This window comes from Heptranchias perlo, chromosome 3 (assembly GCF_035084215.1).
Source record: "Heptranchias perlo isolate sHepPer1 chromosome 3, sHepPer1.hap1, whole genome shotgun sequence".
Taxonomy (NCBI): Eukaryota; Metazoa; Chordata; class Chondrichthyes; order Hexanchiformes; family Hexanchidae; genus Heptranchias; species Heptranchias perlo.
In genome coordinates this window covers 73,307,865-73,379,953 of record NC_090327.1, presented here as the reverse complement: position 1 = coordinate 73,379,953, position 72,089 = coordinate 73,307,865, and the positions used below count along the sequence as shown (strand labels likewise).

Below are 72,089 nucleotides of genomic sequence, written 5' to 3'. Positions count from 1 at the left end.
GTTTGGGTGATGGTGGGGCCTGGAGCAGGGGGGGGGGGGGGTTTGGGTGATGGTGGGGCCTGGAGCAGGGGGGGGGGGGGTTTGGGTGATGGTGGGGCCTGGAGCAGGGGGGGGGGGGGTTTGGGTGATGGTGGGGCCTGGAGCAGGGGGGGGGGGGGTTTGGGTGATGGTGGGGCCTGGAGCAGGGGGGGGGGGTTTGGGTGATGGTGGGGCCTGGAGCAGGGGGGGGGGGTTTGGGTGATGGTGGGGCCTGGAGCAGGGGGGGGGGTTTGGGTGATGGTGGGGCCTGGAGCAGGGGGGGGGGGTTTGGGTGATGGTGGGGCCTGGAGCAGGGGGGGGGGGTTTGGGTGATGGTGGGGCCTGGAGCAGGGGGGGGGGTTTGGGTGATGGTGGGGCCTGGAGCAGGGGGGGGGGGGGGTTTGGGTGATGGTGGGGCCTGGAGCATGGGGGGGTGATGGTGGGGCCTGGAGCAGGGGGGGGTGATGATGGTGGGGCCTGGAGCAGGGGGGGGTGATGATGGTGGGGCCTGGGGGGGGATGGTGGTGCTTGGTCCCAGCTGTGTTGAGACTTTTGATTTGATGGCTGCGGTCTGTGCTGGGAGGGAAGGAGAGTTTCCTACCCTGAGTACGGGGCCATCCCATTACAGACCCGACAGGGAATCTGTGGACCCATTACAGGGATGAGTGGGGGTGGAGGGTCGGTGCTTCTGGGAGCTGCGTGTTGATGGAGCGAATGTTGGGTGTCAGGGATCGTGACCCTGCGGCCCGCCACTGTAACCTGGTACCTGTTTCGCATGTGTGGATTGGGAGGTTGCTGGAGGTAAGAGAACTACATTGAATTTATGAGATTTAATATCAAGCTTCTTGCTGGACTTGATTCTAGGGAATGAGGTGGGCTAAGTGGAGCAAGTGTCAGCGAGAGAGCATTTAGGGAGCAGAGATCATAATATCATAAAGTTTAGAATAGCTATGGAAAAGGACCCAGACCACTCTAAAAGCAAAAATACTCAATTGGAGGAGGGCCAATTTCAATGGGTTGAGAACAGATCTGGCCCGGGTAAATTGGAATCAAAGATTGGCAGGCAAAACTGTAATTGAACAGTGGGAGGCCTTTAAGGAGGAGATGGTTCGGGTACAGTCTAGGCACATTCCCACAAGGCAGAAAGGTAGGGCAACTAAAGCCAGAGCTCCCTGGATGACAGAAGAGATAGTGAGTAAGATGAAATGGAAAAAAGGGGTGTATGACAGATGTCAGGTTGATAACACAAGTGAGAACCAGGCAGAATATAGAAAATTCAGAAGGGAAGTGAAAAAGGAAATAAGAGGAGCAAAGAGAGAGTATGAGAATAGCCTGGCGGCTAACATAAAAGGGAATCCAAAAGTCTTCTACAGGCATGTAAACAGGTAGTAATAGGAGAGATGGGACCGATTAGGGACCATAAAGGAGATCTATTCATGGAGGCAGAAGGGATGGCTGAGGTACTAAATGAGTACCTAGCATCTGTCTTTACCAAGGAAGAAGATACTGCTACAGTTTCAGTAAAGGAAGATATGGTTGAGATACTGGATAGGCTAAAAATTGATGGAGGTACTTGAAAGGCAAGCTGTACTTAAAGTAGATAAGTCATCTGCTCTGGATGGGATGCATCTTCGGTTGCTGAGGGAAGTAAGGGTGGAAATTGCTGAGGTACTGGCCATAATCTTCCAAACATCCGTAGATACGGGGTTGGTGCCAGAGGACTGGAGAATTGCAGATGTTACACCCTTGTTCAAAAAAGGGTGTAAGGATAAACCCAGCAACTATAGGCCAGTCAGTTTAACCTTAGTGGTGGGGAAACTTTTAGAAATGATAATCCGGGACAGAATTAACAGTCACTTGGGCGAGGGCTGATTGATTAGGGAAAGCCAGCACGGATTTGTTAAAGGCAAATTGTGTTTAACTAACATGATAGAGTTTTTTGATGAGGTAACAGACAGGGTAGACGAGGGCAATACAGTTGATGTGTACATGGATTTTCAAAAGGCGTTTGATAAAGTGCTGCACGGTAGGCTTATCAAGATTGCATCCCATGAAATAAAGGGGGCAGTTGCAACGTGAATTCAGAATTGGCTAAGGGACAGGAAACAGAGATTAGTGGTGAACGGTTGTTTTTCGGACTGGGGGGAGGTGTACAAGGATGTTCCCCAGTGGTTGGTGCTGGGACCACTGCTTTTCTTGATATATATTAATGACTTGGACTTGGGTGTACAGGGCACAATTTCAAAATTTGGAGATGACACAAAACTTGGAAGAGTAGTAAACAATGAGGAGGATAGTGATAGATTTCAAGAGGATATAGTCAGGCAGGTGGTATGGGCGGACACGTGGCAGATGAAGTTTCATGCAGAAAAATGCGCAGTGATACATTTCGGTAGGAAGAATGAGGAGAGGCAATATAAACTCGAGGGCACAACTCTAAAAGGGGTACAGGAACAGAGGGGTCTGGGGGTATATGTGCACAAATCGTTGAAGGTGGCAGGGCAGGTTGTGAAAGCGATTTTAAAAAAGCTTTCAGGATCCTGGGCTTTATAAATAGAGGCATAGAGTACAAAAGTATGGAAGTCATGATGAACCTTTATAAAACACCGGTTCGGCCACAACTGGAGTATTGTGTCCAGTTCTGGGCACCGCACTTCAGGAAGGATGTGAAGGCTTTAGAAAGGGTGCAGAAGAGATTTACTGGAATGATTCCAGGGATGAAGGACTTTAATTACGTGGATAGACTGGAGAAGCTGGGGTTGTTCTCCTTGGAACAGATGGTTGTGAGGAGATTTGATAGAGGTGTTCAAAATCATGAAGGGTCTAGACAGTAGATAGAAAGAAACTGTTTCCATTGGCAGAAGGGTTAAGGTGCGGAGGACATAGACATAAGGTGATTGGCAAAAGAACCAAAGGTGACATGAGGAAAAACTTTTTACACAGCGAGTGGTTAGGATGTGGAATGCATTGCCGAGAGGATGGTGGAGGCAGATTCAATCACGGCCTTGAAAAGGGAACTGGATAAGTACTTGAAAGGAAAAAATTTGCAGGGCTATGGGGAAAGGGCAGGGGACTGGAACTAGCTCAATTGCTCTTGCATAGAGCTGGCACGGACTCGATGGGCCGAATGGCTTCCTTCCGTGCTATAACCTTTCTATGATTGTGTGCTGGTGATGTGCAGCTAAATTAAGGGTGACGTGGAATCACCTGATCTAATTGTGAGCCGTTGCTCTTTGTCTTTATGCCCCTTGGGCCATCGCTTATAACACATCTGTTCTCCTGGTTTGATTATGTCTCTGGTGAAATGGGTGATGGTTGTTTCCTTAATATTTGTCATCCAGCGAGGTTGGTTTAAACTATACACAGTGCATGGTTTCTGAATAATGACCAGAACTGATAGTTACGCATTTCTATATGTGTGTTTTCTTCTGATAGTGTCCTGCAGTATCTTTCCCTAATTATTTACTCTCGTTTTTCCCATGCCGCCACAGTTTGCTTGCGGATACAGATCAACCCTCAGAACAAAGGAGATTTCATTGGCATCTCACCTGAGAGGGCATTTGCAGACTTCCTCTTTGCCAGCACCATCCTTCATCTGGTGGTGATCAACTTTATAGGCTGAGTGTACATATGTGGTGAGTGGAGGCACCGTCTCTTGAGATGGTTTTCTTTCTCTTTTTTTTGTCTTCAGATGAAAACTCTCTAATGTACAGGATATGGAGTTGATTTCTCTTGCTGGGGTTAGACTCTTCTAAGTAGGAGCCGGCACAGGCACGGTGAGCCGAATGGCCTCCTTCTGTGCAAGAATCTATGATTCTATGAATTCGGGCTGGTCTCAGCCCTGTTCCTAGTAGATGCTGGTAGTGGTACAAGAATGTACATAGTTAACTACATGTCTGAGTTAGCTAACAAAAGGAGATGGTGCAGGAAATGGTAATTTCACATTGTTCTAAGACTGACATTATTGGGACAGTGTAGAGGAAGCTTGATGCTGAAACTATTTTCAAACATTGCAGGGAGGATGTTTTCCCTGGCTGGGGGGGGGGTCCAGAACAAGGGGTCACAGTTTCAGGATACGGGGTAGGACATTTAGGACACTCAGAGGGTGGTGAACCTGTGGGAATTCTCTACCACAGAAGGCTGTGGAGGCCAAGTCACTGAATATATTTAAGAAGGAGCTAGATAGATTTGTAGACACAAAAGGCATCAAGGGGTATGGGGAGAGAGTAGGAATATAGGAACAGGAGTAGGCCATTCAGTCCCTCGTGCCTGCTCCGCCATTTGATAAGATCATGGCTGATCTGTGATCTTTGGTTGCCAAAAAGCTAACTATCTCAGATTTAAATTTAGCAATTGAGCTAGTATCAATTGCCGTTTGCAGAGGAGTGTTCCAAACTTCTACCACCCTTTGTGTGCAGAAATGTTTTCTAATCTCACTCCTGAAAGGTCTGGCTCTAATTTTTAGACTGTGCCCCCTATTCCTAGAATCCCCAACCAGCGGAAATAGTTTCTCTCTATCCACCTGTTCCCCTTAATATCTTAAACTTCGATCAGATCACCCCTTAACCTTCTAAACTCCAGAGAATACAACCCCAATTTGTGTAATCTCTCCTCGTAACTTAACCCTTGAAGTCCGGGTATCATTCTAGTAAACCTACACTGCACTCCCTCCAAGGCCAATATGTCCTTCCGAAGGTGCGGTGCCCAGAACTGCTCACAGTACTCCAGGTGCGGTCTAACCAGGGTTTTGTATAGCTGCAGCATAACTTCTGCCCCCTTGTACTGCAGTCCTCTAGATATAAAGGCCAACATTCCATTAGCCTTATTGATTATTTCCTGCACCTGTTCATGACACTTCAATGATCGATGTACCTGAACCCCTAAGTCCCTTTGGACATCCACTGTTTTTAACTTTTTACCATTTAGAAAGTACCCTGTTCTATCCTTTTTTGATCCAAAGTGGATGACCTCACATTTGTCTACATTGAATTCCATTTGCCACAGTTTTGCCCATTCACCTAATCTAAAATATCCCTTTGTAATTTTATGTTTTCATCTACACTTCTTACAATGCCACCAATCTTTGTGTCATCGGCAAACTTAGGTATGAGACTTTCTATGCCTTCATCTAAGTCGTTAATAAATATTGTGAATAATTGAGGCCCCAAGACAGATCCCTGCGGGACTCCACTAGTCACATCCTGCTAATGTGAGGACCTACCCATTATCCCTACTCTCTGTCGCCTTTCGCTCAGCCAACTTCCTAACCAAGTCCGTACTTTTCCCTCGATTCCATGGGCTTCTATCTTAGCTAACAGTCTCTTATGTGGGACCTTAACAAATGCCTTCTGAAAGTCCATATAAATAACATCCATTGACATTCCCCTGACCACTACTTTAGTCACCTCTTCAAAGAATTCAATCAGGTTTGTCAGGCACGACCTACCTTTCACAAATTCATGCTGGCTCTCTCTGATTAACTGAAAATTCTCAAGGTGTTCAGTCACCCTATCCTTAATTATAGACTCCAGCATTTTCCCCACAACAGATGTTAGGCGAACTGGTCTATAATTCCCTGATTTCCCCCTCTCTCCTTTCTTAAAAAGTGGAGTGACATGTGCAATTTTCCAATCTAGAGGGACAGTTCCTGAATCTAGAGAACTTTGCAGATGCCCTAACTATAATCTATCAATGTGCTCACCTACTTCCTTTAAAACCCTGGGATGGAAACCATCTGGTCCTGGGGATTTGTCACTCTTTAGTGCTATTATTTTCTTCATTACTGTTCTTTTACTTATGTTAATTTTATTGAGTCCCTGTCCCCGATTCAATATTAGTTTTCTTGGGATTTCTGGCATGCTATCCTCCTTTTCTACTGTAAATACTGACGCAAAGTAATGTCTGACATTTTCCCATTGTCGATGACAATATCCCCACTTTCAGTTTTTAAGGGGCCAGCACTGCTCCTGACCGCCCTCTTTTTCCTAATATAACTATATGGTATTGAGATAGAGGATCAGCCAGGATCATATTGAATGGCTGAATGGCCTACTCTTGCTTCTATTTTCTATGTTTCTAACATTACAAAGTGGCGTGTTATCCTAAGTACAAGATTTATCCAAGAAACTTGGAGTCACCTGATTAATCTTGTAGTAATTCTGAATATTGTTTCACTTCATTGGAATAGTACACTGAATTCCTGTAGTAAATAAAACAGATGCGTTCCTGTGTCGAGTGTAACTGATGTTGCATTTTAGACCACCATTTTGTCAAAGCACAGTAGTTCTGGCTGGGGATCACACAAAAAAGTAGCAGTATAAATCAGCAGAATTATTACCGTGCTCTGACACCCTGAGGTGGGAGACTGACTCATAACAGTATAAATTCAGCCTGAGGTATTTCCTTCCCATACCCCCCTCCCAAAGTAGAAGTGGGTATGTTAGTCTGGGCCATGTTCACACATCTCCCATTAGCTGGCCCAGCTTTTTGGCAAATGCAACAAAGTGGTTTTAGTTAATGAAAGTGATCCAATTTCTGTGTGGGCAGAAATTGTCCACCTTGAACATAGTGTGTGTGTGTGTGTGATCTGTGAGTGAGGCTTGCCCTTAGTCTTACTTTGCAGCATCTGTGGTTGAATGGGAGACCAGCTGGGCTATTCTCTCCTGTGCACTTGCTAGTCCTTTTGGGCAACATACCAATCACCTTCGAAGGGAGAAGAGCCCATTCGATACTTCTGCTTGCTTGGTTTGGGGGAGTAACTTGTGCCTGGGGGATTGTAGCACAACTGTGTTTCCTGGCATTCTGTACCGCATGACTGTCCTCCAGTGGTTAATTAAAGAATGTAATAATGAGGGTGGGATGTATAATTGTCAATCTCTTTGTACAGGGGAGTTTTTGATATGGGAATTTGTGTCAGGGAGGTGCATTTGTGTGGAGTGAATGTTTATGGTGAGGCTCTCTGTTAGTTTGTGAGTAGTGTGCTTGTACAGAGGGACGTGAGCTACACTTGCAGCAGTATTGCCCATTCATAGGGCATTAAGAGTCAACCGCGTAAAGAAAGACTTGCATTTATATAGCGCGTTTCACGACCTCAGGACATCCCAAAGTGCTTTACAACCAATGAAGTACTGAAGTGTAGTCATTGTTGTAATGTTGCAAACGTGGCAGCCAATTTACCACAGCAAGGTCCCTCAAATAGCAATGAGATAATGACCGGATAGTTTGTTTATTAGTGATGTCGGTTGAGGGTTAAATGTTAGCCATTACACTGTAGCACAACTGTGTTTCCTGGCATTCTGTACCGCATGACTGCCCCTGCTGCTCATCTTCAAATAGTGCCATGGAATCTTTTACGTCTAGCTGAGAGGGCAGACAGAACCTGGGTTTAATTTATAATCTGAAAGTCGTAGTGTGGTACTGGAGTCACAGGTAGGCCCTTTTCTCTGATGGACATCAGTGTGCCAATTCGGTTTTTATGACAAAACGGCAGCTTTTGTTGTCATTTTCTGGTGCTAGCCCACAAAACACCAGATTTTATGAATTTATTTTCACAGCATGCCATTGATGTGATTTGAAACATGACCTCTGGGTTGCCAATCCAGTATCTCAACCACTAGGCTACCATAGGTTAAGACCTCCATTGGTGGAAGAGTCTGTCTCTCGTGGAATGGGACTGCATATGAAGTTCTCTATAGGGCGGCTGTTTGTTTTGAGTGGTGGGGGAGTTAACGCATGATAGATGTTTGTATATGGGGATGAGGGGAAATTCTTCCTCAGTGAAAGGAGCACTGAACTGTGTTTCCAGAGCTGTATAACAGCATCATTGAGATCGGATTTAAGGTATGTTAACCAATGTCCTGTCACCATTCTGTATTCACTGATTACATCAGACTATCTTTTAACAGTTTTTTTCTTTTGCAGTCATGCAGCAGGAATAATGTGAGGGACCGGAACCCATGTTGGCGCTGCGCTGGATCCTGTTTGAATTTTGTTTACACATCTTGTTTCATTCCGTACATATGTATAAGAAATTAAAAAATCTTTTACAAATTGGCTGATCACATCTTTGTTGATATTGAGAACAATGGAAGGGTTATGGGAGATCTGGAGTGCAGACCACAGGCAACCCTGAAAGTTACCTTTCACTCTGGGAGCTAAGTGTAAATCTGTAACCTCCTCAATATGTATCATCAGGAATCCCAGTTATAAAGCATTTACTGTTTTTTCCCCCTTCAGTTCTTGCCTGTCCTCTCTTGAACAGGCAAGAACATTCAGTTCCATGTTTGTAAACAATTTTACAACACCAAGTTATAGTCCAACGATTTTATTTGAAATCTACAAGCTTTCGGAGGCTTCCTCCTTCCTCAGTCAGTTCCATGGGCACTGACAACCCTCTGGTACCTCACCCAAATAGCCATTTGTCTTCAATGAGCTTTGTGAATGTTGCCAGACATGTGCACTTTCTGGTAGAAGTCACTGGAAGGGGATCAGGACCCTGGCAGTTAATTTTTATTTTTGCCCCTCCCCATTCCAGGGTAGTGAGTTAAATTGAAGTGCTGCCCTAATTGAAATCAACTAATTGAGCACCAGCCAGGGATTGAACCTGCGTTGTTCCAAGTCTGTAATGGGTCAATTTTTCACCAACAGAGATAGGAGAGCACACCAAAATTTTAGGCCCCCTGCTTGCAATTTTGGTGATGTACGAGGGCTCCATCCTTATTGACTCAAATTTCACTCACTAAAATGTAACTAATTAATGAACAGCTAGATGTTCAAAACAGGCACAGACAACACTTCAAAAATACTTGTTCACAAAATCATTTCTTTTTTGGGTCAGACATGGATGGAAACTCATGACCTGGTTTAAAACTTTCCAAAACTAAACTACTGAGAAATCCACAAAGGCAGACTTTCTCTTTGTCCAAAAGGGGTTGTTGCACACTTCCTGTAGCAATATACTCCACTTACTTATCCAGACAGCATAGTTGCAGGTTGACAGCACTCAGTAAATGTCTAATCTATTGTAAGGCAGCAGATGAAGGCAGAGGAAACAAAGGTTAGAAAATAAAGAAAAGAGTATAGTGAATAAGGCAGATGAGCTGAGAGCGCATATAGACACATGACAATATAATATCTTAGCTATTACAGAACCATGGCTTAAAGAGGGGCAGGAATGGCAGCTCAATGTTCCTGGTTTACAGGGTTTTCAGGTGGGATAAAGAGGGGGATAAAAAGGAGGGGGGGTGGCAATATTGGTTAAAGAAACAATTACAGCTGTGAGGAGGGATGATATTTTAGAAGGATCATCAAATGAGGCCATAAGGGTTGAGCTAAAAAAAAACAAAAAAGGGGCAGTCACCAGTCAGAGGGAGATAGAAGAGCAATATGTAGGCAAATTTCTGAGAAGTGCAAAAACAATAGGGCAGTAATAGGGGATTTCAACTACCCTAATATTAACTGAGATACAAACAGTGTGAAGGGTATAGAGGGCACAAAATTCTTAAATTGCATTCAGGCGAACTTTTTTAGCCGGTACCTAGCAAGCTCAACAAGAGAGGGGGCAGTTCTGGATTTAGTTTTTGGAAATGAAGCTGGGCATGTGGCAGGAGTATCAGTGGGAGAGCATTTTGATGGTAGTGATTATAACTCAGTTAGATTTAGCATAGTTATGGACAAGGACAAAGATAGAACAGGAGTTAAAGTTCTCAATTGGGGAAAGGCCAATTTTACTAAACTGAGCAGTGATTTAGCAAAAATGGACTGGAAACAACTACTTGAAGGTAAATCAATGTCAGCAATGGGAGGCATTCAAGGGGTTCAGAGTAATCATGTTCCCACCAAGAAAAAGGGTGGGGCTGCCAAATCTAGAGCCCCGTGGATGTCAACGAGCATACAGGGTAAGATAAAGCAAAAAAGGAAAGCTTACGTCAGACGCCAAGAGCTCAATACTACAGAAAGCCTAGAGGAGTATAGAAAGTGCAGGGGTGAAATTAAAAAGGAAATTAGGAAAGCAAAGCGAGGGCATGAAAAAATATTGGTAAGGAAAACCCAAAGATGTTTTATAAATACATAAAGAGAAAGAGGTTAACTAAGGTTACCTTTTTGGTCTCTAATAGGCCCTACTCTTTCCTATGTGTGGAGGTGGAAGGTGTTGGTATGGTTCTTAATGAATACTTTGCGTCTGTCTTCACAAAAGAGAGGGAGCATGCAGACATTGTAGTTCAGGAGTGTGAAATAATGGATGGGATAAAAATAGTGAGAAAGGAAGTATTAAGGGGATTAACAGCTTTGAAAGATAAATTATCAGGGCCGGATGAAATATATCCCAGGCTGTTAAAAGAAGCAAGAGAGGAAATAGCAGAGGCTCTGACCATCATTTTCCAATCCTCCCTGGATACAAGTGTGGTGCCAGAGGATTGGATGACTGCTAATGTTGTACTGTTGTATAAAAAAGAAGAAAGGGATAATCTGAGTAATTACAGGCCAATCAGTCTAACCTCGGTGGTGGGAAAATTATTGGAATCAATTCTGAGGGACAGGATAAACCGTCACGTAGAAAGGCATGGATTAATCAAGGACAGTCAGCATAGATTTGTTAAGAGAAGGTTGTGTCTGACTAACTTGATTGAATTTTTTGAGGTAATAAGGAGGATCGATGAGGGTAGTGCGTTTGATGTAATGTACATGGATTTTAGCAAGGCGTTTGACAAGGTCCCATATGGCAGACTGGTCAAAAAAGTGCAAGCCCATGGGATCCAAGGGAAAGTGGCAAGTTGGATCCAAAATTGGCTCAGTGGCAGGAAGCAAGGGCTAATGGTCAATGGGTGTTTTTGTGACTGGAAGGTTGTCTCCAGTGGGGTTCCGCAGGGCTCAGTACTGGGTCCCTTGCTTTTTGTGGTATGTATTAATGATTTGGACTTAAATGTAGGGGGCATGATTAAGAAGCTTGCAGATGATACAAAAATTGGCCATGTGGTTGATAGAGGAGGAAAGCTGTAGACTGCAGGAAGATATCAATGGACTGGTCAGATGGGCAGGAAAGTGGCAAATGAAATTCAATCCAGAGAAGTGTGAGGTAATGTATTAGGGAGGGTGAACAAGGCAAGGGAATACACAATAAATGGGAGGATACTTAGAGGTGTAGAGGAAGAGAGGGACCTTGGAGTGCATGTCCACAGATCCCTGAAGGTAGCAGGACAGGTAGATAAGGTGGTTAAGAAGGCATATAGGATACTTTATGAGCTGAGGCATCGAATATAAGAGCAGGGTGGTTATGCTAGAACTGCATAAAACACTGGTTAGGCCATAGCTTGAGTACTGCATACAGTTCTGGTCACCACATTACAGGAAGGATGTAATTGCACCAGAGAGGGTACAGAGGAGATTTACGAGGATGTTGCCCGGAGTAGAGAATTTTAGCTATGAGGAAAGATTGGATAGGCTGGGGTTGTTTTCTTTGGAATAGTGGAGGCTGAGGGGTGATTTCATTGAGGTGTATAAAATTATGAAGGACCTAGATGGAGTGGATAGGAAGGACCTAGTTCCCTTACCAGAGAGGCCATGACCAGGGGCCATAGATTTAAAGTGGTTGGTAGAAGGGTTGGAGGGGAGCTGAGGAGAAACTTTTTCACCCAGAGACTGTTGGGGGTCTGGAACTCACTGCCTGAAAGAGTGGTAGAGGCAGAAACCCTCATCACATTTAAAAAGTACTTGGATATGCACTTGAAGTGCCATAAGCTACAAGGCTATGGACCAAGTACTGGAAAGTGGGATTAGGCTGGGTGGCTCATTTTTGGCTGGCGTGGACATGATGGGCTGAATGGCCTCTTTCTGTGTCGTAAATTTTCTATGATTCTATGAGCTGAGGCAGGGGTGGAGATGGGTAATGTTATGGAGCTGAAAGGAGGCTGTCTTGATGAGGTTACAAATGGTCTGGTTCAGCCGAGGAGAGGGATGGAGTCAGTGGCAAGGGACCGAAGCATTTGGATGAGCACTTGAAATGCCATAGCATACAAGGCTACGGACCAAATGCTGGAATATGGGATTAGAGTAGACAGGGCTTGATGGCCGGCGCGGACACGATGGGCCAAAGGGCCTCTATCCGTTCTGTATAACTCTATGACTCTATGACAATGGCTTCGGTCATCCCAATATTTAGCTGGAGGAAATTTCAGATCATCGGACAAGCAGCATGACAAATCAGAGACAGTGGAGGGGTCGAGAGGTGGTGTTGAGGTAGGCTGGGTGTTGTCAGTGTACATGTGGAACCTGATGTGTTTTTGGATGAAGTCGCCAAGAGATGACTAGTGGTAACGCTGCGGGAGCAGGATGAGAAGCCATCACAGGTGATTCTCTGGCTACGACTGGAGAGCTAGGAACGGAACCAGGCAAGGGAAGTCCCACCCAGCTGGACGATGGAGGAGAAGCGTTGGAGGTTAATGTCAGTGCATTGTACATTGTAGCAATGCACCAGCTTTATGATATTATTCTTGACAAATGAGCACTAAAACAATTATGAAGGTCACGTATCAATGCATTCCACTTCATGTTGCTGAGTACTCTGAAGGACAATTCAAATAAACTGATTTCAGTAAACTGCAGTCTGTTTAATCAAAATTGTGCAGTTCTTTGACAACTGAGGTTGCTGACGAGTTGAGCAGTTTATTTTTAGATGCCAGTGCTTCGACAGATGAATTAAAAGAGTGAAATGTTTAGTTAAGTGGCTTTCTTCCCCTCTCTGGCTATAGCTTAGAAGTCCCAACAGGTTTGAGACTCCAGGCTCTAAACAACTCCATTTTCACTTGGCTTAACTCCATCATGCTCCATTCTCTCAGAAAATATGGTGGAATAATAAGTGGGGCAGTTCGGTGCAAATAAAAGAACATAAAATAGAAACAAAATTAGGATGAGCTAGGAAAAATCCAGTCCTAAAGGCACAAGTGTATTCACTTATGTCAACTTGTGTGACTCACTTACATCTCCATACAAACACTGACAGTAGCCTAGGAGTAGATTTCCTACCTGCTCATCCTCTTGGTTGTGAAATAGTGTTTGGCACTAGATAAAGAATTAATGATGCTGATAGCATATTTCACAAAATCTTGGTATCTGTTAGTAGTACTGTATTAATACTGTGCTGATCCTAGCCTCCTTTAGAAACCTAACTTTGTGCCTACAACAATTTTTGTCTTAGTCAAAAGGTACTCAGAAAAATCTAAGACAGATGCAATGTAATCCATGAAAAGTGTTATGCTGACCTTCTTTGTTTGGCAAATGACATTACCTGCATTGCAATGACATTATTAGTGTCAGAGATCATAGCTAGGGGAAAAAATGTAAAAGATGTGAAAATGATGACTCCATATTGTAAGAACACTGGGGTCGGTATCCTGACAAATATACCTCAAGGAACCAGGTGATTTCTTAACTCTCACTTTTACTCCTCATTAAGGAGCAGTTGGGTTTAACTGCCCAGCTTAGATCCAGGAGTAAATGATGCCTAAATTTGGCTCGTTGAACTGTCTTACATCACCCAGTTTGGATTGAATTTGAGTTCACCTTACCAGCCCTCAATTAAGATACCCACAAACTACTGACTTAATGAATTAATCCCTTCTTGCCAAATCATCAAAGAAGAAATCAGACAAGTCGTGCATTAGCAACTATTGACTACAAACCACATTTATCACTACTTAAAATTAAATATTGGATATACAAACAATAGATTTAAATACTTTTACAGTATTACCTATAAATTTGAATAATATGATTAATAGACGAGTTACTTAATGAAATGAGTAACAGGTTGTAAAGGCAGTTCAGTGTATCACTAATTCAGTATCAACTGTATCACTGACTTTAAGTTATAGTTGAAATAATTGAGACTACTTCAAATTGGTTAGATTAATCTAGGAGTAAACTCCTTAGATAGCAGTCAAGATGACAGCCAGTCTATTGAATAAATAAGAATCTATGTGCGAGTGGTTAATAATGTTTCCAGAGCTTCTATGACCATGTCCTTATAAGCAGCATGACTGAGTCCATTTTCTTTCTCCCCTCGGACAGTGGCTTTAGCTCCTGGAACATCAAGTTATGAGGTCCTTTGGTGGTGAGGTTATCTGTTCCACACGGTCCTCTGTTCCAGATGAAACCATGAATCACTATACCTAACTTGATTGAGTTCTTTGATGACATAACTGAGTGGGTTCATGAGCATAGTGTGGTTGATGTTTTGTAGATGGACTTTCAAAAGACGTTTGATAAAGAATCACATAATAGACTTGTTAGCAAAATTAAAGTCCATGACATTAAAGTTACAGTGGCAGCGTGGATATGAAATTGGCTAAGGGACAGAAAGCAGAGAGTAGTGGTGAACGGTTGTTTTTCAGACTGGAGGGAAGTATACAGTGGTGTTCCCCAGGGGTCGGTATTAGGACCACTGCTTTTTTTGATATATATTAATGACCTGGAGTTGGATATACAGGGTATAATTTCAAAGTTTGCAGATGACATGAAATTCGGAAATGTAGTAAATAATGAGGAGGATAGTAACAGACTTCAGGAGGACATAGTCTGATGAAATTTAACGCAGAGAAGATTTGTGTACATATACCCCCAGGTCTCTCTGTTCCTGCACCCCCTTTAAAATTGTACCATTTAGTTTGTATTGCCTCTCCTCATTATCTCATTGCTGTTTGTGGGACTTTGCAGTGCACAAATTGACTGCCCTCTTTCCCTACATTACACAGTGACTACACTTCAAAAGTACATCATTAACTGTAAAGCGCTTTGGGACATCCTTTGTGAAAGGTGCTACATAAATGTGAATTCTTTCTTTCTTTAACTTACTGAAGTCCAAGTTCATTTTGTATGAACATATTTATTTATTGTGTAGGATACATATATCCACCTGAGACACATTGTAAGCTTGTTTCTTTTTGTGAATGAATGGACCAGAAGCGCTGTGGTCACAAGTAAGTTATGGTCAGTCAATTATTGAAAACAAAACTGTATCCCACTGGCTACCATAGAGCACTCTAACTGTAATATTCAACATTCGTCTTGCATATTATTTCAGTTACATTATCAGTTAATGTGGAAGGTGCTTTAATTCTGTCCATTAAGTCACATGCCTCTCCAGTGCTACTGACTGCCAACTTAAACATCTGTTAAGCAGGGATAGAGTATAACATTTAAGGGCATCTCAGCCCAAAAAGAATTGCCTTTGCTACAGTTATCTATGAATCCTGTCAATATACCAATCTATATGTTAAAAATATGTGAATATACAATCAAATTTGCTGTCAGCTGTTGTATACTATGTCATCTACTACAATTCTCTAGGTGCTAAAATTATGCTTTTATACCAGCAAAGATAAAGGAAGTGAAGTATAATGAAAAATTCCACAATTGAGTCCATTCCAATGTTAAAACTGGAGTCATGTTGTTGGCTGAATATCAGCTATGGTGGTCTGGTGGTACATCTGGTGTTGTGCAAAATGGCTGCTGTGATTGCAGACATAACAACAGTGATGGACTTCAAAGGTAATTCATTGGCTGTGACATGCTTTGGGATATGCTAAGAGATGTAATAAGGTGTTATATAAAAAATGAAAGATCTTTCTTTGGACATTGTGCAGTTTAGCTTTTGGCTTCACTTCATGCCAAGATCAGCACGTATAAAAATGAGACATTCTTACGCTGTATCAACTATCACCTACATATAGTGGTTATGGTCTACTTAATAAACAAATTATTTATATATCGTTAAAACAATCTCTGATGACTTTAAATAAAGCACAGCAGAGTTGAAGACATTTTCTTAAGTAGCTTAAGGTTCTAACCTTTTTTTGTTAGTGATATCTACCACAAAATAAAATTAAAGACAAACAAAAATTTGCTACTTCAGCTGAATTTTAGCCAGTGTTAGAACTGTGCTGTGGATGGCTCATGAATTTGGCAGGTCCCTCACTACATTGCCAATCATGATAACTGTAAGTTTATATTGACCCACTTTATATGTGTGGACTTGTGTGAGCTTCGTAATATGCACATATCATTTCAAGTAATTCAAGAAATTTGCTAAGTTAAATGATTATTTTGCATGGGTAGTCAAGTGCAGACTTACAGGATGCTGCTGTAGATGAACAGCTCCCTTGTGTGGAATAAAACTGAAATAAGAGGATCTGTGACTGGGAAGAAACATGTTTCACTTGAAATGTCATTCTGACAAATTTCATCTTCAAAACACATTACAGTTTAATGTGCTTGACAGACCAGATGTAGGTATGTGGTATCTCAGTCACTTTGGAGATTTGTTTTGAACCTGAAGTGTTTGTTGAGGTGCCAGGTTGATGTTTATGCCAGTTTTTACTCAAGTAACAAGTGCAATTTTTCCTTATCCTTAATTATGAAAGGAACTCAGTGTATGATGAGCTGAAGTCACTTATTAAGTTCTATTAAAAGGTAATAAAGTATTAGGTTACTCAATTGGTTAAGTATTTATGGGTACATGTACTCAGGCACATACAGTTCCCAGTACATTCTTTCTTATAGGAACCCAAGGTCCCATGAAAGACTATGGATATTTATAAATAAACCGGGGGGGATTGTTTGCTCTCATCAAAGTAAGTATCAGTGCATTGGAGGAGATGCCTACGATACACTGCAGTGATTGGTGCATTGCTTAGTTCTCAGCCAGGGTGTGCTGCTTCCTATTAAAGGTGAGGTCTGGCTGGGCTGAGATGACAATCTTTGGTCAAACCTTTCTCTCCCCCTAACTTTCAGGGTATTAGGAAATGGGGTACCGATTTGGGAGCAAGAAATCCCAGGATCCAAAGGGGAACGTCTTACACATGGGAGCTGCCATCTTTCTTTGCATTCAACTTTGAAACCTGGCTGCTGCTTGGAGTGGAAGAGAGGGAAGGGAGTAAATGGGAATGTCTGGTTCTTGCATGGGGAACAGAGAGAGAGAGAAAGGAGGGTAGGGAGTGAGCAGTAAAATCCAGACCAAGGGCTGGGGCAGAGGGACAAGGGGGACAGAGGCAAACATGCATTTATTACCTAAGGTTACAGCTGATGGTTGATTGGGGCAGCAGTCTCTAGGCTTGCTGTCTAGTTCTGCAAACTGATAGGTTAAAGGAGCTCTACAATATTACATTCACACAGACACAACAATTTAAACAATATAGCTAGAGATAGTGAACCATGGATAGATAGAAACCCAAATCTATTTTAAAGTCATAAATGTGTTTTCGGCGATACAGTGATACAATTACATCTTCACCAATTATCCTCCAGCTATTATTCCTTGAATATTGCACCTTTCAGAAATCTGATTACAAATATGTTTTACAGACATTAGTGCTATTTGTTGATTTGCAGCTGAGCAATAAACATAACCAGTGAATTCATGGTAAACCAAGTTTATTTCTGGTATTTTCCATTTTAAAATCACAATGGAATGAGAAAAAAACAATCGACCAAAAACAGTGCAAAATTTAAAAACAGCGGGAATTATGGCCCTTGGTATTTTGCACAATGAAAACCCCATGATTGTAAAAGAATGCAATATTGTTTGGTATTGAAAAGCAGTTAGGACACTTCCTTACAGTTGACAAGACCAAGATACAGTAATTTATTCTGGGCATGAGATCACTTTTGGAACAAGAGCTCCTGTTTGTTACAGAAATGCGATGAAGCCCACACTAATGCAATGATAATGAATCTGCAGACAAATGTGTCTCACAGCCACAGGCTGCTATAACTGTAAGAAACTTGCTACAAAATCTGCATTTGTGAGAGTTTTTTTTACAGCGTGTCTGCTACAGTTTAAACATTTCAACTGTTTCCTCTAATATAGAAACACTAAGACAAAGCACTGTAATATATAATATAGCTTTCAATCACACATTAGGCTGTAATGTCAGAGATCTTGCCTTGTACAATGTTTTTCAGCTTTCCAGAACTCATCGTTAAAAACATACAAAAATACGTACATTTCTTGTCACATATGTGTATGTTTTCCTCTGCTTGTTGTGCATTTTTTCATTCACATTAACCACCAGAGAAAATATACCCTGTTAACTGTCAAATAGGAAAGCAGAGTGCTCAGGGTCACAGTAATTCCATTCCTTCTCTTAGGAATTTTTAAATAACTTTTTTGTGTAACTTTTGTGCTCACCAAAATGAGAGATTTCCATTTTGTGCACCCAATATCCATAATTGGGCAGTCCAAGGATAAGTATAGTACAGTTAGATGCAGAGTAAAGATCCTACTACTCTGACCCAACCACTGACCAGCACCTTAAAGTGTACTAGTGAGGCATTTTTCCATTTCCAACACCAGCTATCCTGTGACCTCCGTGAGATTGCTAATTTAGTGCCAATTAGTCAGTTTTGTGCAAATTTTAAATCCAATCAGTTTGGATCCCAGAGGTGAAAGGCCATTGTCTAATGGATTGCATTACCCAATTCCTTCTGGCCTGGTAAATTAACAGTGGCATCTGGAGATTAAATGGATTGCATTGAACTGTGCTGTACTTGTGATTTTAATTTTGCCATTGGGAAACTGAGGTAAAGGGATCAAGGCCCATTGTACAGGGACACCAAGATTGAATAAAGTGTAAAAAAAAATGAAGCACATCACAAGAAGTTATTAGGTGATGTCAAGTCTTGGTTATAAAAGTAAAAAGACTGCAGGAGGAAAGCAAGACGGGAGGTAATGGCCCCGATGTTTACGGGGAGGAAGTGGGGGCGCCTGTCAGCAGGCGGGAAACTGGGAAATACCGGGAAAGTGGAGGTTCTGCCGAATTTAATGGCAGGACTTCATTAGAATATTTTTACTCTGTTTCCTGCCAGGCAGCTGACCAGATTGAGAGGTTAGCCGGCTGTTGGGTGAGGAGCCTGCTATAGATGGCTAGGGACCGGAGAGGAGGAAGGGAGGGATCGGATCGGGGGGGGGCGGGGAGAGATCAGATCGCGGAGGGATGGGGGAGAGATTGAGGGGGGGGGAGATCGGATCGTGGTGGGGAGAGATCGGATCACGGGAGGGAGAGATCGGATTGCGGGGGGGCGGAGTGAAGAGATCAGATCGCGGATGGATGGGGGAGAGATTGAGGGGGGGAGATCGGATCACTGGGGGGAGAGATCGGATCGTGGGGTGGGGGAGATCGGTTCGCGGGGGGCAGTTCGGATCGCGGGGGGGAGAGATCGGATCGCGGGGGGGAGAGAGATCGGGTCGCGGGGGGGCAGTTCGGATCGCGGGGGGGGGAGAGATCGGATCGCTGGGGGGGAGAGATCGGATCGCGGGGGGGAGAGAGATCGGATCGCGGGGGGGCACATCGGAACGCGGGGGGGCACATCGGAACGCAGGGGGGGAGAGATCGGATCGCGGGGGGGAGAGATCGGATCCCGGGGGGGGGGCAGATTGCGGGGAGAGTTCAGATCGCGGGGAGAGATTGGATCGGGGGAGATCGGGTCACGGGGGGGTCAGAGATTGGTTCGTGGGGTGGGAGATCAGATCGCGGGGGAAATTCTAGGCGGAGAGATCGGATCGTGGCTGGAAATCACAGGTGGAGAGATTGGATCGCGGGGGGGAGGTCACAGGGGTGAGATCTGATCGCAGGGAGAGATCGCGGGGGAAGAGATCACGGGGGAGAGATCGCAGGGGAGAGATCGGATCGCGGGGGAGAGATCGGATCGCGGGGGGAGAGATCGGATCGCGGGGGGAGAGATCGGATCGCGGGGGGGGGATCGGATCGCGGGGGGGAGATCGGATCGTGAGGGAGAGAGATCGGATCGTGGAGGGAGAGATCGGATCGTGGAGGGAGAGATCGGATCACGGGGGGGAGATCGGATCGTGAGGGAGAGAGATCGGATCGTGGAGGGAGAGATCGGATCACGGGGGGGAGATCGGATCGTGAGGGAGAGAGATCGGATCGTGGAGGGAGAGATCGGATCGTGAGGGAGAGAGATCGGATCGTGGAGGGAGAGATCGGATCACGGGGGGGAGATCGGATCGTGAGGGAGAGAGATCGGATCGTGGAGGGAGAGATCGGATCACGGGGGGGAGATCGGATCGTGAGGGAGAGAGATCGGATCGTGGAGGGAGAGATCGGATCACGGGGGGGAGATCGGATCGTGGAGGGAGAGAGATCGGATCGTGGAGGGAGAGATCGGATCACGGGGGGGAGATCGGATCGTGAGGGAGAGAGATCGGATCGTGAGGGAGAGAGATCGGATCGTGGAGGGAGAGATCGGATCACGGGGGGGAGATCGGATCGTGAGGGAGATCGGATCGTGAGGGAGAGAGATCGGATCGCGGGGGGGAGATCGGATCACGGGGGGAGGTTGGATCGCGGGGGAGAGATCGGATCGTGAGAGAGAGAGATCGGATCGCGGGGGGGAGAAAGGATCACGGGGGGAGATTGGATCGCGGGGGAGAGATCGGATCGTGAGGGAGAGATCGGATCGCAGGGGGAGATCGGATCGCAGGGGGAGATCGGATCGCGGGGAGAGATCGGATCACGGGGGGAGAGATCGGATCGTGAGGGAGAGAGATCGGATCGCGGGGGGGAGATCGGATCGTGAGGGAGAGATCGGATCGTGAGGGAGAGAGATCGGATCACGGGGGGAGGTTGGATCGCGGGGGAGAGATCGGATCGTGAGAGAGAGAGATCGGATCGCGGGGGGGAGAAAGGATCACGGGGGGAGATTGGATCGCGGGGGAGAGATCGGATCGTGAGGGAGAGATCGGATCGCAGGGGGAGATCGGATCGCAGGGGGAGATCGGATCGCGGGGGGAGAGATCGGATCACGGGGGGAGAGATCGGATCGTGAGGGAGAGAGATCGGATCGCGGGGGCGAATTGGATCGTGGGGGGGGGGGATGGGTTTGGCTGATCGCCGGGTGGGTCGGAAGATTGCAGCAGGTTTGCTTCAGGCGCCAGGGATAAGCACTCCTGCTCCTCCTGGCCCACAAGCAGTGCTGGAAAAGTACTTACTTGCTGGATCTGGCAGCTCCTGCCTCCCTTTGGCTGCTGGGTTTCCTGAGCCCTGGGAAACCAATGCTGGAAGTGTTAAATCCAAATCGTTGACAAAATCTGAGGCATGGAGCCTCATTTAAATTTTATAATTATCAACCTGCCTCACCAGAGAGGGTCACTTGGCCATTCCCCAGCCCACCCTGGTTAAACTGGAAATAGGTGCGTTGGCAGTGGGTTGGGTTCCGTTTTCCCATTTTTAACTGTTTAACCCCCCCACCCCCACCCCCACTATCCCATCCGTTCTTGGGGGGGGATTAAAGTTCCCCCCACAATGAGTTCCACTGTTGGAAGTTATGGGAAAGAGTGAGTTAGAGTAGAAGACTCTGCAGAGTCTTGATTTCAACACAGTTGGGATGTTGTGAAGGAGGATCAGTGTGCAGGGCAGTGTATTTGGAGCTTACAAGAAATAAGAGAGAGTGGTATTGTTGATAAAATAGAGAAACAAGAAAGGATGTAATGGTGATTCTTTGGAAACTAGATGTGAGAGAGGAATTGCTTATTAAGCACCAATATTTTTCTTACATCCTGTGCAGGAGTGTGAGGGAAGTATTCTAAAGCTTCCCAGACATGGGAGTAGTACTCAAGGCTTGTTTGGACTTGGGTTTATAGTTTCAACAGTATTATTAATTGCAATCTGCTGTTTACCTTCACACTTCAGATACACAAATCATTAAATGTAGCAACACAGGTTAACAAAGCCATAAAAAGTGCAAATTACTGGGGTTCATTTCTAGAGGAATAGAATTCAAAAGCAGAGAAGTTATGTTAAACTTATATAGAACCTTGGTTAGACCACACTCAGAGTACTGTGCACAATTCTGGTCTCCATGTTACAAAAAGGATTTAGAAGCACCGGAGAAAGATTTACAAGAATGATACCAGAACTGAGAGAGTACAACTATAAAGAAAGATTGAACAGGCTGGGGCTCTTTTCTCTAGAAAAACAAAGACTGAGAGGTGACCTAATAGAGGTTTAAAATTATGAAAGGGTTCGATAGGGTGGACATAGAGAAGATGTTTCCACTTGTGGGGTGTCCAAAACTCGGGGCCATAAAAATAAGATAGTCACTAATAAATCCAATCTGGCCTGTCCCTTTAAAGCCATTGCTCAGTTGCTCCCTGTGAGGAAGTGATGTTAAGCTCCTCTCCAGGTTACCTTAACAACCTGTCCAAGTCACATTACAGTCAGAAAAAAAGAGCAGGAAATAACTGCATTTGTTGCTCATTTTGTGTACTTCTTTTAAAGATTGTTTAGTTGTGATTTTTGGTGTGATGTCTGGAATGTGGTGGATGCTGATAGGTCTAGACTAATAATCCAGAGGACATGAGTTCAAATCCCACCATGGCAGTTTGAGATTTTGAATTCAGTTAAAAAATATCTGGAAATAAAAAGCTGGTATCAGTAAAAGAGTGGTAAAAACCCAGCCAATTTGCTAATGTCCTATACAGAAGGAAACCTGCCGTCCTTACCTAGTCTGGCCTGTATGTGACTCCAGTCTCACACCAATGTGGTTGACTCTTAACTTCCCTCTGAAGTAGCCTAGCAAGCCATTCAGTTGTATCAAACTGACAGAAACTGAGGATGGGCAATCAATACCGGCCTTGCCAGCAAAGCCCACATCTGAGAATGACTTAAAAAAACTTTTATATAAATAGGCTTAGAGGATCTCATATAGAATTCTAGATGGGTGTGAGCCATGGGTGTTATCTGGCAGTTTGAGACCAGTATCTACTTAGTGATAGGCAGCTGACAAACTTGAATTAAACTGCCAGCTCTGCATTGTTCTCTTGTTAGACAGAAAACTGACTGGTCAGTCAGCTCTGTGTGAACATCAAACAGTTTAAAGGTTAATTTTTAGAAGTTCCTGGTAGTCCAATCGATAACCTGGGAATGTTTAAAAGTTTGCTTTGCATCATTTGTATTGTAATTCCAGCTAGGGTGAAGTGAAGAGGGGTGAGATGACTTCCTTGAATTGGCCTCATACCACCTGCTAGAATTTGATCTGGCTGAATCCACTCCTAAATTATATTACAGTCTGCATCAATGCAAAGCTGAAACTGTGTCGCATCAACAAACTGTGCATCTAGCTGACCTGTTACACCCTTCATTTTATATTGCTTCTCCTGAGTATTCCTTCAAATCACACGGGGTACATTTACCTCTTCACTGCCTGGGTGGTAACCTGGTGGAACGGGTCACCTGCCCATTGTAAAACTCGCCCAATTTTCATTCCATTGATTTTAATAGAATGAAAATCGGGCAGGTTCTACAACAGGTGGGTGATCTGTTCCACCAGATTACCGACCTGACAGTGCAGATGAAAATTTACCGCACAGTCTCTACTCACTAACTGCCATACGTGACTGCAGTCTTAAAAATAAAACTATGTGATGACTGTTTAAACTGGCATTGAACTGACATTGATTGTACAGTGAGCAGCAACTATGATCACTCCAAGATAGTGCCGTCACATGATTCACAGGGTACAATATTTTCTGCTTGAGAAGCAAAATGAAGGTTACTGAGACCATAGTACAATTCATATCCCAATTATTAACTACAATTTCATTTGTCTTACTACTCAAATAGAAAGTAATTCCTTATGATTCAGTGAAAGTGGTAACAATTATGTCTTATGTATCACAGCGCACTTAAAAATAACCTTGTCGTTCTAAGCTTTTAGCTTCTGACAAAGAATATATCATAGAATCTTACAGCACAAAAGGAGGCCATTTGGCCCACGGTGCCTGTGCCAGCACGTTGAAAGAGCTATCCAATTAGTCCCACTCCCCTGCTCTTTCCCCAAAGCCCTGCAAATTTTTCCTTTTCAAGTATATATCCAATTCCCTTTTGAGAGTTAATATTGAACCTGCTTCCACCATCCTTTCAGACAGTGCATTCCAAATCATAACAATTCGCAGTGTAAAAAAATTTCTCCTCAACTCCCCTCTGGTTCTTTTGCCAATTACGTTAAATCTCTGTCCTCTAGTTACCGACCTCCTGCCAGTGGAAACAGTTTCTCCTTATTTAGTCTATTAAAACCCCTCATAATTTTGAACACCTCTATTAAATCTCCCCTTAACCTTCTCTGCTCTAAAGAGAACAACCCCAGCTTCTCTAATCTCTCAACATAATTGAATTCCCTCATCCCTGGTACCATTCTGGTAAATCTCCTCTGCATCCTCTTCAAGGTCTTGACATCCTTCTTAAAGTGTGGTGCTCAGAATTGGACACAATATGGGTTCTAATTTCCAACTTCGGCGGGGGAGGAAATCCACCAGTCACAGGATGACCACCAGCGAAATACCCTGCTCAATTTTCCATTCTATTTACCTAGGTACAGGAACATAGGAACAGGAGTAGGCCATTAAGCCCCTTGAACCCGTTCCGCCATTCAACGAGACCATGGCTGATCTGTGACCTAACTCCATATACCCGCCATAGTCCCATATTCCTTAATACCTTTGGTTAACAAAAATCTATGATTCTCAGATTTAAAATTAACAACTGAGCCAGCATCAACTGCCATTTGCAGAAGAGAGTTCCAAACTTCTACCACCCTTTGCGTGTAGAAGTGTTTCCTAACTTCACTCCTGAAAGTCCTGGCTCTTATTTTTAAGGCTATGTCCCCAACCAGCGGAAATAGTTTCTCTATCTACCCTATCAGTTCCCCTTAATATTTTGAAAACTTCGATCAAATCACCCCTTATCTTCTAAATTCCAGGGAATACAACCCTAGTTTGTGTAATCTCTCCTTGTAATTTAACTCTTGGAGTCCAGGTATCATTCTAGTAAATCTATGCTGCACTCCGTCCAAGGCCAACATCTCCTTCCTAAGGTGCAGTGCCCAGAACTGAACACAGTACTCCAGGTGTGGTCTAATCAGGGCTCTGTAAAGCTGTAGCATAACTTCTACCCCCTTGTATTTTAGTCCTCTAGATATAAAGGCCAGCATTCCATTAGCCTTTTTGATTATTTTCTGTATCAAGACTTTTTAATGATCTATGTACATGAACCCCTAAGTCTCTTTGGACCTCCACTGTTTCGAGCTTTTCACCATTTAGAAAGTACTTAGATCTTTCCTTTTTAGGTCCAAAGTGGATGACCTCAACATCCAAAGACCTCAAATCCCTGTCCACTATTTTAGTCACCTCTTCAAAAAATTCAATCAGGTTCGTTAGGCGTGACCTACCCTTTACAAATCCATTCTGGCTCTCTGATCAGCTGAAAATTTTGAAGGTGTTCTGTCACCCTATCCTTAATTATAGACTCTAGCAATTTCCCGACAATAGATGTTAGGCTAACTGGTCTGTAATTCCCTGGTTTCCCTCTCTCACCTTTCTTAAATAGCGAAGTAACGTGCAATTTTCCAAAAAAAGGGAACTGTTCCTGAATAGAGAGAACTTTGGAAGATTATAGTTAGGGCATCTGCAATGTGCTCACCCACTTCCTTTCAAACCCTGGGATGGAAACCATCTGGTCCTGGGCATTTGTCACTCTTTAGTGCCATTATTTTCTTCATTACTGTTAAATTGCTTATGTTAATTATGGTGAGTCCCCGTTCCTGATTCAAAATTAGTTTCTTTGAGGTGTCCGGCATCCTAGGTATGGTACTGGATCACAACTACATGGTAGTAAATTGGCATAACAGTCAGTGACAGTCAGAAAATAGCCCTCCACAATTTTTATGTAATTACTGGTTACAGTTTTTAACTTGAAAAAATTTACAGTAACATATTTAAAACTTACTTTGAGAAGTTGGTATACCAAGTAGTATTTTTCTTATGTTCTTTTGTATTCAGTGAGGTGCCCTCATACTTAATGTAGGTTTGAGTTCTTTATTTAATGTAACAAGATCAATAAAGCTTCATTGATGACTCGAACAAAGCTGCCAGGTCTTCCTCTGTCTGAGGCCTCGGTGCCAGTTTTGTTACCCTCTCCTAAAACAGATCAGCAGAAAAACTATTTATTGTTTTCAAAAAGGTAAAAGCAATTCTTTTTCAGTAAACATCCTCCACATACCACTGGAATAAGTTGTCAATGGGTTAAGTTCCTGAGAGAAAAAAAATCTCCTTTAAGAGATCTGTGATGTCAGAATATGGTGACATCTTTCTGTCCTCCTAAAGGAGAACTTTAAGATGGAATTGAAGTAATTGAAGCAAGTGTCCAGGAGACTGACTAGCCACCAGAGATCTGAAAGATGGCTACTTTCACATCTGCATAGAGCCATGTCACCACAGGTATCTCACATTTCATTGCTTGGATTAGAGTTATCTAGATGACTCCCCTTTGCCCTTTCCTTGACACCCAGGGTGCTTATGAAATGTCTGTTTATTGTACTGGCACATCTCAGGACATGATGGCTGCATAGATAGACAATTGGCTTACAAGAATTCTATTTTGATAGTCCATTTGCCAGCAGTCCAACGATACTTACAACATTCCAGGAATTTGGATTTTTTTAGCTCTGAAAAATATCACCTAGATTCTTTGCTGGAGATGATGTTTGTAGGCACCTTCTTTTGGACAGGCCTGACAAGAGTCTCTCTGCGCCTATCTGGTTTGGTTTGGTTCTCCAATAAAATTCCTTAATTCCAGCAGGTATGCGCCTTTATTTTTTTTTATTCACTCATGGGATGTGGGCATCGCTGGCAAGGCCAGCATTTATTGCCCATCCCTAATTGCCCTTGAGAAGGTGGTGGTGAGCCGCCTTCTTGAACCATTGCAGTCCGTGTGGTGAAGGTTCTCCCACAGTGCTGTCAGGTAGGGAGTTCCAGGATTTTGACCCAGCGACGATAATGGAATGGCGATATATTTCCAAGTCGGGATGATGTGTGACCTGGAGGGGATCCTGCAGGTGGTGTTCCCATGTGCCTGCTGCCCTTGTCATTCCAGGTGGTAGAGGTTGCGGGTTTGGGAGGTGGTGTCGAAGAAGCCTTGGCGAGTTGCTGCAGTGCATCCTGTGGATGGTACACATTGTAGCCTTGGGCCAATGGTGGCAACAATCTTTGTGGTCCCCAATATGAAACTTTTTGTGAGATCACTCCATTTGAACCTACTCAAACAGTGGTCTTTCATAGATTACCTCTATTATAACTGGTCAGGATCAACAGGGTTTCTGCCCTGTAATGGTGGTCTCAGAATCACCGTGTGCTCCAAGGTGTTCCTCTGCACCCCCTTCCTATTAAGTTCCATCCTTTTGGGTTGGGACGCCTACCTTTTAGATCAGCGAACTCAAGGTCAGTGGACTCTATAGGAATCCTTCTGGCAAATAAACTGCCTTGAAATGCAAGTAGTGTGGTTGGTTTAGCAGTATTTTCAAGGTCTGATGCACAGCAAGTCTGTGTGCCTCTGGTATGCCAGCAAGCAAGGTTGGACCTATTCCCGGGCCCTCTGCTTGGACTTAGTTCAACTTGTCCATTGGTGCTTGAATCACGAGGTGACTCACTTGGCACAACATTTTTCTGGGGTAGATGATACAACTGTCTCCCTATTTTGCTAACCTATGTCCTCTTGAAGTCATATACAGTCCAACTCACTGCCAAACTTCTTACTTTGTGCCATCAGCAAATTTCGATATGTTCTCACTATGCCCAAGTCCAAAGCACCTCAGAACAAAAGTGGGCCCAGCATGGACCCCTGGGGTACACCATTTCCCACCCTTCTCCAAACCAACGAAGGCTCATTAACTCTAACCCCTTGTTTCCTATCAGTCAATCAACTTCCTTTCCATGCTGCTACATTTCGTCTTATAAGTCGGAATTTTTGTAACAAGCCTCTTGTGGGACTGCTTCAAAAAACTCTTAAATTTATTAAACGGAACTTGCCTTTAACAAACGCATGCTGGCTCTCCTTGATTATCGTTATAGACTCCCCTACCTTTTCCCAAAGGTAGGGGAGTCTATAACGAGGGGGCACAGATTTAAGGTGAGAGGGGAGAGATACAAAAGGATCCAGAGGGGCAATTTTTTCACTCAAAGGGTGGTGAGTGTCTGGAACGAGCTGCCAGAGGCAGTAGTAGAGGCGGGTACAATTTTGTCTTTTAAAAAGCATTTGGACAGTTACATGGGGAAGATGGGTATCGAGGGATATGGGCCAAGTGCAGGCAATTGGGACTAGCTTAGTGGTATAAACTGGGCGACATGGACATGTTGGGCCGAAGGGCCTGTTTCCATGTTGTAACTTCTATGATTCTATGATTCTATGATTCTATGATTCTATCTCATGTGTTTCTAAGTGCTCACTAATGTTATTCCTGAATTATGGATTCTAAGAGTTTGCCCACAACTGACATTAGGCTAACTGGTCTATTGTTACCCGATTTTTCCTTCTCTCCTTTCTTGAACAGAGATGGTATGTCAGCTACCCTCCTGTCCCCTGGTACAATTTACCTGTTTAAGGAGGATTGAAAAATTTTGATCAGATCTTCTGCTACTTAGTTCAGCTAAGCCTTCTGCTTTTATTCAATAGCTTTATTAATAACGCTCTCCCTTTCTAGTCTCAAATCTGGACTTTCCCCAACCCCTGCCATATTAGTTTAAATCCTCCCACCCTGCTCGATTTACCCTTCCCACAAGAACATTGGTGTTGTTCCAGTTCAGATGAAGGCCATCTCTTTGGTGCAGCCTTCCCCATTGCAGAAATTGCTCCAATGCCCCAAGAATGTAAACCCTTCCCTCCCGCACCAGCCCTGCAGCCACACAGTAACTGTCCTAATTTTCCTTTCTTTCACTTGTCCAGCATGTGGCATGGGGAGCAATCTGGAAATTGCTACCCCCATGGTCCTGTTTTTCAAACTAATGTCTAACCCCTCAAATTCCCTCCACAAGATCTCAAACTTACTTCTGTCTACATCACTGGTTCCAATAGGGACCACAATTTCTGGCAGCTTTCAACTTGCTACCTAGATGTCCTTCAGCAGCGGGGCACATACCATTTGGGACTCCCAGTTATGACTGCAAAAAAGTTGTCTATGTCCCTGACTATAGAAACTCCCAGTACTATCATTCTCTTACCTTGTGGTCCACCCATCTTTCAACCCCTGCTCCACAGTGTCAAAGTACAACTTTTCATACAAAAATAAATTTTCAGTCCAATAGTCTACTGTTTGATACTGTCGCAGAGAGTATTACCTCAACACTCAATTTTCCTCACATGATATGCATGAGCATTAGTTTACCATGGAAACATTCCACTTTTCAGTTTATTTATGTTTTTCTTGTTTTAGTTTAACTCATTTTGTTTTGTAACGCTAATGAATAATAATTCTGTAAAACCCCTCAAAAGTAAACTCTCCTTACTGGAGCTGTGCTTTAGGCATCTACACACCTGAGGCAGAGTCCCTTTGACTAGGGCGGGAATATCTTCTTTACTGTAACCAACTGCACTCAGGCCATCTTCAATATTCAGCTCATACAGGAATTTCCGAAGAATGTCGGCCAGAACTAGTCCTGCATCTTCACGTTTCACAGTCTGCACATCAGCCCCTGAAAGAGACACAGAGCCTGGTCTGTAGTATCAGGTGGGAAGGAAGTCACACTGTGTATTTGCAGCCTAACACAGTCCTCTATCTGATTCTAATATACTCAAAATGCATCAAAAACAGCCACACGAGAAGTAAAATTAATTCAATTACTACTTCAACAAACCTTTAATTTTCTTTGGTTATGTCTTTACAAAGAACTTTTTTTTTGGAAATCAAACAAATAAAGTTGCCACCTGAGCAGAACTGTCATTAAATGGCAATGTATTTTAAGTGAGACACCATTTGATGCTTCTCATTATGTTAGATCAAATTAACTGCAGGCTATAAGCCTTCAAAAAGACTACGGCTAATTATATTTTAATATTAATTTTAACAATATTCACTGGCATGGATTTAGTTCCAAAACAAAGATTTTTCATGCTATTAACTGTAAAATTACTGGTACATACATACCAGAAAGATAATCAGTGAAAGTTGTTGTACAGGTGGGCTTTATATCTAACTCTGCTAGTTTGCTCAGCAAATATAAAAGCAGATTAAATGTAGTTAGTCACTGAGATCAGTTAATGAACAAACATAATGAGAAAAGAATCAAATGGTATCCCATTTAATGACAGTTCAGGTCAGTTGGCAACTTTATTAGTTTGATTTCTATAAGAATATCTTTGTAGGCATAACCAAAAGATAGTTTTGAGAAATAAAGGGTTTGATCTGCAAATTCACTAATTCGCTTTCAAGCTCTCAATTGTGATGTTGCTGAAGCTGTCTGAGAGAATTCGATCTCCTACCTAGTATCTCAGCTGCTTCCAAGTGGCGTTCAGGACACATAGAGCCTGTGAAAGTGAAGACTGCAGGTGAGGTCAAAACCACAGAAAGGCCATGGGGCTGCAAGAAGAGAACAACGGCCATTATGTAGGAATGACAATTTGCAGCAAACCTCTTTGAAAGAAAGATGATGATTAAAATTAACCTCCTTCCAAAGCCCCACTTCAACATCCTCAACAAGATCTCCTCCCTTAGTCTGTGCACTGAGCTGTGACTCATCCTGCTGATTTCAACCTACACCTAGTCCCCTCTCTACCGACTTCTCTGCCCTCCTGTTTTCACTCTGTCTCCCCCTTCACATGAGCTCTCCCATCCATATCCATGGTCACCCCTCAACCTCGTTATCTCCACTTTGAGGTCTCAATCCTTGTCTCCCTTACCATCCCCATCTAGCATCCTTCAACCTCACCACTTACCCCTGGGAAAAGGGTTCACCCCCCCCCCACCCAGCTTGGTGACTAATTCACTTTCAAGTTCTCAACTCCCTCTCCTCTGACCCTCCACCTCTGCTGCTGTTGACCTGCTGAACTCCTCCCTAGTCTTTATTCCCACCAAATCACTCACCATCTTCCAACCCTGCCATTACCCTGGTGGAGTCCCTATCACTCCTTTAAGTCCTAGGGAGAGTGACTGGTCTAATCGCTTAACATCAGATCTGATTCAACCATGTTACCACTACCATGCCTCCTTCTGCTCAGCCAAACCCTTCTATCAGTCCAGATCATCCTGCAAGGCAAGGACAAACCAAAGCTATTTTTCAAACGTTGTTAAGTATTTTGAGAAATGGAAGTTGGGAGTGAACATAAAATCATAGAATCTTACAGCACAGAAGGAGGCCATTTGGCCCATCGTGCTTGTGCTGGCTCTTTAAAAGAGCTGTCCAATTTAATCCCACAGTTGGTAGTGAAGAATGCATCCCAGGACGATTCTGGAGTAGTGAGCAATTTTGGCAGAGAAGAGCAAGGCCTGATAGTGCCTGAATTGGTCTAGCCAATTCTGGCGATGGATGCTAAACCAGTTGTGCGCTACATACTTTCAAGTCTGTGCCACTTGAAAATGATGGAGTGAAGGTAGGGGCCATTCCAGTGGGGAATGACCAGGGTGGAAGAGCAAGGGTCCTACCGGGGACAAGGGCATCAAAGGCAGAGGTGAGGGGTTGATTGAGCAGATCCATAGCTGCAAAAGAACCCAATAGTTTATATTTCTATTTTGCTCCCAACATACTGAAAGATATTTCAAACTGCTTTAGAGGGGACTAGAGAACAGTGATTGCTGAGCTGAAGGGGAAAAAAGTGAATCGAGAAACAGGTTATGTTTAGAAAGTTGGGATTAAACAAAGTTTGGAAAACTGAGATTCAGGCGTGAGTTGGACAAAAGGAAGTGTATTGCACATTGATTGAAAAGAAGAGTACAAGTTTTGAATGTGCAGTTGCCCAGTTCTGATACTATTAACATTTACTCGTACTGCACACAAGGAACTTTAGGTAACAGTGCCCTCTTCTGACCAACAGCTCTTTCGTTTTCTGTAACTGAAATATACAACCGATCAATTACTTTAATATGTCAATTTCAGGTTTTAAACATTTATTTCCAAATTAACGCTTATCTGTAAAAAATATAAATTTAAAATAAAACACCAATCAACATACTACTGGACCAACACAAATATGTGTGACAGTCAAGACTTCTGCTTCCAAAATGGAAACCAAATGCTCGGACGCCTCTGCCTCCCCTCTCAGCCCAACCCAAACCTCACATACTCTGCAATTTCTTGCACATTCCCCTTCCTCAGTCTACAGGACACTCCTTTCCTCCAAGAAGTCTACTACCTCTTTCCTATATCCTCTTCCAACCGAGCTCCTAATCACCCTCTTTTTCTTCTCATGCTTGTTGACATGTCCTGTCCACTGTTCACTTACCTCGCATTATTTCCACCCTTTTAAAATTCCTAATTCTCCCACCCCTTAAAAAGTTCATCCTTGACCCCTCTAACCCCACAACTACTGCTCAATCTCTATTGAAGGCTCTTGAAAGCACCTTTGCCACACTTCCCTTTCCCATTACTGCCTGATTTCCAACCAGCACAGAAACTACCCTGATCAAAGTCATCAATGTTAGTTAGGAATTGGGTTGGATTGGTGGAGTTGAAGGATCTCAGAGCTCGCTACTTAGTCCCCTCCTATTCAACATCTACACACTACCCTCGGCAATATCATCCACAAATATCCACGGTATTTTGCTTTTGTGACTTTATTTCCTGCTCAATATCCATTTCTTTTCATTGTAAAGTACTCAGACTTTTATGTGATTTATGTAAGGAGAGCTGTACAAATGTAAGTTGTTGTAGATTCAACTAACTTACAGACATGATCAAATTGCTAAATGTGTTGACTTCATTTAGAAATAGAGATCTTTAAAACTGGAAGCTTTTCTAACTATCAAATTAAATCCAGTTTTTTTTAATGAAACATTTTATACTGGGTGCAAAAAGTTAGCACACTGGTACTGTGCAATTAAAATGCCAGTACCAATTCCTGTCCATGTAATGTATAGACTTAGTTGTTTAACCACCAGCTGAACCAATATTTGTGAGGGGATGAAGCTGGTGATGAAGGAATTGGTATTCATTTGTGTATCACTTCAGGTAAGTTAGACAAAACTGCTCAGAACAGTGGACAGGTTCGGAACAAATAACATACAGCTTCCACGTGATATCGTTCTTTAATATAATGCATGTTATCATTCTGTGACATTCAGTATAATAAAAATCCATATTATTACAATTTGAGCTGCTTGGTACAAGATCACTGGAGCCAAGTGAGACACTTGCAACAGTCTGACATCCTTTATAATCTGCACTGTAAGGGTACAGAACTGAAGTGACCAACCTGTTGTTCTGACAAAGAGCCACAAGTATTATTGTATTAAAGAATACTTTTATGCTATAATAACAGGTTTCTTGTGATACGATAATAAATTATACTTTCCTTGATAAGAATAAAACATCACCTTTACTTAGGTTCTAATTCAAGTCTTTTAAGAATTGACAACTACACCATGTTGTAGAGAATAGAGTAATTACTTTGCATCAGCTGACCACTACAGCACAAAACTTCCTCTCTTACAAACAAACCATGTGCCCACTTTCTTTAATTTTCCCAGATTTTGGAGCTGTAGTACAGAAACTTGCATTTGATCCTGTGGAACGTGGCTTGTACTTTCTGAAGCATATCACTGCCCATCACTCATATTTAAGTGAGAAACGTTCGAAGAGTTACACGTGGTTCAGGGGACACCAGTTGAACAACAGTGTTATAGAATGAACATGTACAGGAGCACATTACAAGTTAGGCATACAGCTCAGATTCAGATCTCAATCTCTGTTGTGGTCTGCGGCATCACTTGAATAAGTTACTGCTTTGTAATACACCTCTACCAATATGTTTTCCTGTAAGATATATGCACTGTTATACTGGGTGCATAATTCAAAATAAATACTTACCACCAAAGGATGATCCACTTTGTAATCCTTGGCTCTAAAGGTTTTCACCATTCCTGCTACTGGATAGGACATTCCATGGCTAAGAAAAGTACATGTGTTTGAGTTACTATATTTGCCTGTGAATAACTTAAGAGTTGTTCAAATTCAGCATGATTTGACAAGTCTCATGTCAAAACTAACAGAATCCATAATTATAGATTAATGGTAGTGAGCATTTAGAAATGCATGAGTTAATTGAGAGCCAGCATAGATTTGTTAAAGGCAAGTTGTGTTTGACAAATTGAAGAGTTTTTTTGAAGAAGAAACTGATTGGATAGACAAAAGGGATGCAGTTTATAGATGTAGTGTACATGGATTTTGGGCAGGCATTCGATAAGGTGTCTCACAAGATGATTGTTAGAAAAATTCAGATGCATAAGAGGAAATATAGGAGTGCGGATAGAAAGTTGGTTGATGAACAGGAAACAAAATGTTAGGGTAAATGGATGTTGCTCGGATTGGTGAAGGATTAGAAGTGGTGTACCCCAGTGTCTGTTCTCGGTGTATATGGATGATTTGGACTTGGGCATAGGGAGCACAATCTCAAAATTTGCTCATGACACAATAGTAGGGGGGTTTGATAAACATTGAGGAGGACTGTAAAATACTTCAAGACGTCTTAGACAGGTTAGCGAAATGGGCAGACAGGTGGAAGATGCAATTTTATGCAGATAAGTGTGATGTAATACATTTCGGGAGGGAAAACAAAGACTGAGAATATACACCCAATGGAAAGATGCTGAAGAGTGTGGATGAACTGAGAGACGTAGGGGTTCAAATACATAATTCCCTGAAAGTGGGGGTGCAGGGATGTCATGTTTCTAGATATTATGACCAATTGTCATAGAAAGGATCTAAATGTGCTTGAAGCTTGCTTTAAAGGGGCTAGTTTCTCAGGACAGCTCCATCATGGGATGTGAATCAGAAGCCAGACAATGGGGGTTCGCTAAAATACTTCCCAGCATATATCTGCACTTTAGGGATTTAATCCTCTTGAGTTTGCACTGAGATAATTATAGAAAGGACATTAAAACCATAGAGGCTATGTAGCATAGACTCACCAGGATGAAGCCAGGGATGGAACACTGTAGTGATGAAGAGAGAATTGAGATATTGGGATTATTTCCACTGAAGCAGAGAAGGCTAAGAGGAGATTTAATAGAGGTTTTGGAAACTGTGACGAGTTTTGATCTTGAGTATGGAAGGACTATGTCCTCTAGTTAGGAGTCAGTGACAAAGGGGCTGCCGATTTAAAACTGTCATTAAAAGAGTGAGGAGAGTTGTTAAGGATAGATTTCTTTATCCAAAAGGTTGTTGGAACATGGAATGTTTTGCCACAGAGTGAGGGAAAAGCAGAGTAATATTTGAAACAGAGGAAGATGCAGGGTTATTAGTTTTAGTTATAACAGACATGTAACAACAACTTGCATTTATATAGCGCCTTTAATGTCGTAAAACATCCCAAGGCACTTCACAGGAGCATTATCAAACAAAATTTGGCATGGAGCCGTATAAGAGATATTAGGACAAGAGGTAGGTTTTAAGGAGTGTCTTAAAGGAGGAGAGAGGTGTAGAGAGGCGGAGAGGTTTAGGGAGAGAATTCCAGAGCTTAGTGCCTAGGCAGCTGAAAGCACGGCTGCCAATGGTGGAGCGATTAAAATTGGGGATGCGCAAGAGGCCAGAATTGGAGGAGTGCAGAGATCTTGGAGGGTAGTAGAGCTGGAGGAGGTTACAGAGATAGGGAGGGGTGAGGCCATGGAGGGATTGTATATTCAAGGTGTTGCCAGACTAGGATCCAGTGTAGGTCAGCGAGCTCAGGGGTGATAGGTGAGTTGGACTTGGTGTGAGTTAGGATACGGGCAGCAGAATTTTGGATGAGCTCAAGTTTACTGAGGGTGCAAGGTGGGAGACCAGCCAGGAGAGCATTGGAATATGGCGTATAATTTTTTTTTGCAAAGGTAACTAAATCATGCTTTGGATACTCGGCCCTCCAAGAATCTATTGGGGAGAGGCACTGCACATTGTAGTTCCTAGGTTCTGTTAACTGATCTCAGCTATAGCAGCAGTTGGAGCACCGTAATTGGTCTCAGCACTGGTCTCAGTTAGGGTACGGTAGCATAGTGGTTATGTTACTGGACTAGTAATCCAGAGGCCTGGACTAAAATCCAGAGTCATGAGTTCAAATCCCGCCACGGCAGCTGGCGAATTTAAATTCAATTAATTAAATTCAATTAATTAAATAAAAATCTGGAATTAAAATACTAGTATCAGTAATGATGGCCATGAAACTACCGGATTGTCGTAAAAACCCATCTGGTTTACTAATGTCCTTTAGGGAAGGATACCTGCCGTCCTTACCCGGTCTGGCCTATATGTGACTCCAGACCCACAGCAATGTGGTTGATTCTTAATTGCCCTCTGAAATGGCCGAGCAAGCCACTCAGTTGTAAAATCTCGCTACGAAAAGTCATAATGAGAATAAAACCGGACGGACCATCCGGCATCGGACCACTAGGCACCGGACACGACAACGGCAAACCAAGCCCAGTCGACCCTGCAAGGTCCTCCTTACTAACATCTGGGGACTTGTGCCAAAATTGGGAGAGCTATCCCACAGACTAGTCAAGCAATAGCCATATTCACAGAATCATACCTTTCAGCCAACGTCCCAGACTCTTCCATCACCATCCCTGGGTATGTCCTGTCCCACCGGCAGGACAGACCCACCAGAGGTGGCGGTACAGTGATATACAGTCAGGAGGGAGTGGCCCTGGGAGTCCTCAACATTGACTCTGGACCCCATGAAATCTCATGGCATCAGGTCAAACATGGGCAAGGAAACCTCCTGCTGATTACCACCTACCGTCCTCCCTCAGCTGATGAATCAGTCCTCCTCCATGTTGAGCACCACTTGGAGGAAGCACTGAGGGTAGCAAGGACACAAAACATACTCTGGGGTGGGGACTTCAATGTCCATCACCAAGAGTGGCTCGGTAGCACCAGAGCTGGCCGAGTCCTGAAGGACACAGCTGCCAGACTGGGCCTGCGGCAAGTGGTGAGCGAACCAACACGAGGGAAAAACTTACTTGACCTCGTCCTCACCAATCTACCTGTCGCAAATGCATCTGTCCACGACAGTATTGGTAGGAGTGACCATCGCACAGTCCTCGTGGAGATGAAGTCCCGTCTTCGCACTGAGGACACCATCCAACGTGTTGTGTGGCACTACCACCGTGCTAAATGGGATAGATTCAGAACAGATCTAGCAGCTCAAAACTGGGCAGCACCAGGCGTACCTAAAAATGAGATGCCAACCTGGTGAAGCTACAACTCAGGACTACATGCGTGCTAAACAGCGGAAGCAACATGCTATATAGACAGAGCTAAGCGATTCCACAACCAACGGATCAGATCAAAGCTCTGCAGTCCTGCCACATCCAGTCGTGAATGATGGTGGACAATTAAACAACTAACGGGAGGAGGAGGCTCTGCAAACATCCCCATTCTCAATGATGGTGGAGTCCAGCACGTGAGTGCAAAAGACAAGGCTGAAGTGTTTGCAACCATCTTCAGCCAGAAGTGCCGAGTGGATGATCCATCTCGGCCTCCTCCCGATATCCCCACCATCACGGAAGCCAGTCTTCGGCCAATTTGATTCACTCCACGTGATATCAAGAAACGGCTGAGTGCACTGGATACAGCAAAGGCTATGGGCCCCGACAACATCCCTGCTGTAGTGCTGAAGACTTGTGCTCCACAACTAGCCGCGCCTCTAGCCAAGCTGTTCCAGTACAGCTACAACACTGGCATCTACCCGACAATGTGGAAAATTGCCCAGGTATGTCCTGTCCACAAAAAGCAGGACAAATCCAATCCGGCTAATTACCGCCCCATCAGTCTACCAATAACCTGCTCACTGATGCTCAGTTTGGGTTCCGCCAGGACCACTCGGCTCCAGACCTCATTACAACCTTGGTCCAAACATGGACAAAAGAGCTGAATTCCAGAGGTGAGGTGAGAGTGACTGCCCTTGACATCAAGGCAGCATTTGATCGAGTGTGGCACCAAGGAGCACTAGTAAAACTGAAGTCAATGGGAATCAGGGGGAAAACTCTCCAGTGGCTGGAGTCATACCTAGCACAAAGGAAGATGGTAGTGGTTATTGGAGGCCAATCATCTCAGCCCCAGGACATTGCTGCAGGAGTTCCTCAGGCAGTGTCCTAGGCCCAACCATCTTCAGCTGCTTCATCAATGACCTTCACTCCATCATAAGGTCAGAAATGGGGATGTTTGCTGATGACTGCACAGTGTTCAGTTCCATTCGCAACCCCTCAAATAATGAAGCAGTCCGAGCCCGCATGCAGCAAGACCTGGACAACATCCAGGCTTGGGCTCATAAGTGGCAAGTAACATTCGCGCCAGATAAGTGCCAGGCAATGACCATTTCCAACAAGAGAGAGTCTAACCACCTCCCCTTGACATTCAACGGCATTACCATCGCCGAATCCCCCACCATCAACATACTGGGGGTCACCAATGACCAGAAACGTCACTGGACCAGCCATATAAATACTGTGGCTACGAGAGCAGGTCAGAGGCTGGGTATTCTGCGATGAGTGACTCACCTCCTGACTCCCCAAAGCCTTTCCACCATCTACAAGGCACAAATCAGGAGTGTGATGGAACGCTCTCCACTTGCTTGGATGAGTGCAGCTCCAACAACACTCAAGAAGCTCGACACGATCCAAGATAAAGCAGCCCGCTTGATTGGCACCCCATCCACCACCCTAAACATTCACTCCCTTCACCACCGGCGCACTGTGGCTGCAGTGTGTACCATCCACAGGATGCACTGCAGCAACTCGCCAAGGCTTCTTCGACAGCACCTCCCAAACCCGCGACCTCTACCACCTAGAAGGACAAGAGCAGCAGGCACATGGGAACAACACCACCTGCACGTTCCCCTCCAAGTCACACACCATCCCGACTTGGAAATATATCGCCGTTCCTTCATTGTCGCTGGGTCAAAATCCTGGAACTCCCTTCCTAACAGCACTGTGGGAGAACCGTCACCACACGGACTGCAGCGGTTCAAGAAGGCGGCTCACCACCACCTTCTCGAGGGCAATTAGGGATGGGCAATAAATGCTGGTCTCACCAGCGACGCCCACATCCCGTGAACGAATAAAAAAAAACCCTGGGCCAGGAAGGGAAAAATCAGCTGGGTTTCTCTTTCTGATGGTTATCCTGTGGCCCCTGTTGAAAAGTATGTGTGAATGGATGTTGGATAAGGATAGAATCAGACATAACCTTGACTTTCTCACAGTTGAACAGCCTGCCATCACACATTGTTGAGGCCTGCATCTGAAAAATGACCATCTAGCCAAGATACTAGAGGACTGCCAGCACTTATGTGGAGCTGTACCCCAGCAAGAAGAGTGAAGGATAATAAAACATATTTTCTTGAGCGTTAATGGAAAAGATCCTTTGCAGGTAGTATTAATAGATTATTTTTAAGAGTTTTGAAAAAAATTCCTTTATGGTGCTCCTTGATGGACCCCTGCAAACATATGTTTTAGACAGGATTGTGTGGAGCATGTGCACTGCAGTGACATTAGATGGGGAGCTTCTCTTTAACACAACTGCTGCACAGCCTGGGGACCTCAATGGCTGGGTATTAGCTAACACTCAGCAAGGAAAATAAGAACATAAGGACATAAGAAATAGGAGCAGGAGTAGGCCATACGGCCCCTCGAGCCCCCTCCGCCATTCAATAAGATCATGGCTGATCTTTGGCCTCAACTCCACTTTCCTGCCCGATCCCCATATTCCTTGATTCCTCTAGAGTCCAAACATCTATCTATCTCAGCCTTGAATATACTCAACAAATGAGCATCCACAGCCCTCTGGGGTAGAGAATTCCAAAGATTCACAACCCTGTAAGTGAAGAAATTCCTCCTCATCTCAGCCTTGAATGGCTGACCCCTTATCCTGAGACTATGCCCCCTAATTCTAGACTCGCCAGCTAGGGGAAACAGCCTCTCAGCATCCACCCTGTCAAGTCCCCTCAGAATCTTATATGTTTCAATGAGATCACCTCTCATTCTTCCAAACTCCAGAGAGTATAGGCCCATTCTACTCAATCTCTCCGCACAGGACAACTCTCTCATCCCAGGAATCAATTTAGTGAATCTTCGTTGCAATACAGCCAAATCTGTCTATAAGTCTATAAATGCTAAGCCTCTCCCCATTTTGAACAAATATATACATATCAATTAAAGGTTTGAGGACTGCATAACCTATGTGCACCACATTGCTTACCAGAGATGAACACCAGCATTTCCAAAGCCAATTCCAGCAAAAACACTTGCAAGGTGCATGTTGAACCTAGCCTCACAGTCTTCAGGATTTCTGACAGCACTAGTAGTTTGAAAGAGAAAGTAACATTTAACAGGCAGTATAGTATTCACAGTAAAACACTTGAACAACCTCCTATGGCATTGTACATGGGGAGTTAAGACCAAGTGTAGTCCTTTCAGATGAAATGGGGCTAGAGGGACGTTTACAACGTGTCTTCAGGGTTTCCACTAAAGTTACACGGGTGATCGGAAGGGACCTTGTGGAAATTCCAGGCGCTTGTGTGGAATGAGCACTTCCTGTCCACAAACCTTATTTCCTGCTATTATAATGGAAAACTCGTATGTCAACACATCACAATGGAAAATTCATATGTAAACATTCATACTGGGTAAATCCTATATAAACATGTCAGCATTTCAACGTAAAATCTTACCGTCACACTTTGATGAACCAATTGAATCACTCAAATTGCTTTTTCAAAAAAATGTCATTTGCCAAATTTTTCCTCAATGATAATGTTAGCAAATTTATCCTTTGAATTGTTTCTTTTTACCTTTTTAATACCTTAATTAACGCTTTTAATTTAGGGCCTCAGCCTGTCTCAAAAGCCTGGGTTTGACTTAATAATTTTATCTCAATCATTGGATAGAGCTTTCAACTACATTTGCGCATTGAGTAAGCACAGTTTTCAGAATTTCCCATCTGCAGCAGCATGAGTTGAAGGGTCCCCTCATCCTGTGAGGATTTGAGTGTCTCTGTTTCCCCCTAAAACACTTTAAAACAAACTGGAGATTAAATTCCACATGCTTTATTTTAGAGAAGTGATGACATTTATTTAAAAATGCTATTTTCTATTATGAACTGCTCACAGATGGACAACACCTGTTATTATCAGCATCTGTGATTTTGGTTCTTTTCTAACTGACAATAATGAGATTATCGAGAATGGATTTTTTTTTAATAGTCACTTACTTGTTTATTGCTGTTGAAAGTTCAGTTAAAAAATGTTTCTCTTCTGAACCATATTTGAGGCTTATGGAATTTCTTGGATAATGCATAAACATTACATTTTTAACATTTTATGTGGTAGCTTTTGTTTGTTTATGAAACTTACATTTATTAAAAACTATAATTTAGAAAACTCATAATAGTGTACTAAAGAGTAATTTTTCCACTTCTGTGTTCCTGGTGCATGTCACAAGGACATATCAGCAAAATGTGCAGTTCCTGCCCATGATTTTGATCCATTCATTTTAAGAAGCAGAAAGTTTACTTTTAAATGCTTTAAGGTGGTCATGCATAGACAGGAAATGGCTGACAATGGAGAAAGCAATGGGGGAAGGGGTGGGTGGATAGAGGGAGGGGGAAATCTGACTGCCCAGTAAAGGATGCAGATGGTTCAGGGGATGGGGCTGTCAAGCAGGAGCATCATAGGGGTTGGGGTCTGATGGTTCAACAGGAGCCTAGGGCAGTTTGGGTTCGATTTCCCTGGATCCCTTCCCCACAAGGCTGCTTCCCCTGATAGTGCCAGATCCTCGCAACCCCTCAACACTGTCAGACTGTGCCTCCCAACACTCCAAAATCCTCTCCCCCACCTGGCATAAACAAGGCATTAAAGTGAAATGGGATGTTTCAAACAGAAGTTTTTGGGTGGGCTGAAAGCCGTGTGTTAATTTTGCTTACTGCCACTGTTGTTGGAGCTGCCACTTAATGTTAGTTATTGACCGTAAGATTTATCCGTTTATGGTGAGGAACTATTTCTCACTTTCCACCATTCTCCTTACATAATTGGTGTCCCATTCAAGGTCCCATTATACTCATGCTACTTGGAGCAAGAGGAGGAAGAGGATGAGCAGGGACTGCAGGATGCCAGGAAAAGGGAGGCAACATTGTAGGAGGAAGCTTCCTACTTGCAGATATCCTGCCAACGAAATATATTGTGCCGAGATAATTTACCTGGGTCTTATTGAGGAGCAATATCTTCTTAGGCTCAGATTGACCAGGGAGGCCGTGCCTGAATATTTCACTTGTTGCAGGAAGACTGGCAGCTGAACAGCAGGGCAGGCATGGTGCTGCCAGTGGCAGTGAGGGTAACAACATTTTTGCCTTGGGCTTTATTTAGGAGGCCAATGGGGACATCAGTAGCATCAGTCTGTCTGCAGTGCATTGCTGCATAAAGCAGGTGACCGATTCATTATTTGCCTGTGTAAACAATTTCATCTCTTTCCCATGGGCAAAAGAGAACAACAGGAGAAAGCAATAAGTTATTTTTCTATATGTAAGTTTTTCCAAAGTCCAGCATGGCAAGCATAGAGCTCTACATTCTCCAACCAATAGTAGTGCTCCATACATGAATCACAAAGGACTCTCCTCAATCAGCATACAATTGTGCGTGACTATCAGTATAGAGCGACCGCAGCATCATTACTGACATCAATGGGTTTCCCAAAGGGAATCTCCCATGTGAATTGCTGGGATTAAAGAGAGGTCAAAACATGTGGCCACCCGCTGGTACCCACATCTGAAGACAGTGGCGATCAGATCTCATTTTGGCAGATGATTAGTGTATGCAAAGGCTCAAGCTATCAAGGTAAGTTGTGACAGCAGACACAAGGCCACAGATACGTGTGATGGGCTGATTAGCCACGATGCTGGATGATTATTTAGAAGTACCACAATCACAGCATGTCATGTTTTACGCAATTTTGTGAATTATGTATTTAAAAAATTAATGATATTGTGATATGGTAAATGCCTATACAAGTTCTTTATTTGAAAGAAGGCTTGCCTGGGTGATCATCACTTATCTATTTATTGTTTAATAAATTTATTTGGTAGTTTATAGCCTAAATTAAGGTCTGATAGCTCGATTACTTTACCACTTTCCAAAGTGAAGGGAATCATCTGGTGGCACCTTATGTATCCAGTAAGCCAAAATGCAGTGACAAGGGCTTCTATTCAACTCCTAGACTCACTACAGTTACCCAGCTATTAGGCAGGTAAAGATACACTCCAGTTTGTAGGAAGCGAGGGCTCATTTATAGGAGTTGTCTTTGGCGCTGAACCTGAGGAAAATATCTGAGGTAAAAAATTTAAAACATTATGGATGACCTTGATCGTGTGTTGTATACATCATGATTTTGTAACAGATCTACGCCTAACACCTTTTATTTGTATATGTAAAAAATGTTAGTAATGGAGAAAAAAAATTTAATCGTTTGCTCCAGCATTGAAGAAAAATAATTTACACACAGCTTTAACCCCAAAACACTTATTAGTATTACAGGTTCACTTGACTACACTCAGCTGCAAGGCTCAGGCTTGTTGTAGGTCAGGCATGACAAAGCTGAACTTTACAGTTAATCAAGTATAAAATGAAGATAGGGAAAAAGTATCAATGTAGCAAACATTGATCAAGGTTCTCCCATTATTTAAAAATAAACTGATCAAATGTGCTAATGTCACATATTTTAGTCAAAATAACCTTATGGCCTGGACCTTAGTATAGAAAGCAACAACAACAACTTGCATTTATATAGAGCTTTTAATGTAGTAAAACGTCCCAAGGTGCTTCATAGGAGTGTTACCAAACAAAATTTGACACCAAGCCAAGAGGGAGATATTAGGACAGGTGACTAAAAGCTTGGTCAAAGAGGTAGGTTTTAAGGAGCATCCTTAAGGAGGAGAGAGAGGTGGAGAGGTTTAGGGAGGGGATTCCAGAGCTTAGGCAGCTGAAGGTACGGCCGCCAATGGTGGAGCAATTTTTAAAAAAAAATTCGTTCACGGGATGTGGGCGTCGCTGGCGAGGCCGGCATTTATTGCCCATCCCTAATTGCCCTCGAGAAGGTGGTGGTGAGCCGCCTTCTTGAACCGCTGCAGTCCGTGTGGTGACGGTTCTCCCACAGTGCTGTTAGGAAGGGAGTTCCAGGATTTTGACCCAGCAACAATGAAGGAACGGCGATATATTTCCAAGTCGGGATGGTGTGTGACTTGGAGGGGAACGTGCAGGTGGTGTTGTTCCCATGTGCCTGCTGCTCTTGTCCTTCTAGATGGTTGAGGTCGTGGGTTTGGGAGGTGCTGTTGAAGAAGCCTTGGCGAGTTGCTGCAGTGCATCCTGTGGATGGTACACACTGCAGCCACAGTGCGCCGGTGGTGAAGGGAGTGAATGTTTAGGGTGGTGGATGGGGTGCCAATCAAGCGGGCTGCTTTATCTTGGATCGTGTCGAGCTTCTTGAGTGTTGTTGGAGCTGCACTCATCCAAGCAAGTGGAGAGTATTCCATCACACTCCTGACTTGTGCCTTGTAGATGGTGGAAAGGCTTTGGGGAGTCAGGAGGTGAGTCACTCGCCGCAGAATACCCAGCCTCTGACCTGCTCTCGTAGTCACAGTATTTATATGGCTGGTCCAGTTAAGTTTCTGGTCAATGGTGACCCCCAGGATGTTGATGGTGGGGGATTCGGCGATGGTAATGCCGTTGAATGTCAAGGGGAGGTGGTTAGACTTTCTCTTGTTGGAGATGGTCATTGCCTGGCACTTATCTGGCGCGAATGTTACTTGCCACTTATGAGCCCAAGCTTGGATGTTGTCCTGTTCTTGCTGCATGCGGGCTCGGACTGCTTCATTATTTGAGGGGTTGCGAATGGAACTGAACACTGTGCAGTCATCAGTGAACATCCCCATTTCTGACCTTATGATGGAGGGAAGTTCATTGATGAAGCAGCTGAAGATGGTTGGGCTTAGGACACTGCCCTGAGGAACTCCTGCAGCAATGTCCTGGGGCTGAGATGATTGGCCTCCAATAACCACTACCATCTTCCTTTGAGCTAGGTATGACTCCAGCCACTGGAGAGTTTTCCCCCTGATTCCCATGGACTTCAATTTTACTAGGGCTCCTTGGTGCCACACTCGGTCAAATGCTGCCTTGATGTCAAGGGCAGTCACTCTCACCTCACCTCTAGAATTCAGCTCTTTAGTCCATGTTTGGACCAAGGCTGTAATGAGGTCTGGAGCCGAGTGGTCCTGGCGGAACCCAAACTGAGCATCGGTGAGCAGGTTATTGGTGAGTAAGTGCCGCTTGATAGCACTGTCGACAACACCTTCCATCACTTTGCTGATGATTGAGAGTAGACTGATGGGGCGGTAATTGGCCGGATTGGATTTGTCCTGCTTTTTGTGGACAGGGCATACCTGGGCAATTTTCCACATTGTCGGGTAGATGCCAGTGTTGTAACTGTACTGGAACAGCTTGGCTAGAGGTGCAGCTAGTTCTGGAGCACAAGTCTTCAGCACTACAGCTGGGATGTTGTCGGGGCCCATAGCCTTTGCTGTATCCAGTGCACTCAGCCGTTTCTTGATATCACGTGGAGTGAATCGAATTGGCGGAAGACTGGCTTCCGTGATGGTGGGGATATCGGGAGGAGGCCGAGATGGATCATCCACTCGGCACTTCTGGATGAAGATGGTTGCAAACACTTCAGCCTTGTCTTTTGCACTCACGTGCTGGGCTCTGCCATCATTGAGGATGGGGATGTTTGCAGAGCCTCCTCCTCCCGTTAGTTGTTTAATTGTCCACCACCATTCACGAGTGGATGTGGCAGGACTGCAGAGCTTTGATCTGATCCGTTGGTTGTGGAATCGCTTCGCTCTGTCTGTAGCATGTTGCTTCCACTGTTTAGCAGCGGAATTAAAATCAGGGATGCACAAGAGGCCAGAATTGGAGGAGCACAGAGATCTCGGAGGGTTGTAGGGCTGGAGGAGGTTACAGAGATAGGGAGGGGTGAGGCCATGGATGGATTTGAAAACAAGGATGAGAATTTTTAAAAATCGAAGGATTGCCGGACCGGTAGCCAATGTAGGTCAGCAAGTACAGAGGTGATGGGTGAGCAGGACTTGATGCGAGTTAGGATATGTGCATCAGAGTTTTGAATGAGCTCAAGTTTATGGAGGGTGAAGGATGGGAGGCCAGCCAGGAAAGCACTAGAATAGTCGAATCTAGAGGTAACAATGATATCGATGAGGGTTTCAGCAGCAGATGAGCTGAGGCAGGGGCTGAGACGGGCGATGTTACGGAGGTGGAAGTAGGTGGTCTTGGTGATGGAACAGATATGGGATCGGAAGCTCATCTCTGGGTCTAGTAGGACGCCAAGGTTGCGAACGGTCTGGTTCAGCCTCAAGACAGTGGCCATGGAGAGGGATGGAGTTGGTGGCTAGGCAACAGAGTTTGTGACAGAGACTGAAGACAATTGCTTTGGTCATCCCAATATTTAGTTGGAAGAAATTTCTGCTAATCCAGACAAGCAGTGTGACAAATCAGAGGCAGTGGAGGGGTCGAGAGAGGTGGTGGTGAGGTAGAGCTGGGTGTCGTCAGCGTACATGTGGAACCTGACATTGTGTTTTCGGATGATCTCACCAAAGGGCAGCAGGTAGATGAGAAATAGGATGAGGCCAAGGATAGATCCTTGGGGACTCCAGAGGTAACAGTGCAGGACCAGGAAGAGAAGCCATTGCAGGTATTTCTCTGGCTATGATTGGATAGATAAGAATGGAACCAGGCGAGCGCAGTCCCACCCAGCTGGACGACAGAGGAGAGGCGTTGGAGGAGGATGGTGTGGTCAACCGTGTCAAAGGCTACAGACAGGTCGGGATGGATGAGAAGGGATAGTTTAGCATAGTCATAGTCATATAGAATGTCATTTGTGAGTCATAGAGTCATAGAGTTATACAGCACGGATAGAGGCCCTTCGGCCCATCGTGTCTGCGCCGGCCATCAGCCCTGTCTACTCTAATCCCATATTCCAGCATTTGGTCCGTAGCCTTGTATGCTATGGCATTTCAAGTGCTCATCCAAATGCTTCTTGAATGTTGTGAGGGTTCCTGCCTCCACAACCCTTTCAGGCAGTGAGTTCCAGACTCCAACCACCCTCTGGGTGAAAAAGTTCTTTCTCAAATCCCCTCTAAACCTCCCGCCTTTTACCTTGAATCTATGTCCCCTTGTTATAGAACCCTCAACGAAGGGAAAAAGCTCCTTAGTACCCATCCTATCTGTGCCCCTCATAATTTTGTACACCTCAATCATGTCCCCCCTCAGCCTCCTCTGCTCCAAGGAAAACAAACCCAATCTTCCCAGTCTCTCTTCATAGCTGAAGCGCTCCAGCCCTGGTAACATCCTGGTGAATCTCCTCTGCACCCTCTCCAAAGCGATCACATCCTTCCTGTAGTGTGGCGACCAGAACTGCACACAGTACTCCAGCTGTGGCCTAACCAGTGACTTTGAAAAGGGCCGTTTCAGTGCTGTGGCAGGGGCGGAAACCTGATTGGAGAGGTTCAAACATGGTGTTGTGGGAAAGAGGGGCACGGATTTGGGAGGTAACAACATGTTCAAGGGACTTTGGAGAGGAAAGGGAGGTTGGAGATGGGGTGGTACTTTGCAAGGACGGAGGGATCAAGGGTGAGTTTTTTGAGGAGGGGGGTGGTGATGGTAGATTTTAAGATGAGGGGGACAGTACCCAAGGAGAAGGTGCCGTTATCAATATCAGCTAACATGGGGACCAGGAAGGGAAGTTGGGTGGTCAGCAGTTTAGTGGTAACAGGGTCGAGGGAGCAGGAGGTGGGTCTCATGGACAAGATGAGCTGGGAGAGGGCATGAGGGGAAATAGGAGAGAAACTAGGGAAAGATGCAAGTTCAGGGCTAGGGCAGGGGGGAACCGTAGGGGAATTTGGCTTGGTGGGCTAGTGGAAGGGAAGGAATCGGCAGAGGCAGCTGAATGGATGGTCTCAACATTAGTGACAAAGAAGTCCATGAGCTCCTCGCACTTGTTGTTGGAGGTGAGGGTGGAGGGGGCAGGGGAGAGGGGTTTAAGAAGACAGTTTGTAGTGAAGAGAAACCGGGGGTTATCATTGCATTCCAGGATGATTCTGGAATAGTGAGCAGTTTTGGCAGAGAGCAGGACCCGATAGTGCTTTATGTGCTCAGCTAGATCTGGCAATGAATGGCTAAACCAGTTGCCTGCCATAAATGTTCAAGTCTGCGTCCCTTGGACTTAAGGCAGCGGAGATGGGGGCCGTACCAGGGTGAGAGAGGGGAATGGTTTTAATGGGGACAAAGGCATCAAAGGTGAAGGTGAGAGTGTGATTGAGCAAATCAGTAGCTGCAGAAATGTTGTGGTGAATGGAGGGCCAACGGCTAGACAGTTGGGAATTTGAAAGTGCAGTTGTAAGTGACTTGGGGAGAGTTTTTTCCAGGGCAAACACAGAAGGAAGTCGGGTTGGGAGGAGGAAGTGGGATGTGAGTGGAGAGGGAGAAAGCTGTCAGTGTTTTTTACTGTTATTGTCAACCAAATACTTTCAACAGACTGTTATAATATACCGGCCTAATATCACCTTCTCTGTAGATTGCCCTTTTCTCTTCTCTTGCAGGTCACTCACCATCATGCAGCTCCTTCTGCTATGGCATGCTAGGTTACACACTTCTCTAAGACTGCTGTCAATGCTGTCTTGTGATCAGCAGGTACAAGGTTCAAAAAAATCAAAGGTTCACTATACCAACACTTCCTGCCCCTCTCTCCCTCCTTGTAATGGACAAACTAAGAAATGTTAGAGCTTCTGTTTGAGGTTGGATTGGTCACCCTCCCCTCCCCATCTCAACTGCTCGACATGTAGACTGATCATGAACCAATGGAGGTCTTCACCGTGGGCTATTTTTCCCTCTTGGTGTGAATTGAATGTGTAGTGTCAAGTGACATATCTGAGCTAAAATTGTACTCCACAAACAAAAGAATTGTTCCTAAATTCAGTCCTGTGGCATTTACACAAAGTGTAATAAACATGCCATTTTCTTTTGAACTTTAACCGTGACTTTTTAAAACTTTAACCATGTACACTACATAATAAACCAGAAGAGAAACTCAGAGAGGAATACAAGTTAGCTGCACAGGCAAACCGAACACTAACAAGTAAACTTAGACTAGATTAAGTTCTGGTTATATTTAAAGTTGCAGCACCTCATTTTTCCTACATATTGTACGAGCTAAGGAACTCCGAATAATAAAATGAATTGTGCTCCCGTAATGGATTTTTAAAATATTTTTTTCTAACAGAGGTTCAGGTTAGTGAGAGCTTGTTTCTGTAATTACTGTGCTGACCTCTGCTGTTTGCCTTTGTGGTTAGCAACAGCCAGGGACTAATATTGAATCAGCAATGTGAACAAACATCATCATGAATCCCAATTCTTTTCTGGAAAACATTTTCTTTTTCAAAAATTTAAATTTGACATCTTGAGTAATTTCTTCCCAAGCAGTGCTCCTCCCTGTACACAAACAAAATCACTGAATTACGGAGGACTACAGCTTTAATAGCAGAGCGGTTAGACTTTGCTAGGCATTGCATTACCGTTTAAAATACTTGGCCACAATCCTCAGGGCATGCTTGGACCATACATCGCTAATAGGGTTGCTCCCTTGATAAGCTGGACGATTGATTGGGTTTGGTGGGCATGGTGATCGTAAGTTGTAAGGAAGAGCTGTGTAAGACTCCAGTGCATGGCTGTAGGCAAAAAGAAATAGAGTGAGGAACTTTAAGCATCTTTCCTGTGTGGAATACAGTGAAGAACTTTAAACTGTACTTTTTAAACCTAAAAAAGTTTGAATATTATTAAAAACAATGAGTTCAGATTTTCTTTTAGCCATCTGATTGTTTCGTTGACTTTGTGTCATCTTCTCGGGATCTGATTGCTCTCTTGAATTTTGTATCCAAGGCTCTGTTACTCTGCCAGCAATTTGATTGGTTTGCAAGCCATGTGCCATCCAGCAATGTGATTGGTCGATGAGAACCATGTGACATGTGGGTGGGGACTTACCAGATTTATTTTAGGGCGGCTGCTCTTATGCCTTGTTCCTGGCTTATCCTCAGAAACCTTGTTCCACTGGTACTCCCTTGATGACCTTGGCCTGCTAATCTCACTGTCCCTCCTTCTCTGCAACAGCCATGCAGTATAAGCTCAATGGGGTGGGAATTTGGCTCACCTCTGCTCTCTGTTCCTAGGGACCTGGCTAGCTTCCTCTCAGCCTGTGCTCCCACTTCCTCCCTCCTAGCAGCAACTCCAAAGCTCAGCTTCTCACACTCCTTAGCGAAGACAACTACCTCCAGTAGTTCCAGCATTACTCCAGTCCCCTTCCCCATTTATTTGCTCTGTACAAAACATCTCAAGGCACAATCCAGAGGGGAGAAGAAAAATATATATAGATAAAAGGGTGTCATCCTCGGCTAGGTGGCAGCCTTCTTGCCTCTGAGTTAGAAGGCTGTGGGCTCAAACTCAACTTCAGAACTTCAGCACTTCAGCACATCATCTAGGTTGACAATTCAGTGGAGTACTGAAGCGGTGATGTCTTTTGGACGAGACATTAAGCTGCTCTCTCAGGTAGACATAAAAGATGCCATGGCCCTATTCATAGACGTGCATAGAAGTTACATCACAGAAGCCATTCGGCCCAACTAGTCCATGTCAGCATTTACCCTCTGTGCGAGCAAATAGTTCTAATCACATTTACCCACCATGCTCCCATATCCCTTCAATGTCTTTTCGTTCATTCACCTTTCCAATCTATTCTTGAATTTTGATATTGTTTCTGCCTCAACCACCAACCCTGGAAGTGAATTCTACAACCTCACGACTCTCTGTGTGACGAAGTTTCTCCTGCTCTCTGTTCGAAATATCTCACATTTAATCTTGTATTTATGGTCCCTTGTTCTTGACCCCTCAACTATTGAATACAAGCAACGAAGAGCATGGGTGTTCCCCCAGTGTCCTAGCCAACATATATCCCTCAACCAACAGTAAAACAAATTACCTGGTCATTTATTTCATTGCTGATTGTAGCAACTTGCTGCTGCATTTGCCTATATTACAACAGTGACTGCACTTCAGAAGTACTGCATTGGCTGTGAAGCACTTTGGGGTGTCCTGAGGTCATGAAAGGTACTACATAAATGCAATGTCTTTCTTTAGAGGAACAGGTATCAAGCCATAGTGGGATAGTTAGGAGAAATGTGGAAACTTGATTAAAAAGGAGGGTTTGAGAAAAATTTTAAAAGGTAGCGAGAGAAGTGGGGAATCGGAAGGGGAATTCCAGAAAGGAAGGCTGAGGAAGATGAGGGGGCCAAGAATAGATCATTTGGGGAATTAGAAGTGACTTTGTGGGGGGCGGAAAGAAAAGCCATTGCTGGAAATGCATTGGCCACATTGGTACAGATAAGAATGGCACACAGAGTTCAGTACCAATGGAAGAAAGGCGATAGAAGAGGTTGGTATGGTTAACTGAATAAAATATTACAAAGAGGTCGAGAACAAGGAGGGATAATTCACTGCAGTCATATAGGATGTTATTCATAGCTTTGGTCACGGTGGATATGGTGCTGTGAGAAGAATGGAAGCCAGAATGAAGGGATCTGAACAGGAAATTTAGGGAATGGGGCACAGAGCTGAGAGGTGATGACACGTTTGTGGACCATAGAGAGAAAAGGGAGAGTAGAGGTGGGGTGGTAGTTGGAGGGGATGGATGGATCAAGGTTGGTCTTTTTGAGGAGGAGGTGATGATTGCAGTTTCCAAAAGAAGATGAGCAGTGCCTGAGCAAAGGTAACAATATCAGCAAGTACGAGGGTCAAGAGGAATAGTTGTGATCAGGAGTTCAGTGGGGCGGGGACTGTGGGAGCAGGAAGTGGTTCTTATTGAAAAGATGAGCTTGGAGAGGGAGATGGTGGATGGGAAATAAACTGTAGAGTGATAGGTGATCAGTGGTAGAGTGAATGGGAGACTGGGGAAGTCATGAATGGCGAGAGTGGGGAGAAAGCAAGGGGAGGTAGTGACAGTGGTAGTTGCACGGATCTTAGACATGAGAAATCCATAAGCTCTTTGCACTTGGTATAGAGATGAGAAAGGAGGAGGCAAGTGAAAAGGATTTGAGCAGATTGTTCATCATGGAGAAAGGAGCCTTGGGTTGTCCTTGCTTCCAGGATGATCTCAAGAAGATTTGGCTGAGGATAGCAAGTACAAAGAAAATGTCTCCGAGGAGACATCGTTGTACTAAGAAAATTTTTTATATTCGGTACCATGGAATTATATCTAGTTAAGAGAAAACAAAACAAGTTGACCACTATAATATAACCACTATGACACAATTACATACAAAAGATGAGCTGAGTTCTCTGATGACAGATGTAGCAAATTTTATATTTATTTGCTAATTTTATCTCCTGCAGACATTCCACAGACACTGCTGACCTTTTAATACTTCATCAAGTTGACAGTTTTGTATATGAGTCTAGAGTATTGGCAAGGGGTGAGGTGGGGGTATCACAGCCAAGGCCAGTCCTGTGTTCACCTGATGTCCATACATGCACACTTTCTAGTAGGGATTACCGGACAGTGATCCAGAGCCAGAAGCTAGCCCATGCCAATTGTAGTGTTGGATTTAGCAAATATAATCCAGTATCTAATAACAATGCATTTGGAGTGTTGGAGATAGATATGAAGTTTGTCAGATCGATAATTAGATCATTTCAGTTACATAGAAGAAAATTATACTAGGAAGTATGAATGAAAATACCAGTAAAGCTCTTCAAAGTGTAAGTGAAAAAGAAAACATTTAAAATAATAAATTCTCCTCATGTCACTTACCAAAAATACATACAACATAAAACCCTACTGTAAGCACTTTAGATACCAGTTCCAATGGTCTGAAGTTTTATCAACACAGTTCCTATACTTCGATTAAGTGTATGTATAGTGAATAGGGCTTTATATCTGGTTTCCTCGGTCAGTGAAATCCGAAGAACAGGTTAAATGTAACTTTTATCAAGTGCGAGTTTTCCGAATGACCTGGGACCAGTCAACAGCACACAGGTGACTCTCAGACCACCTGCCCACAGAAAGGGAACTTTTTGAAACTAAAAAAAAAATTCATGCCACAAATGGGCATGTGGAAAATTCAATCAATGGACCAGCACCAACTTGCACTCCTGCCCAGCTGGAAACGAACTAATCTCGCCACGATACAGGTACGCTCAGTTTTTTAATTCTAAGCTAAGTATTAATAGCGTGGTAAGTCTTAATGACTGCCAAACAACCTCTCGAGCACTAAAAATTAACTTTTAAAAATGTGAAGTCTCATTGCTCCTGAGTTTAATAGTTTTTGGACATTTAAAAACATTTTTTAAATTAAAATTTTTTAATTTTTAAAAAACTTTTTACTTCTGTCTCTTTTATCTCAGTCTTTTAATCTTATCCTCTCTTTATTTCATTTTCTCTATGTCATTTTATACCTTATCGGGCCCATCCGGGTTTTTAATCTGCACTGTTTGTGAATGAACTGCATTTCCTAGTTCTCACAGTGTGGCTCACTTCAAGCTGATTGATTGAGGGGCTGAGCGAGCCTTTCAGCCCTCACACAGCCCGGGAAAGAAGGCTCATGTTATTTGAAATCGCAATTCAAGGAAGTCGCCACCAAAAAGAATGCAGTAACTTAGTGGGTGAATTTAAATCTGCTGGTTCACCGCTCGGAACAATTTCTGGCCCTATGTGTACTTTTCAAATAAGTCTGTCAAAATATGAGGGAAAAAGCAGAACTAATCAAGTTAAGAAAAATATCTAACTATGTTAAATAATGACAGATATAGTTAAATTTCCACAAGGGACATTATTCCTTCCATTATTTCAACTTTTGCAACATTGGCAGGGAATTTCCTTAGAGCTACTCCTAAAGTAAATTTGCCAGAAGTATGACGGAAAACAGGATTTCCACCACACTTCCAATGAAGTTACAGAAGCTCCAAGGAAATTCATGGCCATGAGACAGGTTTGTTTCATAAATGTTTAACCTGATAAAGATACTTACCAAAGTACATCAAATCCACTATAAGCTGCCACTCGTTCAGGCATGTGCAGTGTGTGCAAAGGATCCACTAATCCGAGGACTGGTTTCAGAACCTTGCTGGCAATACCTAAAATGTACAATTAGCAGACAGTACCAAAACAAAACTATCCAGTTTTATTGTTAAAAAAAAATCTGTCCCTTTGACTTTGTGACATATTTGGTGAAAAAACTAGCATTGATGCTGCTCTTGTCAATATTGATATAGGGACATTATTGTAATTATTGTAATACACAGCCCGGGAAAGAACGCTGATGTTATTTGAAGTCGCAGTTCAAGGAAATTGCCGCCAAAAAGAACGCGGTAACTTAGTGGGTGAATTTAAATCTAATGACTACTGCTAGTTCACCACTCAGAGCAATTTCCAGCCCCTCTGTAATAAGAACTAGGAACAAATACAATAATAGTTACCCGCACCATGAAAAAACCCAAGCATAATAGTCCTGAAAGTCCGTGGGCCCTGAATTTACACCAGGATTGCATCCAAAAGGAACCTCTGCTGCTGGGCTTTCTGGGATCAGGGAGAGGTTACCTCATTCCCCGCCTGTGGCAGGCGCCTGCACAACTAGGGGTGCCTCTAGGGGGCCTGCCATTGTGAAAATATCAGGCTGGGAGGGTATCGGAGCCCTCAATTGGCGATAGAAGAAATTCTGGGGGTTGGTTGGCTCCCAGTGTAACAGTCCTGGCTTAGTTTCCTGCCAAAGTAATGGCAGATGTATGCTGGAACAGCCATGGCTTTTCATGGCCTTTGTAATCTTCTTATTGAAAGGTGTCTATAGAAAAAAAATCCTGTGTAAAAGCAATGACTAATAGTTCATTTAGCCTTTATGGTGAACATTATTTGATTTGTTTATTTGCACCTCCAGTGATTGTTTCATGTTTACCAAGGTGTTAGTGCTGGGAATGGAGCACTATTACAGTTTTATCCAATTTCGGAATTAAGTGCCACCGAGATCCGATACAGCATGATCTGGATAGAGGAATAAAAATGTCTACACTGTGTGTTAACCTCCAGCCCTAGAAGGGTATCATCTTAGCACAATAGTGCAGTAAGTACCAACTTGAATGATACATTGGGGGAAGCAAAACTCCCAAATGAACTCCCTGTCATTGATATCAGATCGGCTGAAGAGTCTTGCTGTCACCAATCTGGATCTGCAACAGGCCTGAAATTTTAGGATTTATCGCATCTCCTATATTAACACTGGAAGAGAAGTTGCTCTCCTTGCTTCTCCCAAGTCAGTGCCTATGCTACTGTGCTATTTTCCACACCAGTAACCACTATGGACCTTTTCCCTGGCTAAAGGATGGCATATTCATTTAATATTGGCCTCAGATGGTAGCAGAAGAAGTTGAACAATTAGCTGCAGTTTAAAAATTCGTGATAACGTACGAGGGCACCTTATGAAACAACAAAAACCATTTTATGCCAATTGCTGCTGTGGCAGAGAGATCACCATGCTCCTCCCCTAATGGAAAGCCTATTTTGCAGCCTGACATAAGCCCTGGAACCTTTGGGAGTTTGCAGTATAGGAAGGCCATCTGCAGTGCACCCCACCCCCTCCATCCAGGGAATGCTATTGTTGACATTCTCCTGGGCCATGGATGCATCTAGAGCCAAAGAGAAAACAAAATCAAGTGAAACAAAGGAGTCTTTGATTAAAAGTGCTCTTACTACATTAACATGGGAAAGATCCAACTCACTTCAATCTGCATTGTCACAGTTATTCAGGTACCTGTTTTAGCTTTCATAGCTTCATAACCAAATACTGCCACACCTGTGGTCTCACTTCCAGTGCCAGCTGTAGTGGGAACTGGTTAAAATAACAAATTACATAATGTGATTAGTAAAGAACTGTATTTTTGGTTCTCCATATAGTTTAACATTCAATTTCAAAATCTGTAACGATTACAAATAGATGACATGTAAAACATTCTTTTGCCCGATCTACAAAAAGTACAAATGTATAACATTCAATGTCAGTAGTTAAGACTCCTCATTTTGCAAGTCAGAATCATCCACTCCACACTAACCAGAAATATGTGACATTTATCATTAGAGGCCTTTTCAATCAGTTTTTACCAATTTCCACCAAAAAATTCCCAAATTATTTCAAGTTGATGGATCGGTAAAAAAGACTATTTCTGCCCAATTCTGGCCTTCAAAACGAGGACTTCTCCCTGCTTCTAGTGGATCCTGAGATGCGTATGTCATGCTAATGACATCATCATACAATTTGTGTGATGACGTATATACGCAAGATAGACAACGACTAGCGCAATACGTGCGCATCCCAAAACCCAAATGCCCTTTCAATGTCAGGAAACAAGTGATTCCACTTGTAAGTGTTCTGTTTGAAAAGTTAGACTGCACGTCTGAATCACGTTATATTTGCACCTTCAGTATATTTCTGTAAATTGATTAAGCAAGATGGATCATTTAATAGGCATAACTATTTTGCTACATTTCAGTGGCATTATCAAGGGCTACAAGGATTTCCCAAACATCTTAATTCTTTTCTACTTATAGAAATCTATACTGTTTTCATAGATTATGGAGACACTTCATTGCTGTAGCTCTCAATTTATAAAGTGAAAGCAGAATGGGGCAGAATTTGCTGTCAAAATAACGGCGCCTTAAAGGCTTACACCGTTATTAGTGTGTAAAAAGTCCAGCAATTTGTGGTGAGGAAGAGATATGTCGTGAGTTGCGAATTGCCAGAAATTGCTGGATGATTTGCAGCACTCCGCCATTAGCCTTGCAAAAACGGGAGCTCGCCCTCAATCTCCCCATGAGTTTCAAAAAATTGCTGGATTTGCGCCGTAAATACAAATGAAATTCACCGCAGAAAGTTAGGGTTGGTATTTCACGATGTAAGGACCCTATAATGACAGGATTTATGTTCCTTTGAATGTTCCTATTGAACTGTGGAGTTTCACTCCTGCAGATAGTAAATTGTTCCTAGAGGTTTTTTAAATTTTAAATTTTTTTCTTTCTTTTCCTTTCTTTCTCTTTTTTCTCTCTAAATCCAATCTTTCTTTCCCTCTCTTTATTTCTCTTTCTGTATCTAATTTGACTCTAATTCATGCTATTTCTTTCTCCGTCGTTCACTCTCTTTCTTTCTCTATCCTTAAATCTCATTGGTTAAGGAGATAGATTATTGGTCCCGTTGTTCACCAATGTCCCAGATGCCCTGTTGGCCTCACTGCGCCATTATCAGTTCGGACTTCCAGCAATTTGCGCCGCAGAATTAATTGGAGTTGAAGGATGAGGAAATAAATCAAACTCACGGCGCTCAACACGAGAAAAGCAGCTACAGCAAATTCTGGGCCAACATGTTGCTATTTATGCTGTTTTTGATGCTAAAAATACCAAAAAACACTTTTTTTATGGGCAATAAAAATTGACTTTAAAGGTATCAGACTTAGCTCAGTGGTAGCACTCTCACCTCTGAGTCAGAAGGTTGCAGGTTATAGCCCCACTTCAGAGACTTGAGAACATTACCTAGATTGATGCTTCAGTGCAGTACTGAGGGAGGTGCTGTTTTTCGGATGAGACCTTAAACCATGGCCTTGTCTGCCCTCTCAGGTGGATGTAAAAGATCCCATGGCACTTTTCAAAGAGCAGGGGAGATCTCCCGGTGTCCTGACCAATATTTATCCCTCAACCAACATCACTAAAACAAATTATCAGGTCATCATTTTATTACCATTTGTGGGAACTTGCTGTGTGCAAATTGGCTGCTGCGTTTCCCTGTATTACAACAGTGACTACACTTCAAAAATACTTCATTGGATGCAAAGTGCTTCCGGGCATTCTGAGATTGTGAAGTGAGCTGTATAAATGACATTTCTTTCTTATTTATTTTAGCACTTTGTACATTTTTTCCAATTATAAGTCAATAGTGTAGTGAAGTAATGACTCTTGCATTCATTGATGAGTGCCAATTTTACAATGGAAGCAGTGTTGGTACTGTTATGTTACTACATTATATGGAAAGAGCATTTTTGAATGATGCGTTTTTGACAATTTGTAATTACTAGTCAATCTCCAAGGCATTGCACATGGGAGTCAAGACTAAGAGCACATTTTAGGAGAGCAGGGGGAGAGGAAAGGCTAGGAGGGGTAAAAAGGAGAGAAGTGGAATGGAGGGGGAGTGGAAGGGAAGATGTAGGGGAGAGGAGTGGATAGAAGGGGAGGAGAGACGGGAGTGGAGAAGAGAGGGAGTGGAGTGGATAGAGGGAAAGGAGAGGAGAGGAGGGAGAAGGATAGGGGAAGAAGGATAGAAGCTGGGGAGAGGGAGGGAAGCAGGGACAGAGAGGAGGAGTGGAGGAGAAGAGACGTGGAGAGGATAGTGGAAAGATGAGGAGAGGGAAGAGGGTGGAGAGGAAAACTTAAATTTCCACTGTGTGCAAATAATGCCGATTTCCACTCTTTCTAACCTCTGCCAGTGGGAAAAAACAAGTCACCTGCTATGGTCGAGTGACTCATTTCCGATAGCTATGATGGTTATTTTAAATTGTTAAAGGTGAACTCTTATTTATCCCACCAGCGAGCTCTTTAGTGTTGTTGTGGAAGATAACATAGTGCAGAATGGTGAGTGGATTATCTTTCTGAAAACTGGTCAAAATTCCCTTGCTACAGCCATTCAGTCCACAATCTGAATGCTCTCACCTACACATTTTGCAGTTTCACTAAGAGATGAAGGAAAAAAAATCAAATCAGATGTTGGCAATTAAGAATATACCAACTATATAATTATAATAGATTATACATTCTAATAAATGATTAATCAAAAGTATAGGTTATTTACAGCGGTAACAAATGGCACTTTGCTGATAAAGAAACCGAGTCTTTTTATGATGATCTAAATATTCTCAAATATTTAAATCAATCAATATATATATATATTTTTAAATGATTGCACTTGGTACAGTCATACAGTCAATTAGTGCCAATCAACACTTCTCACTTATAGTGATGATCTGGAGATGCCGGTGATGGACTGGGGTGGACAAATGTAAGGAATCTTACAACACCAGGTTATAGTCCAACAATTTTATTTTAAAATCACAAGCTTTCGTAGATTATCTCCTTCGTCAGGTGAGTAGTGAATGAGAGGTTCTCAAATCGCATATCTTATATTAGGCTGGGACACCATCACACCAATCAAAGGTGTCGTTGGTGTTCAGACCTGTCTGAACCTGGTGTTGTAAGATTCCTTACACTTATAGTGAGCCATATTACTGAGCCGCCTCCAAACAAAACAATCTATTTGCAGACTGTGGTCACAGTTCGTATGCCACACAGAAAGTTATTAATGGCACAATTCAAACCAACTCCATTATGAAAAGATCTTCTGCATGAACCCACCTGCTATTAAAGGACGGAGACTAACAGTAACAGGCTTTCCTTTCCCTATTGGTGCATTGACATAGTCCAAGAATTCAGCATCAGGACTGCAGGTGTAGAGGTTAGCCACTTTACATGTGTCCATCACAGATCCACCTCCAACAGCAACGTAGGCATCAAACTGTTCTTGCCTAGCAAATGTTATTGCTTCCTTGAAGCTAATAACGTTTAAAAACAATACAGAATGACCAACTCAAAACAAAACTGTATGTCAAGAGTAATACACTCTGAAAGATTAAACAAATAGCACATCTTTTTTAAAAACAGGAGAGTTATGGGTAAGTGCTGGTAGGTATGGTACTGAGCCTTACAGATCAGAAAGGTCCCAAGTTTTATCCCTAGTCTGTGCTGATTTAGCTGATCTCAACACGACAGCAGCAGGGGCACGATAATCAGCCTCAGTATCTTCAGATTAGGACAAAGTAATATCAGCAAGGATTTCCATTCCAATCACCATTTAGAGACTGCTAATGTAAAGCACATGCATGGGTGTCAGGACTGGGCTCACATGTGCCCACAACATTTCAACAGCTTGCCAACTCACTGTCAAGGCTTACCAATGAACAATGGGAATTTGGGTGTGTTACCAGAGGATTGCCAGTGCACGTGAAACTGAACCCTGGTGTGAATCACTATCTTCAGGAGAGGAACTGAAAAAATATTAAGAAAAAAAAATGTACCTTCATCTTCCAGAGAATATCTTTTTTAAAAAAAAGTTGTACACCCCAAGTACCTCTCTCCAGAACAGCTGTAGTGGCCTATTGGCTGGGATTATCCTCTTCGGGCAGGGTTCCAGTGGGGCTGGACTTCTACTCACCCCTCTGATTCTGCCCCAACTCCAACCAGTTTGCCCGGGTTGGGGCTTATTATTAATGCAGGATTCTCGCTGCCAAGAAGGAATTAGCCATTGGACCAGAAGAGGGTGGGCAACAGAACTAAAGTGGCAGGAGCGGCAGCTTTGTTTGGTCTTGGCAGAGACTGAGGGCGGAATCGGAGGAAAGGAGGCCGCAACAAGCCCCTCGTCCTCCATGGGGGCTGGTACCACCATTTCCTGGGGCCCACCGCCACCTTCCCACTGGGAAGCGGTGGTCACAAGAAAAATCCGTTGCGGACCTCGGCCCTGAACCCCTACCGCCATTTTCATGCAGCAGGTGAGGAAGGAGAGGCCAGCGGTGGTCCCGGTGGGGGTCCAGGGAGAGAAATCCTGGTCAGGATGGTGAGGCAACAGCAGGTCTACTGTCCACATTTTCTGTTATTCTCCATTGCCTGGAAGAGAATCCCGACCATCACATCAGTCACTGTATGAAGGGATGTCTATATTCTGGAGCCTGACCACATGTGATAAAGAATGCACAGATGCAGCCTCTTCAGCCTGTCCCGAAGGGATAGCACTGAAGTCATTCTCTTAAAAAAGTGCTCATTTTAAAGTATATGAAATTTTTAATTGCCAGATTGCTAATAGTGGAATAGCAATATTAGGGATATCACCAACAATAACACCATTAAGGCCTCACTCCTTTAACACACTCTGAAATGAGTTGCTGGTTACCTTAAATCTGTTGGCTCCACTCTGACCTTGTCAAACACTTGAAAGTTCACTCCATTCTTAACTAATGAATTCAGGACAGCCTTAACAGGAGGAAGGTTGGCCACATTCTTGTCAGTCATCACACAAACTTTCCTGGCTCCAATATTCTGAAGATCCTATAGAAATACCAGAAGCTTCAATTTTTTTTACATGAAAAACATGCAAACACCAAACAGCCAATTAGTAGAGAACAGCTCGTGTATTTGCCAGGGCTCTACAGTAAACCTATACTGATTTTTTTTCTATTGATAGGAACATAGGAATTGCTGGTTGATAAAAGACTAAGGTCCATTTAGTTTACTTCTACAATCCTGGTAGATTTGGCTTGTTTTATTTGTTATACATTGCTTAGGATGATCACACCAGTGTGCTTACTGAACAGATGTCTGACAAATCAATGCCGTTGTCATTGGATAGATACAGACTTACTTCCATGTTTAAGATATTCTTTCATTCCCCTGCCTGCACCCCATTCCTAGCTCAACAAAGAATCAAGAGCATAAACTATTCTGGTCTGTTGATGTTTTAATGCACTGAACCACTAGAATTGCTGCAAAGATGTGCAAAATTAGTGAATGAAATTAAAGTAAAAAAAAGGCTTTTAAATATATTTAGAGGTCAAACCCTTACCATCCCAACTTCATTTGTTACCCCTTCTCCATATCGGATGCTTGAACAAGACATCTGAAATAGAACCAACATCCTCAGAGATTGTCAGCCTTGGAAAAAATGCGTGATTTATTCTTATAATTTTTTTTACATTATTATTGGTCAAATGATTAAGTTGTGAAAGATCATGGCCCATTAAGTGACATATTTGTACCTCGAAAGCATAGTCTGTTGTTCTGGATGTAACATGTCCTGGAGCTGGAACACACAAACACCGACACTGAATCGCATTCACAGCTTCCAATCACAATACCGCAGAAAAATGTAAACCGCTAGATTTCAACCAATTTGAGATGAATGCATAGAATGTTCCTACAGTACAGTTACTAACACTAACTGACTGGTCAGGTATGTAGATAAAGTTACAACAAAGTTGATGTTCCCCACTTACAGAGAGCAACCATCAACTGCTTTGGAGAGATCAGTCAATTTTAAATACCAAATGTTATCACACTGTCTGCTAAATACATGGAGAAATTTCAAATTACAACATAGGTAGGCAATTGAATCTGATTTCATAAAAACAGGTGTTAGTGCTGAAACATAAATGGAGTTTTCTTTCCATTTAAAATTAAATAAGACTCCTAAATTTCAGCAGCATAAAGCAGTGAGATTAATTCACAAAAAAACTGCTTGTAATACTATAATACTATATATTCAAAGCTTTAAAGTATTGTAAAGTTTGATGTCTAAATCCAATTTTACACAGGTTTTATAATAGGGATTATGACTTTTACACCTTTGTGACCTATAGGTCAATTTTATGTTCCACTACCACAGAAAACCACAGGATTGAGACACTAAGGCCTAAATTTAACAACTTTTATTGAATTTAAAGCTTCAAACTCCTCTTGCAGTTCAGTCAGGTTTACACCAGAACACTTGTAACTATTTACTTTTGTAAATATGGATCCAGTCACTTACACAACTTTGTACTCTTGAACTCAACTGCCTGCGTTTTAACTGCTCTGTAGGTTTCTACTTGACTGCTGAAAGAAATTTTAACTAGAATTAAGAATTATTTACCACCAACTCATATTCTATTGTCACCTTCTGCAAGGATCACAATAATTAATCATTTAATGATAACAGAGCATTACCTTGTGAGTAAGTGTGAGAGTGAGCAGGACATCGACATCTAGTCAAATAACAAAAGATATTCAAATCAGACTACTTCTCTACTACAGCTAGTATAAAAAAATTACAAAAACTGCTGCTAATAATTGTTCTTAAACCATACTGTATTTAATTGTATCAGATACTGTGTAAGGATACCAGTGACTTAGGGAGCATTTACACAAGTTCAGTATTAGTGTAAAGCACTTTCAGGTTTGCATCAACACTAAACTTGTTATGTGTAAATTGGGTGTGAAGGTCCAAACTCCAATGTGAAGCAGAGCAAGACTCTCCTCCAAGGAGTCTCACTCCACTTCACTCCAATTTTCAGTCGATTCAGACTGCATCTACATTCAGTGGCTTAGGCAGGTTTTTTCGGAGGGGGGGAGGCAGTTGTTAGGATATGAGCTTGCTAGACCAAAAAAAACTACCTCAAAAGGTCTATTCTTCAAATAGAAATTTCACAATAAGGTTCAAATAGAAATGTTATTATTTGCTTTATTTGAATTGTTAGATTAATGGAAGTAATAATGTTTCTATTTGTATAACACAAGTATAGTGGGACAAAAACACAAAGTCAAAGTGCAGCTATGTGTCGCTAGTTTATCAGTAACTTGGCTACTATTCACAATATCCCGGTGAACATTAAAAAAAGCAAGCCTAGCTAATCAGTTTTCACTGGCGGAGCTGATTAGCTCTGGAAGAACATCAGTTGTTTGTGTTCTACCAAGTGATCTAAGGGACCTACTTTCAAAAGGAATGGTCTGATAGAAAAAATCATAGAAATTGCGAGGATGGGGGGTAGTGTTTGAACACCCTGAACACCCCCCTGCCTATGCCCATGTCTATGTTATAACTGAATGGTCATTGTTAAGTAAAACTGCTTAGCACTGGCACTGCAGTTGTAAATTCACAAGCTTTCGGAGACTTCCTCCTTCCTCAGGTAATGAGGAAGGAGGAAGTCTCCGAAAGCTTGTGAATTTAAAATAAAATTGCTGGACTATAACTTGGTGTTGTAAAATTGTTTACAATTGTCAACCCCAGTCCATCACCGGCATCTCCACATCACTGCAGTTGTAGTGTGTGAACTCTTCATTACTTACAAAACGAAAACGTTCATGAATTTTCAAAAATGGTATCTGAAATAAAGCACTGTTATCCATGAAACATTCAAAATTTACAGTTTAATACTGTGATACTGTCGATTTTCAGAGTTATTAGATGCCTTTGCAGTACACATTATTTGATTTCGCTGGGCACCGGCTAAATTTGTGTATTTCAGTAAGTTGTAAGACCTCAGCTGAGTGCTGAGCCAGGAGTAGTGCGGCTCCGCATTCTTCTATATCAGGGGCTGCAGCGTCTACGCAGCAAGTGCGGGTGACCTACAATCGCATTGAAATTACAACTTCCAGAAGCCGGTGTTCTTGAGCAATGACATCTTTGTCTGCAGTGGTGGAAATCCACTATAATGCCCAAAGCAGGCAGATGTGGGGTGCAGCTCAGGGTCGGGGTGTTCGTGATCGCGGACTGGGATAGGAGCCTGGATCGTCTGCCGCTGCCGAGAACCACAGGTCGTTGGCTGGGAAACCTCACAGGACAGCGACCACTTGCTGATCCCAGGACTGACGATCAAAGCCGCTCCGTGCCATTAGCAGCAGCGACGTGAATAAGGGAGAGATCGGATCCCCAATCCCCTTTAAAAGTAAATTCTATTTGGTTTGGCCTTGGTTACTTACGACGCCTGTTGCAGCTGTTTCAACAAGCCAACGACTCTCTCCCGACCAGCCATGAATTTTAGACAGTGAACTATGGGTTAGACAGTGGAGAACTATGGGATAGGGAGGAATGACAAACATCCCAGCACAAAATAAACATATCTTTAACCATATTATTGTTACATCTTTAAAATCTCAGCAGCGTCATTTGTTGACATCCATCTATTAGCACAAAACAAAATCCTAGAATTTTACAGCATAGAAGGAGGCCATTCGCCCCATCGTGCCTATGCGGGCTCTTTGAATGAGCTATCCAATTAGTCCCACACCCCTGCTCTTTCCCCATAGCCCTGCAAAATTTTCCTTTTCAAGTATATATCCAATTCTCTTTTCAAAGTTATTATTGAATCCGCTTCCATCAACCTTCCAGACAGTGCAGTCCAGGTCATAACAACTCACTGTGTAAAAAGAAAATTCTACTCATCTCCCCTCTGGTTCTTTTGCCAATTTTCTTAAATCTGTGTCCTCTGGTTACCAACCCTCCTATCTGGAAACAGTTTCTCCTTATTTACTCAAACAGCACTTACACACTTGAGCAATATGTATCATAAATTCAAGAACAGAAATCTGAGCGTCAGCTTTGCTCAATTGGTAGCACTCTCATCTCCGAGTCAGAAAGTTAAGAACTGAAGCCACACTCCAGGATTTAAGCACATAATCTAGGTTGACACTTCAGTGTAGTACTGAAGTGCTAAACTGTTGGAGTTGCCATTTTTGAATGAGATGTAAATGATACCATCATGCAATTTGAAGAAGAGCAAGGAATTTGCCCAGTGACCTGGCCAGTATTCCTCCTCAACCAAAAACGGCTTTCCTTTGTGTAAACTGGCCACATTTGCCTACATCACAACAGTGACCACACTAGAAAAGTAATTAATGCAAAAAGTAAAAAAAGCTGCAGATGCTGGAAATCGGAAATAAAATGGAAAATGCAGAAAACACAAAGCGGGTCAGTCAGCATCAGTGGAGAGAAGAGACAGGTTAGTGTTTCAGATGCAGATCCTTCAAAACAGCAAAATAAAAATTGGACAGGCATATTAATACAATCAGAAAAGGGGAAGGGAGAAATATATATATAGGTAGATAGATAGACAAACCCAGAGAGGAATTATGAGTGGAATAATGTAACAGATCACTTTAGTCAAACAAGTCTTTAGTCTTTAAAGAAACAAAAGGTGTATAGGTGGCTAAGCAAGTGGGAGCACTGGGGAAATGTGAGAAAATGGGAAATCCACTATAATGCTTTGGGCATTATAGTGGATTTCCACCACTGCAGACAAAGATGTCATTGCTCAAGAACACCGGCTTCTGGAAGTTGTAATTTCAATGCGATTGTAGGTCACCCGCACTTGCTGCGTAGACGCTGCAGCCCCTGATATAGAAGAATGCGGAGCCGCACTACTCCTGGCTCAGCACTCAGCTGAGGTCTTACAACTTACTGAAATACACAAATTTAGCCGGTGCCCAGCGAAACCAAATAATGTGTACTGCAAAGGCATCTAATAACTCTGAAAATCGACAGTATCACAGTATTAAACTGTAAATTTTGAATGTTTCATGGATAACAGTGCTTTATTTCAGATACCATTTTTGAAAATTCATGAACGTTTTCGTTTTGTAAGTAATGAAGAGTTCACACACTACAACTGCAGTGATGTGGAGATGCCGGTGATGGACTGGGGTTGACAATTGTAAACAATTTTACAACACCAAGTTATAGTCCAGCAATTTTATTTTAAATTCACAAGCTTTCGGAGACTTCCTCCTTCCTCAGGTAATGAGGAAGGAGGAAGTCTCCGAAAGCTTGTGAATTTACAACTGCAGTGCCATGTAAACCATGGAAAATGTGAGAGTCAGGTGTGAAGTCATAACAGGTTTGAAAATGAGATTATAGCTGAAGACTAACATTACCAAAGACAATGTTCAGTCAAAAGGGTTGCAGGGTGAATTGAAGAAATTTGAGTTATTGTTTTTGAAGCTTGAATTCAGCTTCATCGGAACAGTATATGCGGCCAATGACAGAAAGGTGGGAATAGGGGTGGGAGTTAAAGTAATGAGGCACAGGTAGCGCAGAGTTGCACTTAGAAATATAGAATTATACAGCACAGAAGGAGGCCATTCAGCCCATCGTGCCTGTGCCAGCTCTTTGAAAGAGCTATCTAATTAGTCCCACTCCCCTGCTCTTTCCCCATAGTCCTGCAAATTTCTCCTTTTCAAATATATATCCAATTCTCTTTTGAAAGTTACTGTTGAACCTACTTCCACCACCCTTTCAGTCAATGCATTCCAGATCATAACAACTTGCTGCAAAAAAAAAATTCCCCTCATCTCCCCTCTGGATCTTTTGCCAATTAGTTTAAATCTGTGTCCTCTGATTACCGACCGTCCTGCCAGTGGAAACAATTTCTCCTTATTTACTCTATCAATACCTTTCACAACTCTATTAAATCTGCCCTTATCCTCCTCTGTTCTAAGGAGAACAATCCCAGCTTCTCTAATCTCTCCACATAACTGAAGTCCCTCATCCCTGGTAGCATTCTAGTAAATCTCCTCTGCACCCTCTTCAAGGCCTTGACATCCTTCATAGGAACATAGGAACAGGAGTAGGCCATTTAGCCCCTTGAGCCTGTTCTGCCATTCAATGAGATCATGGCTGATCTGCGACCTAACTCCATATACCTGCCTTATCCCTATATCCCTTAATACCTTTAATTAACAAAAATCTATCAATCTCAGATTTAAAATTAACAATTGAGCTAGCATCAACTGCCGTTTGTGGAAGAGTTTTCCAAACTTCGACCACCCTTTGCGTGTAGAACTTCACTCCTGAAAGTCCTGGCTCTAATTTTTAGGCCATGTCCCCTCGTCCAATACTCCCCAGCCAGCGGAAATAGTTTCTCTCTATCTACTCTATCAGTTCCCCTTAATCATAGAATCATAGAATGGTTACAGCAAGGAAGGAAGCCATTCGGTCCATCGGGTCCGTGCTGGCTCAATGCAAGAGCAATTCAGCTAGTCCAACTCCCCTGCCCTATCCCCGTAGCCCTGAAAATTTTTTCCCTTCAAGTACTTATCCAGTTCCCTTTTGAAAGCCACGATTGAATCTGCTTCCACCACCCCCTCAGGCAGTGCATTTCAGATCATAACCACTCACTGCGTAAAAAAGTTTTCCTCATGTCGCCTTTGGTTCTTTTTCCAATCACCTTAATTCTATGTCCTCTGGTTCTTGACCCCTTCGCCAATGGGAACAGTTTCTCTCTATCTACTCTGTCTAGACACCTTCATGATTTTGAATACCCCTATCAAATCTCCTCTCAACCTTCTCTGCTCCAGGAGAACAAACCCCGCTTCTCCTGTCTATCGACGTAACTGAAGTCCGTCATCCCTGGAATCATTCTATTAAATCTCTTCTGCACCCTCTCTAAGGCCTTCACATCCTTCCCAAAATGCGGTGCCCAGAACTGGACACAATACTCCACTTGTGGCTGAGGCAGTGTTTTATAAAGGTTCATCATAACCTCCTTGCTTTTACTCTATGCCCCTATTTATAAAGCCCAGGATCCTGTATGCCTTCTTAACCGCTTTCTCAACCTGCTCTGCCGACTTCAATGATTTGTACACATATACCCCCAAGTCTCTCTGTTCCTGCACCACTTTAAGAACTGTACCATTTAGTTTATATTGCCTCTCCTTGTTCTTCCTACCAAAATGTATCACTTCACACTTTACTGCATTAAATTTCATCTGCCACGTGTACACCCATTCCACCAGCCTGTCAACGTCCTCTTGAAGTCTATCACTATCCTCCTCACTGTTCACTATCCTTCCAAGTTTTGTGTCATCTGCAAATTTTGAAATTGTGCCCTGTACACCCAAGTCCAAGTCATTAATATATATCAAGAAATGCAATGGTCCTAGTACCGACCCCTGGGGAACACCACTGTATACCTCCCTCCAGTCCGAAAAACAACCGTTCGCCACCACTCTGTTTCCTGTTACTTAGCCAATTTCGTATCCATGCTGCCATTGCCCCTTTTATTCCATGGGCTTCAACTTTGCTGACAAGCCTATTATGCGGCACTTTATCAAATGCCTTTTGGAAGTTCAATTACACATCAACTGCATTGCCCTCATTGACCCTCTCTGTTACCTCATCAAAAAACTCACTCAAGTTAGTAAATATCTTGAAAACTTTGATCAAATCACCACTTAATCTTCTAAATTCTAGGGAATACAACCCTAGCTTGTGTAATCTCTCCTTGTAATTTAACCCTTGAAGTCCAGATATCATTCTAGTAAATCTACGCAGCACTCCCTCCAAGGCCAATATGTCTTTCCTAAGGTGCGGTGTCCAGAACTGAACACAGTACTCCAGGTGTGGTCTAACCGGAGCTTTGTATAGCTGTAGCATAACTTCTACCCCCTTGCATTCTAATCCTCTAGATATAAAGGCTAGCATTCCATTAGCCTTTTTGATTATTTTCTGTACCTGTCCATCACATTTTAATGATCTATGTACATGGACCCCTAAGTCTCTTTGGACCTCCACTGTTTCTAGCTTTTCGCCATTTAGAAAGTATTCTGAGCTATCCTCAGAATGGTGCCCAGAATTCAACACAATACTGCAGCTGACGCCCAACCAGTGACTTGCGGACAGAATGGAGCTGTTGGGCAGTCATCTAATCAACAATTTAGTCTCCCCAGTGTAGAGGGACCATTCTGTAAGCAGTGACTACAGTATACCAGAGGAAGTACACGTAAATTACTGTGTCACAAAGGAGTATTTGGGGCTCTGGACTTTGGTGTAGGAGGAGGTGAAAGTGCGGGTGTTGCATCTCTTGCATTTGCACAGGAAGGTGCTGGGGAAGGGCGTGTAAAAATACTTAATTGAGGTCCAGAAATTTTACTCTGTGACTCGATGGCATAAGTGGTGGAACAGTGTAACATTAATGTGCATGTGTAAAGATGAGACCCATAGTTATCAACTATTTATGCTTATAACTTTTCATTGTTGATGGGAGTTACACAGTTGAAAACCAGTATTTGGACATTTAGACTATAAAATTGGTGGAGTTCTCTCATGAAGAACAATCATAAATGTAAAGCATGACCAAATATAGACTATCTTCCTTAGGGAGAGGTAAGCAGTGTCCCTGGAGTTAGGTTGGCTCCAAGATGACACACCAGGTGTTGGATGATTGGAACTGAGGCAACCCTCTGTGGCAGATTCAGTAATCTGATACTTGAGCCTGGCACAAAGTATTCAAGGGTACAGTTGATGATTCAGTAACTGGTCAGGTTCACTGTTCGGTCACTGGGATTTAGGATTCTTCCCTCAGCTCCAAATAACCCTGCAAGCCAATGCCTTACCAGATAGGATGGTCCTAATTGGACAAGCAACAATTATTTGCATTTATACAGCACCTTTAACATAAAAAACAAACATAAAAACAGCACTTCAGAGATGTATGAAAATAAATGGATGGCAAGTCAAAGGGGATATTATGCAGGGTGACCAAAAGCTTGGTCAGAGGTGGGTTTTAAAGGAAGAAAGGGAGATAGAGGCAGAGGTTTGGGGATGGAATTCAGAGCATAGGGCCTAGGAAGCTGAAGGCAAAATAGTGGGTAAATAGTGAGAGATTGTTTCCACTGGTGGGAAAATGGGGAACTAGGCCGATGATTCTCACAGGCAGAGAGAAGGAAAGTTTTTGAACTGTGGGCTATTAGACCATAGGATGTTTCACAAGTTGCTATGAAGCAAAGAGTAGAACATCACTTAAAAAGGAATGGGATAAGTATTTGAAAAGAATATAAAAGGATTTAGGGGCAATAGGGTTACAGGAGAACACGCCAGCGCTGGTGGATGAATGGCCTCTTCCTGTACTGTGATTTCTATCATTCTATGAAAACTCTCCTTTATTGAGTCTGTGCCCAAGGAATGGTTTAGAAATGTTGATGCTGAGCTGAGTTTAGAACGTGCCCTGTGAGAAGTGCCCACTGCCCTTTATGTAATCTCTCAGTTTGGTTTTGGCTGTGGCTTGGCAAGCAAATGAAAATGGAAAATTTGGTTCTGAATTATGGTCAGTTTTGTACTGTGGGCCATTTTAAAGTAGAATGCTTACAACAAAAACAAAGAGAATGGTGGGGAAGCTCTCATATCTTAGTCCTTTCATCTTTAGAAATGCTTTGAGACTATCATCTTTAAAATTACCAAGAGCAGAATTTTTAAAATATGACTATGCACCACATAAAAAAAACTCCCAAGGATAAATGGCTCCCCCCTACCGATACATGGCTGCCAGTTCACATGGAAAGGGATCCTCTTGTATTATATACCCATTGTTTCAAAAGGCAAAAACAATCTTCAGAGGAGTTGTTTGTTATTATAACTGGATGTCCCACATGGTTTAAAGTTTTAAATATGTGGCCCTTTTGGTAGCTATATGCGGGGATACACTAACAAGCCTTGAACTAACTACACATGAAAGAAAATTGGCTATGTGGGTACAAACACAAGTCATTTCCCGCACAATTTATAATCCTCCACCCTCTCATGTATATTTACACACAGATACACATGAAATACAATATAGTTTATTTTATTTTAACTTCATGAAAAACAAAGCTGTCAGGACAAATTTCGAAGGACTGGGTATTTCTCATAACTAGAATGTTCTTTGAAGTCAAAAGTACAGTATTTAAACAGCAGTTCTATTTGGATCATTTTCTCTTTCCTCTCTGTTTCATAGCAGATTTCCGATCGTGACCTTTTCCTCCTTTTCTGCCTTTTGCCATTTTCTTTCGCTTTGCCGCCTGCTCCTGATCATCTTCGCGAAGCTGCCTATTTACAGCCTTTGTGAGGTCCAGTTTAGGTTTCTTGCTCGACATGATTTTTAAAAGTTCCAGCTGTTTCTGCCTCTCTGCTGAAAAATCTCCAATCAGTGGCTGGAACTTCCTCTTCTTGCCAGCATTTCTCAGTTCCTTTTCTTTAGGTAACTTATCTTGGAATTTGCCAACTGAAGCTGTGGAGGACTTAGCCACGTGAATGGCTTTTCCTAGTTCAGTCTTGCTTGGCTGATCGGTCGGGGTGAGTCCCAAGCCTGGCACTTTAATCTTCTGAGCTCTGGCGATATTGCGCAGCCTGTTCAGCTCGTTCTTTGCCACCCTTTCATCTTTGGCTTTAACACGTTTTGTAAACTGATCCTCATTGGGATCTGCCTTCTCGGGCACTTCAATAACCCACTCTTTGGTCTCATCGTTGGCTCGCTTGTAGCCCCAGCGGCGCCTCCATTCTTTCTTCTCCTCGTCCCAGACCAAGTTGGTTTTCTTTT

General features: G+C 43.1%; 3 protein-coding genes across 3 annotated transcripts in view; 1 reads left to right on the top strand and 2 right to left on the bottom strand.

The window, feature by feature from the left end:
- Nucleotides 1-8,067, top strand: part of dad1 (defender against cell death 1) — an 8,730-nt gene extending 663 nt beyond the window's left edge. The window contains exons 2-3 of the mRNA XM_067980238.1: nt 3,510-3,653; nt 7,939-8,067. Coding sequence (XP_067836339.1) covers nt 3,510-3,640 — 131 coding nt within the window. The 3' untranslated portion in view covers nt 3,641-3,653; nt 7,939-8,067. The remainder of the gene's footprint in view (nt 1-3,509; nt 3,654-7,938) is intronic.
- A 17,817-nt stretch (nt 8,068-25,884) lies between these two features.
- Nucleotides 25,885-64,792, bottom strand: adhfe1 (alcohol dehydrogenase iron containing 1). The gene is made up of 14 exons (XM_067980231.1): nt 64,720-64,792; nt 62,968-63,005; nt 62,022-62,065; nt 61,829-61,882; nt 61,160-61,314; nt 59,572-59,768; nt 55,934-56,011; nt 54,161-54,266; nt 49,661-49,813; nt 40,235-40,333; nt 33,875-33,953; nt 30,336-30,432; nt 29,391-29,548; nt 25,885-26,002 (listed from the first exon to the last, which is right to left on the bottom strand). Exons 1-14 carry the CDS (start codon nt 64,770-64,772, stop codon nt 25,919-25,921), a joined length of 1,395 nt encoding a protein of 464 aa, XP_067836332.1. The 5' UTR covers nt 64,773-64,792; the 3' UTR covers nt 25,885-25,918.
- A 6,544-nt stretch (nt 64,793-71,336) lies between these two features.
- rrs1 (ribosome biogenesis regulator 1 homolog) overlaps nt 71,337-72,089 on the bottom strand; it is a 1,168-nt gene continuing 415 nt past the window's right edge. Inside the window, exon 1 of the mRNA XM_067975862.1 lies at nt 71,337-72,089. This exon is cut by the window's right edge and continues 415 nt beyond it. Within this exon, the coding sequence (XP_067831963.1) occupies nt 71,479-72,089 (611 nt within the window). The 3' untranslated portion in view covers nt 71,337-71,478.

Bases quoted from the DNA above. Each gene is read 5' to 3' on its own strand.
- adhfe1 (XM_067980231.1), bottom strand. From the start codon at position 64,772: ATGGCTGGTCGGGAGAGAGTCGTTGGCTTGTTGAAACAGCTGCAACAG. The intron at 33,954-40,234 runs GTAAGCAATGTG...TACTTTTCTTAG, and splicing joins AATGCTGGTGTTCATCTCTG to CCATGGAATGTCCTATCCAG. The intron at 26,003-29,390 runs GTGTGTAGATGC...GATCTGTTTTAG, and splicing joins TCAAAGGGACTCTGCCTCAG to GAGAGGGTAACAAAACTGGC.